The sequence below is a fragment of the Coptis chinensis genome, chromosome 2 (genome assembly GCF_015680905.1).
Source record: "Coptis chinensis isolate HL-2020 chromosome 2, ASM1568090v1, whole genome shotgun sequence".
Lineage (NCBI taxonomy): Eukaryota > Viridiplantae > Streptophyta > Magnoliopsida > Ranunculales > Ranunculaceae > Coptis > Coptis chinensis.
The window spans coordinates 24,095,872-24,167,302 of NC_141457.1; the positions used below are offsets into that span (position 1 = coordinate 24,095,872).

At 37.3% G+C, this 71,431-nt stretch overlaps 3 protein-coding genes across 4 annotated transcripts in view; 2 read left to right on the forward strand and 1 right to left on the reverse strand.

Annotated features, from left to right (window-relative positions):
* Window positions 1-24,954: 24,954 nt before the first annotated feature.
* On the reverse strand, window positions 24,955-26,452 carry LOC147515462 (uncharacterized). Its single transcript, XM_086594478.1, has 5 exons — window positions 26,314-26,452; window positions 25,757-25,827; window positions 25,541-25,670; window positions 25,081-25,279; window positions 24,955-24,973 (listed from the first exon to the last, which is right to left on the reverse strand). The coding sequence occupies exons 1-4, from the start codon at window positions 26,352-26,354 to the stop codon at window positions 25,165-25,167; spliced, it is 357 nt and encodes a 118-aa protein (XP_086450604.1). The 5' UTR covers window positions 26,355-26,452; the 3' UTR covers window positions 24,955-24,973; window positions 25,081-25,164.
* Window positions 26,453-40,414: 13,962 nt separating this feature from the next.
* LOC147515463 (bidirectional sugar transporter SWEET5-like) lies at window positions 40,415-45,013 on the forward strand. Its single transcript, XM_086594479.1, has 6 exons — window positions 40,415-40,574; window positions 40,983-41,019; window positions 42,602-42,818; window positions 44,109-44,270; window positions 44,384-44,503; window positions 44,659-45,013. Exons 1-6 carry the CDS (start codon window positions 40,532-40,534, stop codon window positions 44,812-44,814), a joined length of 735 nt encoding a protein of 244 aa, XP_086450605.1. The 5' UTR covers window positions 40,415-40,531; the 3' UTR covers window positions 44,815-45,013.
* Window positions 45,014-66,328: 21,315 nt separating this feature from the next.
* LOC147515464 (ubiquitin-like-specific protease 1D) overlaps window positions 66,329-71,431 on the forward strand; it is a 12,137-nt gene continuing 7,034 nt past the window's right edge. The window contains exons 1-8 of one of the 2 annotated variants that reach the window (XM_086587696.1): window positions 66,329-66,724; window positions 66,822-66,861; window positions 67,102-67,196; window positions 67,279-67,541; window positions 69,452-69,495; window positions 70,797-70,878; window positions 70,968-70,997; window positions 71,111-71,206. In XM_086587696.1, the coding sequence (XP_086443822.1) occupies window positions 66,380-66,724; window positions 66,822-66,861; window positions 67,102-67,196; window positions 67,279-67,541; window positions 69,452-69,495; window positions 70,797-70,878; window positions 70,968-70,997; window positions 71,111-71,206 (995 nt within the window). In that variant the 5' untranslated portion in view covers window positions 66,329-66,379. Of the gene's footprint in view, window positions 66,725-66,821; window positions 66,862-67,101; window positions 67,197-67,278; window positions 67,542-69,451; window positions 69,501-70,796; window positions 70,879-70,967; window positions 70,998-71,110; window positions 71,207-71,431 lie in introns of both variants that reach the window. The other variant, XM_086587687.1, reaches the window with a different exon arrangement.

A 71,431-nucleotide genomic window follows, 5' to 3' on the forward strand; every position in this document is an offset into this window, starting at 1 on the left:
GTAACGATGACTATTTTTTCAACTAGAAAGTGTCATTATATGTATTTCATGACAACTAAAAGTTGTCATCAAATGTCTTTTTTTAGTAGTGCTAACATGCCCAACTCGCTAAACAACTATTAACAACAGATAATAATGTAAAGCAGTAAAAGCAAACCACAATACAAAAATATACCGTGGTTTGGCCAATGGTGCCTACTTCCACAAGAGCTAATCCTTTTATAAAGTGGGAAGAAAGATTACAATCACTCATTGCAGTCTCTCACCTTACTAGATCACTCCTCTATTTTTACAGGCTTGTATCTCTGTAAAGATTATCTCTCAATCTTGATAGCTTTCAAGATTGGGTTTTCTCTGACTTCTGTGTTTTCTCTCGAGTGTTAGGTTTTGCCAAAAACCCCAACATATAATGCAAAACTCGCAGTTCCGCAAAAATAGAATCCTGCCAAAATTAGGCATGGGCGCGGGGTGCGCTCAGAATTTTTCTACAATAGGCGCGGGGCGCGCTCTTGCCTTGGACGATGTCCAAGCGCTTGAGCGCGAGGCGCGCTTAAGATTTGCCTATAGAGGACGCGGCGCGCACTCTTGCCTGAGTCAATGTCCAGGCGCTTGAGCGCGGGGAGCGCTTCAATAGCTTGTGGAGGGCGCGTGACACACTCTTGCTTTTCCACACAAGCTAAACTGATTTCTCTCCTCTCCTCATGTGAGGGATAACTCCAACAATCTCCCCTTCCCGAACAGTGAGGAGGGATACCTCCACGCAATTTCCAAATCAACAGGAGGAGTCTGCTACCATTCCGACGGTAGCACAGCAAACATCAAACTTACCTTTTGGTAAGACTTTGGTCATCATATCCAGTCCGTTCTTGTCGGTATAGATCTTCTCGATACACAAATGCTTGTCTTTGAGTACTTCTCTAATCCAATGATAACGCACATGTATGTACTTGGATTTAGAATGGAAACTCGGATTCTTGCTCAAATGGATGGCGCTTTGACTGTCACATATAACTACAAACTATTTCTGCTGGAGCTCTAGTTCATTGAAGAACCTCTTCATCCATAGCATCTCTTTGCAACACTCAGTGGATGCAATATACTCGACTTCTGTAGTGGAGAGGGCAACACACCTTTGCAACTTAGATTGCCAAGAAACTACTCCCCCTGCAAAAGTAACCAGATAACCCGAGGTGGACTTCATCGAGTCAACATTACCTGCCATGTCTGCATCAGTGTAGCCTTGAAGTAAGGGCTTACTTCCACCAAAACATAAACATGATTTGGAAGTGCCCTTGAGATATCTCAATATCCACTTAACACCTTCCCAATGCTCCTTCCCCGGATTTGACAGAAATTGGCTTACAACACCAATGGCGAAAACAATATCCGGTCTTGAACACACCATTGCGTATATCAAGCTACCCACTGCGGATGCATAAGGAATCTTTTCCATCTGACTCTGCTCATGCTCACCCTTTGGACACATCTCTTTGGTCATGCGGAACTAGCCACCAAGCGGACAACTGACTGGCTTCACTTGATCCAGGTTCAATCTCTTCAACACCTTCTCAATGTAGCTTTCTTGAGAAAGCCACAACTTCCCACTCTTTTTCGTCACGGTGATCCGCATCCCAAGTATCTGCTTTGCTTGACCCAAATCTTTCATCTCAAATGACTTACTCAAGTCTTTCTTCAGCTTGGATATCTTGTTGATGTTTGAGCCAACTATCAACATATCATCCACATACAACAAGAGCACTATGAAATCCTCATATGGAAATCTTTAAACAAACACACAATGATCAGAAGTAGACTTCTTGTATCCTTGCTTCGCCATAAAGGAATCAAACTTTATGTACCACTGTCTCGGTGCTTTCTTCAACCCATACAAGCTCTTTATCAGCTTGCATACTAGGTGATCCTTGCCTTTGACCTCAAACCCCTCTGGTTGGTCCATGTAGACATCTTCTTCAAGGTCTCCATGAAGAAAAGTTGTCTTAGCATCTAGCTGCTCAACCTCTAGGTTCATACTTGCGGTCATACCCAATACCACCCGGATAGAAGTCATCTTCACTACAGGAGAGAAAATCTCATCAAAGTCAATACATTTCATTTGACCAAATCCCTTCACAACAAGGCGAGCTTTGTGCCTTGGGTGTGGATTGTTCTCCTCATGTTTGACCTTGTAGATCCACTTATTTTTTAGAATTTTTCGTCCTTACGGTTTCTCAACTAACTCATAAGTGTGATTCTTATGCAAAGAATCCATCTCGTCATGCATGACCTTCAACCACTTTTCTTTGTCTGTACCTTCAAGTGCCTCTTGATAGTACATAGGTTCTCCACCATCAGATAGTAAAACATACGTATGTGGTGGATACCTGGTTGAAGCTAGCCTCTCTTTGTCTAACCTCCTCGCCCCATCTGCTGGTGCCTCAGGAGGATGCACTTCTGCTTGCTCTTGTTGTGGTTCATGCACTTCATCTGCATCTTCTATACCAATAGGTTCTATCCCATCATGAGTAATAGGATTCTCATCATGAGCTTCAAATTCATGGTTCTCTGCATTCTCAATGCCTTCTGCACGTTCCACTGTAGGAACTTCTGGTTCTGAATCAACAAGATTATTGGTGAAAGCCTGTAGCTTCTCACCCTCCTCAAAGTCTGCTATGGTTTGGTCTTCCAGGAACACAACATCTCGACTCGGATTACCTTCTTGTTAATCAGATATCATAGAGTTTGTAACCAAACTTTTCATCTCCATAACCCAGAAAAAGGCACTACTTGGCTTTGTCATCAAGCTTGGATCTCTCATCATTCGGAATATGCACAAATGCCCTACACACAAATACCCTCAAGTATCCATAATCAACATCTCTGCCTGACCATACTCTCTCTAGATAATCATTATTCAGAGGCTTTGACGGTGATAGGTTGATCACATACACGGCTGTACGCATTGCTTCTACCCAGTAGGTTCTAGGTAGCTTAGAGTGAGACATCATGCATCTCATCCTCTCTACAATAGTACGGTTCATTCTCTCTACTATTCTATTCTGTTGCTGATAAGAGCCCAAAACTGTAGTTTTAACCCCTTAATAATCATACTGTTAGACCAATTATGTGAATAATAAGTAAGAGTTAATCGATTACGTGTTTTTATGCATTTCAGCTTCAAAGTCCATTATGTGCGAAATGTGCCACTTTAGCGAGATAAAGGAGCAAAAGTCAGCAGAACTTCCGAATGCCATATCTTTGGACTCAGACCTTGGATTGAGGCCTACCTTATGTCAAAACGACCGGCTCGGAAAGAGCTTTGCAATGGTCCAAGCCTTGACCCAATCAGAGGAGCAGAAGTGGACGAAAAGTCTGTGGAAGCCAACTGCAGCTGAAAAGGCCTTTTGATTTGAAAGAATTGGGTTTTGGGCTCCGATTCTGCCCAAAACATGGCTCCAAGCCCATGCACGATTTTTGGATCTGGATGTATAAAAACAAAAGCTTGACTCAGTGTTAATGGCAGTTAGGTTAGGTAGATAGTTAGACCTAGATTAGTTAGCCTCCATTAATTAGTTTTAGAACTTAGTTTCATTAGTTTCAATTCATTGTAGTAGATTAAACCTTTGAATCTTGTTCTTCAATTTGATTAGATAAATAAAGTAGTATTCTTTATCAATTTCGATTTTGTCATTTCCATTTCTAGATCTAATTTCAATTCTTGTTCTTATTTCATTTTAGTCATTAATTTAGATTTCATTATTGTTTAAATTAGTAAATTTCAATGCTTTATATTATGTTTAGATTTAATTTAAATGGAAATGATTAGGAATGATTCAAGGCTAAAACTCCATTAGGGGGTTGAGAAACCTTGATGAAAGCTTGATTCCAATTATCGGAGATTGTCGTAATTTCCTTTCCACTCTAGAAACATTTAGTTCACCATGAGAATGGGTTTAATCGTTCACATGCTAATTATAAATTGGTAGAAATGCCATGTGTAATTAGGGATTAGGAAGAACCGATTGTTCTGTGTAGCAGTTCAATTCGGATTACGACGACTCGTCGTTAGTGGATTAAGTTGAGTTAAGGTGGAATCAATCCCCCCTCTAACTCCTTATCATCGAATCAACATAGCATTCCCTTAGTTGTCTGATAATCGACTAGTTGCATTTCGTGGGTAGTTGCATCGTAGTATAATTCCCTTCGTAAAGCTCTCATTGACTTAAGACTGATTTCTTAGACTTAGAAAACAATCCATGCTAGGGAACTAGGAGTGGAACGAACTTCCTACTCCACTTAGTGCAATTCGCATTGAGAGTAGAAGATTTGATAATAGTCTAGTAAAAGTCCAGTTTTAGTTTACTTACGGATTGAATTCATCGTTCATTTCGTAGGTAGACTATTCATTTTACTTTTATCAAATGGCCCATCTTAGTTACACTTTAGCATTGTTTTCCTTGTAGAAGTAGTCATTTTTAAGTCCCATTAAACCCACCCACCCTTGTTTGTTTCATCTTGTGGTTTGCCCGATTCAGGCGTGACAAATTCAGCGAAAAATACCGCTGCAGCGCCAGCTTCAAAGGAGAGCGCGACCAGCGCTAAGTTCTTGGAATTTCGTCTACCAAAGAAGCGCCAGCGCCATACCAAGCCCCGCGCTCATACAACTGGAACTTCGACTTCACACCGAGCTGAAAGCGACCAAAAAACACTGTAATCTGAAAATTACTTTCGAGCGCGGGCCTTATCTCTGCTTGGCCGCCGTTAAAGTTTCGGATTTCCACGGTTTTGATTCAAACTTTGATCTTTCATATTTTTCAGTGTTCTAACCTCGCTCTTACTATACAACAACAAGCGTAAACAAGACGCTTATTCATAAGCGAAAGCAAGGACGCTTTATCGGTATTCCTTTCTTCCATACCTCGCGATCTCCTCGTTAGAGGTTTATACTAGTATATCGAAATTGTTTGGAGTGTTGCATGTTTAGTTAAGCTCGACTTAGTCTTGCATGAGATTAAGGTCCCAATAAACAAAACACCGAACGTAAATACACAACAACATCAACAATCAAATCTATCTAGTATACCACCCACTACACCTCTAACTACTATTTTACACACACCACCGATATAATGGGGAAGAAAGAGAGACTCCTCTCTCGGACTTCTACAAAGCCTTGGCGATAGCCCCAAATCTTGCATCGTTCTAGCGGACCCAGTGAGGGATTTGAGAATCCCTCCAAATATTTTTAATTTGTTACCCGTTTTTTTCATGGTTTAGACCATGAAAACCTTATCATCAACACGTCGTAGGATTGAACAAGTCCTAACAACATTCCACCATCCTACGGTTGGTACGGAACAAATTAAATTAAGGGTATTCCCTTTCACCTTAGCCGATAAAGGCGTCTTGGTTAAGCGCCCAAAGCGCTTAATTTCGTGGACTCGTGGGCTAAACTTGTTCAAATTTGTTTATGGAACATTTTTACCCACCCCTAAAACGGATGAGATGCTTTCCAAGATTCATTTCTTTTCGACAAAATCCTCATGAATCATTTTCGGAAGGCTTGGAATCGTTTCACCGATCTGCTTATAGAGTGTCCACACCATAACTTAGCGAAAGACACGTTAGTTCGTGCCTTTTCAAAGGACTTCTACACCACCATAAAGAAGTCCTTGACATAATGAATGGGGGTAGTTTCTTAAGCAAAGGAGCCTCTGAGGCTTATAAATTTTTAGAAGACCAAACTAAGCGAAATAATAATTGGGGGTAGTGACGATTACTCCGCTCCGCTAGTTCTTCTTCAACATAAAGCCACGGTATGTTTGAAATTAAACACGATTCCAAGCTTAAAACTCTAATCGAATCACTCACTAAAAAGGTAGAGGCCATTTCTGTACAACAAAAGCCTATCCCGTCATGAATGTAAATTCAAACCCATGTAGTTTACGTTGGAGTCCCGAAAGCATCCCGACTCCCATCGTCCTATAGCCTATGAAACAGGCTTGTTCCATTAATAGTGAACCTAAAGCCCCTTGGAGACAAAATCCCAACTACGGTTGGAGAAATAACCAACAAGTCACACCTCAAGGGTACAATAATCAATATGTTAGGCCAACGCATGCCTTTAACCAAGCTCCACTACGACAAGGGCGAGTGGGGGGTAATTTTAATAATTATAACAACCAAGTGCAACCTCGACAAGGTCAAGCACAAGGTCAAGGTAATTATAATAATTATAATGCTAATAGAGGTATCGTTCGGTCAATAATAATTATCGGAATCCACCAATAAATAATTCACGTGAAATAGTTCCAATCCACCACCACGTGACTACTACACCCACACAACGGATCGCCTTGACACCTTCATACAAGTGAGCCAAAAACTTTTCCAAACCATGGCTCAATCTAACCAACGGCTTCTACAATCCGTTAATAATTTAACCCAACGGTTGGCTCAAGATAAAGCCCAAACCAAAGGTGTGTTGCCAGTCACGCTAATACCTAATCCTAAAACAACAAACACGACCTTTGAGGTAACCGATAATACTAGTAATGAATATGAAAATGTAGGTGAGATAAATGCCATCACCACTCTCCGTTACGCAGAGTGGTTGATAACAAGGTAACTATGCCTATAGTTACCCCACCAATAGCCCCTACACCTACTATTTTACTAGATACCCCAATAGAAACTGAAGAGCCTACCACCTGTAGAGGTACCGGTTACAACACAACCTAAGAAACGAAAAGCCACGGTTAAACATCCGGGTGATACCATTGCTAAATATAGACGAAACCACCGTTTCCACAAAAAATTAGCCATGTTAACTAGGGATACAAATTACTTGCGAGGAGATTAGGGACGTTTTCAAGAATCTAACTATAAACCTTCCCTTCCTCGAGCTATTAAAAAGCTACCACATCATGCTAAGTTTCTTAAGGAATTGTGTACTACTAGGCAAAGACAAATATACCAAAAGACGCCTTTTTAACGCAACAATTCCCAACCTTATCCGAACATAATGGAATTGTTAAGTACAAGGACCCCGGTAGCCCCATCGTATGATGCACCTTAGGAGCTGAGATTCCTATCGACGACCCGTTATTAGACTTGGGGGCTAGTGTCAACTTACTCCCATTTTATTTGTATAGACAAATAGGTCTAGGCGAGATGCAACCCACTAAAATGGCGTTGCAATTAGCTGATCGGTCTATTAAGTATCCTAAGGGTGTAGTCGAAAATGTGTCTTTGGTAAAAGTTCGGGATTTCTACTATCCGGCTGATTTTGTAGTTCTCGATCTGTCGCTTACGACTCTGTCCCGATTATTTTAGGGCGTCCTTTCTTGGCAACGCCAATGCGGCTCATTAATTGCCGTGATGGTTCAATGTCCATGTCTTTTGGCCATCTTGTTGTTGAAGTCAATGTTTTAAAACAAGGACCGCGATTACCCGATTCGTCTATGGATGGAGAGGTAAGCATGATCGAGAGCTTAAACCGAGATTATTTCAACAACACGTTCCCCGATAGTCATATGCCCAAAATTCTTTCCTTTGGAAAGTCGGACTCAAACATTTTCATCCCTACACTAGTCGATACACATATTATTGATAAGGATGGGATAGATGACTTTCTCAAAGATGTAGAGGACTACCATAGTAATGTGGATATGACCAATCTAGATGAGGAATTGATGAGTTTTTTTCAGTAGGTGACAATTCACCCTATCAAGAACTAACTTGCACAACATCCACCTCGATTCCCCTCCTTCCACCCTTTCAAAGGAATATCGAGTTTGCACTTTCGATCCTTTTGTTTCTCCCCGTGCTTCATAATTTTTTAAATCCTCCTAGAAAATAGATACTTCAGAAGGACAAACTATTTGACACCTTTATTTTCAGAATTGAGGCGGTCCTACACACACAATGAATGAGTTCGATTGCTAAAACCACATCCTCATTGTGTACAGGGCTGTCTTTCTACAACTTATCCATATCCACCATATTCTCCACAACCATTCACTTTTCCACACTTATTTACTAAAACACCCACTCATTCAAAATGAAAAAGAAGGTGCATGATAGGTTACACAATAGGGTTATCCGACTACGTTTGGATTCCACTAGGTTGAGTCATAGGGAAAATTGGTGTTTCATTGTGTTTGGATATGTTTTCTGTGATATTTATTTATGGAATGATCCACAACTATTTCGGTTGTTGATATATGATCAACTGCATGTTCATACATATGTTTTAGATGAAGTCTCGAGTATCTGACTATAAACGACTCAATTTCTGTGTTTGGTGCACTTCCTTTCACTTTAATATAATGGTGAGTGCACCATTAAGGAAACCGGGCCCTCCCTATGGAGTGTGTGGCTGTAAGTACCGGATCCTAAGTCCACGGTTCACATAGTTCACGTTTTCCACTCCTGCATGTTTTTCTCGGATTTTTGAGTCATGTTTTTCTATGGTGTGAATTATGTCTTTATTGCTTATTGTTTTTCCTTCTAAAAAAAAATAAATAATAATAAATAATAAATAATAAATAAATAATAAATAAATAAATAAATAAATAAAAAATAAAAATAAACATAGTAATCTAGAAAGTCTAGGAATCGATTTGAAAAAAGACCCGCTAAAAACAAATTTTCTAAGCTTCGTTGTAAAAATTTGTTTGGGGTGGGGTGTTAAATGTTTCGTACTAAAATGTTTTATGTCCCATTAGAGTTGCTTAGGCCGTTTTATTGTATTACGATTCGGATTGACATAATCTATTAATTTAGAGTTCATTAGTTCGTCATAACTTACGTCATGTCACGCACTTCGAGGCGTTTTCCACTATCTCGTATGTCATCCAAAGTCGGAATAGAGTGTTTTATGGATCATTGGATAGGAAATTCTCTCTTGATCATTTCTATATCTCATTAAAAAAATCGGACCGGTAACGGCCGGGAATTTTGATTTGAAATTAGCGAAAAAATCGAAAAAATCAAAATTTTGATTTTGGGCTTTTTGACCAGCCCACGACCGGTAGCTTTCGGCCCTTACATTCTCAACAACAGTTCATCGTTTTTTTTTCATCTTCCACCGCCATTAACAAAGCTCAAAACCCTAACAAAAATAATAATTAAAAAGAAAACCAAAATAACCCACGCCCAAAATCAAATCCTAACCCCAAATCTTCTCTAAAACCAAACCACCACAACCCCCACCAATTTAACCCAACAAAAACCACCGAAAAAATTAAAAATTGGTGCTGCCACGCCACCACATCACCACCACCATCGTTTTTTATCACTAAGGTCTTTCCCCATTATTCCTACACCCTCTACAAACCCCAAACCGTATTCAAACTAGATGGCTCAACAACGCCGAATTATACCGGAGCAAGTTTTCACTGCCGACCACTTCGCGCCGTTTTACGGTGACGAAATGGCTAGTAGAGACTGGGGTAGTTTGTGGTACTCGACCGAAGCCTTCTACCATGAAGACTTGGTCCGACGGTTCTACAACACCAGGGAGTTGGAGGGGAGTAGGATTTTTGTGATGGTAAGGAAGAAGAGGAGGGAGTTGACTACTGGACTATTGGCTGAGATTCTAGGCATTCCGCCTAGAATCCATCTGATGTCACTCTGAGAGCCCCAAGTTTGACGGGGTTGAGCCTCGATGGGCGGATCGTCATCAATGGGAGCTACTGATACAAACTCCCATTGTGTTCGCCAGCATCCCTCGGGACCAACCCGGTGGCTACTGACCCGGTGGATTAGTTGAATGTCCTAGGGAAGGACAAGGTCGACACATCGGTCCGACCTGCCTCCACGTCTTATGGGTACTCGGTGAGCGTAAGCACGATTTCTGTATCCTGGAGTTTTTTGAGAAACATGATCGGGGTCGGAAAGTCTTTGGCACCTCTTCCCGTGTTAATCACCAAGATCATCTTGAAGATGAAAGCGAACTCCGAGAGGATTTACATTACCACCGCACCGTAACACACGCGATCTATAGGGAGTGTGTCCAACAAGTTTGGAGGAGGGCTGAGGATAGAAGAAGAAGAAGAGGATGGTGGGCTGGGAATGAAGAGGAGGTCGGGGACATCGATGCCTCCGGAGGATGAGGAAGACTTGACTGCTTTGATCGGATGCCTTCCGGAGGTGTTGGTCGATCTGCGAACGCATGGCTATGCTTCATAGGGGCATCGTTCACTAAACACTATCTCTACAGACCTCCGGACTCGACACAGCTACTATTCATCACAACTTCGAGATCCGCACCCGCAGAGAGAGGATGAGAGATGGGAACGGCGGGCTGAGATGGAGGCCAGCGGCGTTTAGAGTGGACATGCTTGCACGCTTCCCACCTCATACGGACTCTCTGCCGAGGACACAGAAGGCATGGCGTCGTCGGCGTAGGGCGACTAATTCTTTGGACCTTCGGGAGCCCGGGAGCCACCACTAGAGAGTGTGCCCTCTCGCCACCGATGGCGAGGTGTTTAGAGAGTCCGAGGTTTGATAGTGGTTGTGTTTTATTTATTTTTGTTGTTTTATTGTAATGTAACTTTTATTTTTAGTATTTTTTGAATTTTGTAGTGAAAGGTACTCGAATGAAATTTTAATATAAGGGGTTATTTTCAGTATGTGTGGTTGTTTCATATTGATCCCACCTTCCCAACTTGTTTGGGGGTGGTTTTATCAATTCAAGCTTTGTTTTTATATATAACCCTAGTGTTAGAATTTATTGCGGAGTAAGGTGAAATGATGGCCGTTTAGGCATATCTAGGATTGAGAATCATTGTAGGATGAAATCTAGATTAAATAGGTAAATTCAATCATAAACCAACCTAAAAGATACTGGGTTTGAAGTAGAATCAAGAAAATGAGTTGTTTCCGTTTTCGGGTTTGGAAATTTTAGGATTTCGGAACCGTAAATTAGTTTTGGCAACTTTCCGACCCATTTTAGCAACTTAAAACCTATATAAACTTGATACAATCTATCCTCACAACTCACACTACACCTAAACTCCATCACCTTTCACACCGATTCCCGTTTTAGCCTCCATTTTTGCAAATCTACCTTCGAATGGCCTTGCAAGCAGGAGGCCCGCTCTACACTTCCTCGACAGAAAAATTTTGCTCGAGGCGCGCCAGCGCCTTTAGTCAAAAGCGACTTCGCGCTAAAACACTGGAATTCCAAAATACAAAGCGCGACTTTTCTTAGCTTCGGCGCCATACCGACTTCCGTGGACCAGAAATTTTCCAGTTTTTTTTGGCGTAGTATCCGGATCATTCGCAGCTATTCCAAAGCGTAATTTTGAGATGACATCTCCAACATTGATACGGAACAGTCTTTCGAAGATTTGTTCCAAAGCACTACTTACGGTGCTTGGTTTCATGAGGTGATCACATCGTTGGTTGGAACCTCTTATGGTAAGACCGGGCTGAACTTTATTCTCCAAAGACTTGCATCTTATTTTTATAATAACTGCATTTTCTTTGAGAGACGGATGGAGAACAAGTGTTCTCCATCAACATTGACGATGAACCAATGGAAATTACCGGGTTCTTGCTAGCATTTGTTCTTGGACTTGCTATGCCCGGCCGAGATACAAGACCCATGGTGCTATTGGGGTCGATAATATGCATGTCTACACTTATGAGTTTTTGCACGCGAGGCTTATGGGGCAGGCATTTTCCTCGATTGATTGACCCAAGGGGACTATAACGTTGCCCTTGGTAGCCCGTCCATGAACATAGGAACTGTTATGTTTTGGATTATGCTAAACATTTTAGGGGAATGGCGTTTTCTTAATGAATGACGCCACTTGCAAATAAGTTTTCCTTGCTTTAGCCACTGGACGCGGGTCTATGACCTTCCCGGAACTTTGATGTCTAGTTTAGCACGAGCCCATACCATGAGGCATAAGTACCTTCTTATGCCCGTTCTAATTTCAATGATTATGCTATGTTTCTTTCCCTGTTTTTGTACACGCTTCACGGATTGGATTACGGTAGACACGGTCGCGACCCACCAATAGTATTATTCGATCTTTCCATGCAATGACTTGGCAAGGGTGGCGAATACAACCTCACCAGGTTGCACCCTACACCCCATCAGACCAAGTGGCACTTAATAGGTTAGCAAACATAGATGATAAATGGCGTGAAGCCTGGCAAATTATCATAGCATGGCAGATCGCTGAAGGAGCCTCACTTCTTTATAGAAGTAGAGGATGACGAAGATGACGAATAACAGCGGGAGTGGATGTAAGTTTTAGTTTCTGTTAGTGTCTGCTTATGTCCCAAGCAATTTAATTCGATAACCCCATAATGGGTAGAACTTCGTATAGAGTTGTGTTGTGTCAGTTTTATTTCCTATATTAGTACGTTCTAACCTTGTTTTACACGATGTTCCCGAATTTCCACGGCGCTTGAATGGTATTTTTCCTACCCTCTTTATTTAAATGCTTTGAGGACAAAGCATGCTTCTTGTTTGGGGGCATAGAAACTTCGTGTAATTAAGACATCTGTTAGGATATAGATAGATATAATATGCATTTGTTTTCTAGTTAAAATTTCAAAAATTTAAAAATATAAATAAATAAGTTATGCTATACACTTAGGAATATTGGTATTGTTTCTTTCTCCATGCTCTTAACAATCTAGAAGTCTCACATAGTTTTTGCATCGAGGAATAATTGTTAGAAACTTAGGTTAATATGTAGGTAATAATCTTTGCATCTATCTATAAATATATTACATGAGTATCTATGATTGTTAGCGATGAAGTTTCAAAATCTAGGCTAGAGTACTTATTCTACAAATCCTGTGAGAATATAGCCTAAAGCCTTATATGAAATAAAACATTTGAGAAATGACACAAGGGAGAAGTAAAATCCGGATAGAGAAATCACACGTCCCACTTGCTTGATCACTAAACCATATCCTAAGCGAGAATTTAAGCCCTTTTGGATCGATATAGCCAGAAATTCAAACCTATGAATTATTTTCCGCTAGTTAAGCCCCCATTGAGCCTTTCATTAGCCCTTCCATAAACCACAATTCCTTTACCCCTGTTACAAAACAAAACAAAATAAAAAAAAAAATTCAACTTACCCAATCTAGAATAAGTCTGAGAATAGAATGATGAAGAAAGAAGAAGAGAAAAACCTGTGTAAACAAAAATTAGTTAGTGCTTCAGAAAATAAAGAAAATAAGTTTCCATCCAAAGAAAAGAAAAATAAAAATAGAAATAAAATAAAAACTCCAAAAATAGAATAAAAGGGAGTCAAAAGCCAAAGAAAAAAAAATATGGCTAAGGATGGAAACAAAGTGTAGAAGCAAAAGTAAATAACAAGGTTTTCTCTAGTTACATAATAGGAAGACTCTATTATCTCAGACTTGTCCTTTTGAATATCCATTTCCTTCCTTCTTAAACCATCTCCTAATCCCCGTAACACCTAATAAAGACCTCTAGCTCAATTAGGAATAGGTTAGTGTGATAGTAAGTGGCAAATGTGTTTGATCGACTCCGGCTTCCTGTGTGTCATTGAGATTGTAAGGTAAAGTGTGCCCACTGTATTAATTTGGAGTAGCTTAACTTGAGTGGAAAAATCAGAGTGTTGTTCTTGACTATTATTGTGAGAACCTACTTAAGGGCTATTCGAAGTTCTCCGAAACAAACCTTCTAAACATTTTATAGTACTACTCATTGTGTATATGTTTATTGTAGATGATAGATTATTATGCATATATTAGCTTAGGTTTCTGACTTGGTTATTCTTATTCAATTGCTAGAGAGATGTATAGATAGTTGAGCATGAATAAGGAAACAATAGTTTTATTTTTTCTTAGTCGTTATAGTATAGATGAAGTTTGTGAGTACCTTCACTGGAAAACTCTCACGAGGCTATAACTCGTCCACTAGGGAATTCCTAGTGGTTTAAGGCCTTGTTGCATATGGTCAATGCAATCGCACTCAGCAAAACGAGAGTAGTTAGAACTCCATTTTTGGTCACTTATTCTAATTTCATCTTTGCTTGAGGACAAACAAAATCTTTGTTTGGGGGTGGTTTGATAAGAGCCCAAAACTGTAGTTTTAACCCCTTAATAATCATCTTGTTAGACCAATTATGTGAATAATAAGTAAGAGTTAATACTGATTATGTGTTTTTATGCATTTCGTGCTTCAAAGTCCATTATGTGCGAAATGTGCCACTTTTAGCGAGATAAAGGAGCAAAAGTCGCCAGAACTTCGAATGCCATATCTTTGGACTCAGACCTCGGATTGAGGTCTACCTTATGTCAAAACGACCGGCTCGGAAAGAGCTTTGCAATGGTCCAAGCCTTGACCCAATCAGAGTAGCAGAAGTGGACGAAAAGTCTGTAGAAGCCAACTGCAGTTGAAGAGGCCTTTTGATTTGAAGAATTTGGGTTTGGGCTGATTCTCGGCCCAAAACATGGCTCCAAGCCCATGCACGATTTTGGATCTGGATGTATAAAACAAAAGCTTGACTCAGTGTTAATGGCAGTTAGGTTAGGTAGATAGTTAGACCTAGATTAGTTAGCCTCCATTAATTAGTTTTAGAACTTAGTTTCATTAGTTTCAATTCATTGTAATAGATTAAACCTTTGAATCTTGTTCTTCAATTTGATTAGATAAATAAAGTAGTATTCTTTATCAATTTCGATTTTGTCATTTCCATTTCTAGATCTAATTTCAATTCTTGTTCTTATTTCATTTTAGTCATTAATTTAGATTTCATTATTGTTTAAATTAGTAAATTTCAATGCTTTATATTATGTTTAGATTTAATTTAAATGGAAATGATTGCGGAATGATTCAAGGCTAAAACTCCATTAGAGGGGGTTGAGAAACCTTGATGAAAGCTTGATTCCAATTATCGGAGATTGTCGTAATTTCCTTTCCACTCTAGAAACGTTTAGTTCACCATGAGAATGGGTTTAATCGCTCACATGCTAATTATAAATTGGTAGAAATGCCATGTGTAATTAGGGATTAGGAAGAACCGATTGTTCTCGTGTAGCAGTTCAATTCGATTACTTAACGACTTCGTCGTTAGTGGATTAAGTTGAGTTAAGGTGGAATCAATCCCCCTCTAACTCCTTATCATCGAATCAACGTAATTCCCTTAGTTTTTCTCGATAATCGACTAGTTGCATTTAGGTGGGTAGTTGCATCGTAGTATAATTCCCTTCAGTAAAGCTCTCATTGACTTAAGACTGATTTCTTAGACTTAGAAAACAATCCATGCTAGGGAACTAGGAGTGGAACGAACTTCCTACTCCACTTAGTGCAATTCGCATTGAGAGTAGAAGATTTGATAATAGTCTAGTAAAAGTCCAGTTTTAGTTTACTTACGGATTGAATTCATCGTTCATTTCGTAGGTAGACTATTCATTTTACTTTTATCAGTTGCGGTGTCTTGGGAACGGTCTGCTCATGACGAATCCCATGAATCTAGCAATACTCTTCAAACGGCCCAATGTACTCACCCCCATTATCTGAGTGAATACACTTCAACAACTTTCCAGTCTCTCTTTCCACCATGCTATGGAATTTCTCAAACACGCCAAATACTTCATCCTTGGTCTTCAGACTATATGCCCATATCTTTCTTGATGCATCATCAATGAAGGTCACGAAATATAAAGCTCCCTCATGGGACTTCACTTTTATAGGACCACATAAATCTGTGTGCACTAGTTCAAGGACATTGTCCTTTCTGTGAGACGGGAATCTTTGGAAAGACACCCTGTGTTGCTTTCCTACCAAACAATGAGTACATGTATTTAAATGTGTACCTTTAATGTCTGGCAAGTCCTTTTGCATAGCAAGAACTTTCATCCCTTTTATGCCCATATGACACAGTCTCTTGTGTCACAGTTCAGAGGAAGCTTTTTCTTCTGCCGCATTCACTTCTATTTTACACAAACTAGCCTGTGTTTTGTAAAGAGAGCAAGTTTTCTTCCCTCTGGCTACTACAATGGAACCTCTGCTCAGTTTCCATACCCCGTTACCAAATGAGTTTACAGAGCCATTGTTATCTAATTTCCCAGCTGAAATTAGGCTTAGCCGAATGTCAGGGACATGTCTTACATCCTTAAGTGTCAAGGTGTAGCTGACATTGGTTTCTACATGAACATCTCCAATGCCTATAATCTTCGAGACACCATTGTTACCCATCTTCACTTCATCATATTCACCACAGCTGTAGGTACTGAAGAATTCCCTGTGCGGTGTGACGTGATAGGATGCTCCTATATCTATCACCCACTCTGTATCTTGGCATGAGGTACTAAGATAGCACACACCACAATCTGATACAATTCCCACTAGGTCATCGACTAATGCGGTAGTATCTCTGCCTGTGTTTTCGTTCCTCTGCACCATGTCTTCATGTACATAATTATTCTTCTCATCCCTCTTCAGTGTTCTGCACTCATATCTGAAGTGACCCTTGGTGGCACAATAGTAACATTGTCTCTCTGCCTTATGAGTTCTAGCTTCACCCCTAGATTTACTTCTGTCATCACCTCTAGAACGAGATGGTTTTCTGTTTCTACCTCTCCCCCGTTTCTCTGTGACAAGGATCTATGAGTGAGAGGAGCTGCCTTTTGAACTCCTTCTAGTCTCCTCATTCAACAAAGATGCGGTAGCCATTTCCATGGTAATGATTCCATCCTTGGCTGCTCCGTGTAGAGAGACCGCTAACGTCTCCCAACTTTCGGGTAGAGAGCCTAATAGAAACAAAGCCTCAACTTCATCTCCCAAATTAATCTTCATCAAATGCATCTGATTGATGGTATTATGTACTTCGTTAAAATGCTCAGACATTGAAAAACCTTCTTGGTACTTCGTGTTGGCAAACTTCTTAACAACCAGCACTTTGTTTCCGCCCGACTTCCTCTCATAGAGATCTTCGAGTTTCTTCCACAAGCCAAAAGTTGTAGTCTCTTGGGATACATGGTGAAAGACATTATCGTCAATCCATTGTCGAATGTACCCAATTGTTTTTCTGTAAAGCTTGCTCCACTCAACCGTAGCACCCGTTTCTGATCTTTCTCCTCCATTTTCAATGGGTTGTGCCAAGTCCTTGCAGTAAAGCAAGTCTTCCATCTTGGCTTTCCAAATGGTGTAGTTCTTCCTATTCAGACTCGTCATACGAGTGTTCACGAAATTGTCCATTTCTCCAAGTTATTTAAACTCAAATCTTCTCTCAGGAGTTTTGTCAAACACCTTCCGACCAAGATTTGGATAACACCCTAGGCTAATCTAACCAAGGCTCTGATACCACTTGTTGGGGTTAAACACCAATGCCAATCGATTCCCCACTACACAGATAACTTGTATTTGAAAAATAACCACTCCAATCAACAATCTAAATATCAACTACAACCAAACTAACATGCCTAACTCGCTAAACAAATATTAACAACAGATAATAATGTAAAGCAGTAAAAGCAAACCACAATACAAAGATATACCGTGGTTAGGCCAATGGTGCCTACTTCCACAAGAGCTAATCCTTTTATAAAGTGGGAAGGAAGATTACAATCACTCATTACAGTTTCTCACCTTACTAAATCAATCCTTTCTCTTTACAGGCTTGTATCTCTATAAAGATTATCTCTCAATCTTGATAGCTTTCAAGATTGGGTTTTCTCTGACTTCTGTGTTGTCTCTCGTGTGTTAGGTTTTGCTAAAAACCCCAACCTATAATGCAAAACTCGCGGTTCCGCAAAAATAGAATCCTGCCAAAATTAGGCATGGGGGCGGGGCGCGTTCGGAATTGTTCTACAACGGGCGCGGGGTGCGCTCTTGCCTTGGACGATGTCCAGGCACTTGAGCGCGAGGCGCACTTTAGATTTGCTTGTAGAGGGCGTGGGGCACGCTTCAAAATAGCTTGTGGAGGGCGCGTAGCGCGCTCTTGCTTTTCCAAACAAGCTGAACTGATTTCTCTCCTCTCCTCATGTGAGGGATAACTCCAACAAATTTTTGATTCGGTTATGTGTGGATTTTGTATACTCTGGACGGAAGGTGGATTTTGACCAAAATTCGTCGACTAAGAGTCTGGAGGAAGCTCTTCCAAAATTTTGGAAGTGACTCCATGTTCCGTTTACCATACTTTTTATACCATAGTTTATATCATACTCCCCTACAAGATGAGTTAAGTGCAAATAATTTGTAGATATGATCTACTAACCATTGATAATGTTTCCACAAAAAATCATCTCATTTATAAATCACTAACCTAATTAAAAATTGTTCTCAATTTTTATTTTTTTAAACAGTTCAGATTTTTCAATTTTGCAATCATCTTTTGACATAGTTCATTTTTCGATTTTGCAATCATCGTTCGATTTCGATTTTTCGATTTTGCAATCATCTCCCAGTGTAACCAGTGTGGGTATGCATTAATGATAAGAGCCCAAAACTGTAGTTTTAACCCCTTAACAATAATACTTTTAGACCAATTATGAGAGTATAAATAAGAGTTAATGCTGACTACGTGCTTTTTATGTATTTCAGGCATTGGAGTCGATTATGTGCAGAAATGTGTCACTTTTGCGAGATAAAGGAGCAAGGGTTGGTTGCTAAGGAGTTCTGTGATTAAAGGCCAAAATTCAAGGAGAAAAAGCTTTTTTAAAGCCCGGTAAAGCTAAAAAGTCAAAGTCAACGCGGGCAGAAACAGCGCACAAAAGTCATAGAACTTTCGAAGACCGTATCTTTGGACTCAGACCTCAGAATTGGACCTACCTTATGTCAAAACGACCGGCTCGGAAAGATATTTCCAATGGTCCAAACCTTGATCCAATCAGAAGAGCAGAAGTAGATGTAAAGTCTATTGAAGCAAAATCCAGCTGAAAAGGCCTCTATGGACTGAAGAAATTGGGTTTTGGGCTCGATTTTCCGGCCCAAAACATGGCTCCTCAGCCCATGTATGAAAAAGTGGATCTTGTCTCCTCCATTTCAAGACACAAGACTTAACTCTTAAGCATCCTAGTTTTTAGGTAGCCATTAGCCAATTGTTTTAGATATAGTTTTTACATTCCATTAATTAGTTTTAGAACAAAGTAGATTATTATTTTAGAATCATATTTAGTTTTATAATAAAGTATTAGTTTTCATTTCCATTTAGTTATTGATTTAATTCTTATTTAGAATTAGTTTGTTTTCATTGATAATTAGTATTCATGATCTTAGTGCTAATTTAGTTTCAATTCTTGTTTAATTCGATTGAAATCATTACTATTGTTGTTCAAATTAGATTTATAAGTTAATCATTTATATCAATAATGGGTTGTTCTATGAGTTCTTGTTTGAGAAATGATAGCGTACTGATTCAAGGCTAAAACCTCCATTAGAGGGGGTTGAAGAAGCCTTGATAAAGCTTGATTTTTGTTAGCATAGAATAGTTCATGATTTTCCATTCCATTCTAGAAAACAATTAGTTCACCATGAGAATGGGTTTGATTGTTTCACATGCTAGTTGTTAGTTGGAAGAGATTACTATGAACAACTAGGGATTAGGAAGACCCAATTGTTATGTGAAAGCATTTCAATTCGGATTACGAAAATTCTTCGTTAGTAAATTAAGTCGAGTTAAGGTGGAATCAATCCCCCTCTAATTCCTTATCATAATATCAATTTAGTGTTATTTGTTGAATTATCGTATCTTGTTAGTATAATTTTCATCGTAGTCTAATTTCCACATTACTCTCATCGACTTTGATAGAACTGATAATCTTAGTTAACGTAAATTCTAAAGAACTAGGAGTGGAACGAATCTTCTATTCCAACTCTATTCGATAGGATCGAGAGTAGAAAACTTTGATAAAACCCTTAGAATAGAAAATAGCTTTAGTTTTACTTGCGTTTGAGTCTCGTTACTTATTCGTTGGTAAAACTATCGTTTTCCCTTTTATCAAATAGCGCCGCTGCCATCTTAGTTCCCTCTAGTATTGTTTTCTTTAGTATTATTGTTAGTCTTTTCAAAGTCCCATTAAACCCACTCACCCTTGTTTGTTTCTAATAGTGATTGTTTGGTTAAGAACTCAAAAATTTTCAAAGAATAAGCCTGAGCGCGACCCGCGCCCATACAAGGCTAAATTCGAACGCCCCCCGCGCTGAAGCGCCTGGAACTCGAGTTTGACCTGAGCGTAACTCGCGCCCTACCAAGGCAAAGTTCGAGTGCCCCCCGCGCTGAAGGGCCTGGAACTCAATTTGGACTTGAGTGCGACCAGCGCCCTCCTAAGGCAAAACTCGAGTGCCCCCCGCGCTGAAGCACCTAGAACTCGAGTTGGACCTGAGCGCGACCCGCGCCCTACCTAGGCTAATTCTGAGCGCGACCCACACCCTCTTCTGCAAAAGCCCGATTTTCACTGGTTAGTTCAAACTTCCATTACTTCAAGTTATTTAGTGTTTCTAAATTGTTACTTACACTGAACTCGCGTAAACAAGACGTTATTCATAAGCGAAGCAAGGAGGCATTCAGATACTTCTTTCTTCCGCTCCTCACATCTCCAGTTAGAGGTTTATACTAGCATATCATGATTGTTTTGAGTGTTGTCGTGTTTAGTTAAGATTGGTCTTAGCCTTGCATGAGATTAAGGTCAGGTAGAAGAAAAACACCTAAGGTAATCAACCGGCAACGTCAACAAACACGCCTTTCTAGTACGTATACCACCCACTGCACCTCTAGCTAATATACCACACACTCCACCTGAAATAATGGCTGAAGAAAGAGAGTCTCCTCTCTCTGACTTTTACAAAGCCTTGAACGATAGCCCAAAATCTTGCATCATTCTATCAGACCCAGTGGGGGATTTCCGAATCACCTCAAATATATTTAATTTGTTACACGTTTTTCATGGTCGAAAAACCTTATCAGCACATGTGTAGGATTGACCAAGTTCTTACTACATTCCACCATCCTACGGTTGGTGCTGAACAAATTAAACTGAGCGTGTTTTCTTTCACCTTAGTCGATAAGGCGGCGTCTTGGTTAACTGCCCAAGCGCCTAAGTCTGTGGACTCATAGGCCAAACGTGTTCAACTATTTATGGAACATTTTTACCCACCACTGAAGACAGATGAAATGCTTTCCAAGATTCATTTCTTTCGACAGAATCCTCATGAATCATTTTCAGAGGCTTGGAATCGTTTCACCAATCTTCTTATAGAGTGTCCACACCATAACCTCGCGAAAGACACGTTAGTTCGTGCATTTTTCAAAGGACTGTTGCACCACCACAAAGGGGTGCTTGACATAATGAATGGGGGTAGTTTCCTCAGTAAAGGAGCCTCAGAGGCTTATAAATTTTTAGAAGATCAAACAGAATCCCTCACTAAAAATGTAGAAGTTATTTCTGTTCAACAAAAGCCTATCCCCATCATGAATGTCAACTCCAATTCATGTAATTTCTATTTGAGTCTAGAGCATCCCGACTCCTATTGTCCTCTTGCCTATGAACAACAACAATCGCAACAAGATAATGTTTGTTCCATTAATAGCGAACCTAACGCACCTTGGCGACAAAATCCCAACTTCGGTTGGCGAAATAATCAACAACCTCCAAGGTTTAATAACCAAAATGTTAAGCCAACAAACAATTACTACCAAGCTCCACCGAGGCAAGGACAATGACAAGAGAATTATAATAATCATAACAATAATAATTATAATGCTAATAAAGGTATCGTTCCGATAAATAATAACTATCAAAATCCACCCATTAATAATCAACGTGACATAGTTCTTGTCACACAACCTATAACTAACACTCCTCCACAACCGGATCATTTCGACGCCTTTATGCAAACCTAACAACAGATTTTACAAGCCATCCAACTTTCCTTACAGCAGTTAGCACAAGAGAAAGTGCAACCCAAAGGTGTGTTTCCAAGTCAAGCGATACCTAATCCTAAAACAACAAACACAGCTTTTGAGGTAAACGGTAATACTAGTACAGAAAATGCAAACGTAGGTGAGCTAAACGCCATCACCACTCTCCGTTCTGGCAGAGTGGTTGATAACAACGTAACTATGCCTTTAGTTATCCCACCAGTAGTCCCTACACCGGCTATTAAACTAGATACCGAAATAGAAACTGAAGATCCTACCCCTATAGAGGTATCAATTAAACCGCAACCTAAGAAACAAAAAGCCAAGGTTAAACATCCTGTTGATCCATATGCTAAATATAGAGAGAAACCACCATTTTCTCAGAGATTAGCTATGTTAAACAAGGATACACATTTTGACGAGATTAGGAAAGTTTTTAAAAATCTAACGATAAACTTACCTTTTCTTGAAGCAATTAAAAAGTTACCTCACCATGCTAAGTTTCTCAAAGAGTTGTGCACTACTAGGCGTAAAACAAATATTCCTAAAGATGCCTTTTTAACTAAACAGTTTCCAACTTTAACCGAACACAATGGAATCGTTAAGTACAATGACCCTGGTTGTCCTACTGTACAATGCACCTTAGGGGATACTCACATGACCACTGCTTTATTAGACTTGGGGGCGAGTGTTAACTTACTCCCTTATTATTTATATAAACAAATAGGTCTACAGGAGATGCAACCTACAAAAATGACGTTGCAATTAGCTGATCGGTCTATCAAGTATCCTAAGGGTGTAGTGAAAACGTGCTTGTTAAGGTTCAAGATTTCTACTATCCTGGGGATTTTGTTATCCTCGATACAGAAGTCGCTAACGACTCTGTTCCGATCATTTTAGGGTGCCCTTTCTTGGCAACTGCCAATGCATTTATAAACTGCTACGATGGTTCGATGTCCTTGTCCTTTGGCCATCTTTCTGTTGAGGTCAATGTTTTTAAAACGATGAAACAATTTTTTGATACGAATATTGATGGAGAAGTTATCATGATAGAGAGCTTAGCTCAAGAGTATTTTACCAACACGTTTCCTGAGAATCATATGCACCAATTCATTTCCTTCGGAAGTTCTAATTTTGACAAGGACTCCCTGGACGTACATGAAATTGAGGAAGATTTCCTTCAACTCTTTTGCAACTCTTCTTTGTCACCTCGCGAGTCCCCACTAATCAACATCCATTCATCCCTCGACGCCATGACAGAAGAAGAATTTTTCACACTCTATCCCAGTGATTCTTCTAACCCACCTATTGAGGAATGTCTTGCATCTAGAACTGAGAGCATTAGGTGAGCGCCATTTACCTACCTCATATCATCCTGTTACTCATTCACCTTCCATCAATGGTCCCCGCCCTCCACCTTTTCAAAAGAACCTTGAGTTTGTGCTTGACCCTCTTGCTTCTTCTGTGCTTAATGATTTTCTAAATCCTCCTAATATGGAAATAACTCCCAAGGAAAAAGCACTTGACTCCTTCATTTTCAGAATTGAGACAGTTCCTACCTACACCATGAATGAGTTTTGTGCTACACCCATATCCTCATTTCTTCCATTCCTTACTTCTAAAACTAATCCATATCCAACATATCTTCCACAAACATCCATTTTCTCACGATCATTCACTTGGACACCCTCTCGTTCAAAGATGAAGAAAAATGTGCATGCTCGGTTACGTTCTAGATCTATCAGACTTCGCTTTTATTTCACTACTACACCAGAAAAGGCGTTTACTAACGATTATATCCGTTACTTATATTTTTACTAATGGTTATATCCGTTAGCTCTCTAACTTTTTTAAATTTAGTAACGGATATAACCGCTCGATAATAATTTTAGTAACGGTTATATCCGTTACTAAAATTCTTTGTAACAGATAGTCAACTGTTGGTGGCCCGATTAAATTTGTAATTTCTAACGGATATATCCGTTAGTAATGGATGTGCTATTTACTTAACTATTGTTTGTAACGGATATATCTGTTAGTAATAGATGTGATATTTACTAATTATTGTTTGTAACGGAAATATCCGTTAGTAAATTGTATCCACTAAGGAAAAAAAAGGTCAAATAATGTCCACTATGCTTTTGCATCTAGTTCATGCAAATATGATATAAAAAACACATTCCACAAACTTAATCAACAAATGAATAACAAAAAACAAAACCACCAATCAATTAAACATTATTATAAAAATATAGCCATCAATCTAAATCCCAATTTACAAATCAAACTTACATAGAACTGAATTCACGTAATCTAATCTTGAGATGTCAGTCATAGAAGATCTCATTTATGTGCATGCTCACGTCAAAATTGGTTAGAACATTAATCTCTCTATTCAATTGCTACAATGTCGTAAACACGAGCAACAACCTTTTCTTGAGTAACTGCAACAAATAAGAAATCAATTAAGGCACATGCAATTAAAGGAATAGAGCTAAGCAATTAACAAATGAACAACAAGTAATTTGCCAACTTCCATGCACTAATACAAGCCTAACCCCCTAGCATTACAAATAGAGACAAATTGGAACGAACTCTTCTAAGCAAAAAAAAAAAAAAAGAAAAAGAGAACTGATACCGAGGGAGTTTCAGAATAGAATACATCCTTTAAGATAAAAGAATGTGTGATTAAAGGTATCCTACATGCTCTGTTTTCGAAAGTAGACAAAGACAAACAAGAATACCGTGTATGTCTACCGTTAGATTCATGGAAATTTCAAAGCCGAAAAAGAATCACTAGACCAATAGTGGTTAGGACAAGCATTATAAAAAAAATACTAATGAGAGAAGTTTAAGATTTGTCCCCTTAAGCAAAACAAGATTACCCGATGACATCGAGCCAACAAAGGTCTCAAGAAACCTAATTATGACCAGAAAAAAAGTTTTGCCCGATGACTCGCGGACTCTTACGATGACATTGTCCCGGAAAGAATAACCGTCAGTTATAGAATAAACTTAAGAAAAAAAAAAAGAGAGGTATAACATATAGGTGCGTATTCTAATGGTTAAAGTCAAGTCGCTATAGCAGACATGTACAAGGAAATTGTCATCTTCATACGATCCATCATGCACATAAATGTGAAAACAGGTATTGTCGGTTGGAGGATATATCTTAATAAATTAATATTTTGTAAAGCCTAGAACTAAATAATCATACCGCATCATTTAGAACAGCTTCAAAGTTGGAAGATTTCTAATAGATTTTTAATCATGCAGCAGGAAGATTTTGGCCGAGTACTGGTTACTGTTGTGAATTGAAGATAACAATACCACTACCACCACCTCCTCCACTGTGTGCATCTGTACTAGCACTCCAAGCTAGCAACCATTCTTTGAAAACAACAACAGAGTTGAACCTAGCAAAAAACTAACAGTAGAGTTAATAATAATAATAATGAGAGAAGATGCAACATTAATAGTATGTTCCAACTTGTATTGAATGAAAACATAAAGATAAACTTCACGGTACTAAGTGCAAAAAATCAAAAGCAATAAGTGTGTATCACTTGCATTTGAAATAAAAGGCATGGGAAGAGCAAAAATACTACTGAAGCAACTTCAGGATGTGTTATGTGAAGAACGAGATGACAAACAATGTAGCAAGGAGATGTTCTAACCTACGAGGTGGAAGGACTCCCATCAGCTGATCAAAAAGTTGAAATGGTACCCCCATATTAAATGAGACATTTACCCCCACCGAGGCCCTTTCAGTCGGAAGCAAATGGACCATAATGGTAAGGATAAAACCTACGCACAAAAGCAGATGCAAGCTTCTTAGCAGAAAGAATATCGACCCATGAGTATAATAATTTCACTATGAAAACAGAACCTACCAATTCCATGACCTGACTCCAAAATAGTAGTACTGAAGCACCCAACATAGGCTTTCAGTGTACTTTCCAACCTGCAAAGGATAAAAATAGAACACTCAAAGAACCGAAAAATATACTACCTTATATACCCAAGTTACCTGGAAATTGCTCTGATTGAGAGCACTAGCATGATTGCCTTCAATTTGGTACTAAGTTGTCAGTGTAAGTTGTTGACAAGAGAGTGACTAAGATCTCATTGACGCCATGTAGATGCTTGTCATAAAGCACACTAAAAAATAAGTAGGACAAAGATATTCGTACAAGCTTAAGACGCTCCTTGGATACACACTTACTACATAGTATATACTATATACTAAGAATAGCATGTAGCAACTAGTAACACCTGGAAAACGATTACATCCTTATGAGGGCAGACCACAAGGAAGTCTCATTCACAGAATATATGCATATGTGCAGGAACTAGCAAATAAGACTGAACATGAATGAATACCGAAATCAAAACTTCGTCTGACATTTTATCAAATAGATATCACGCAACTTGCCTAGCTAGACAATACCTTGCATAGTATGCAACACATGTCGCATGTCGCAGCTCCATATCTCCCTTCGTTAAGCATTCAAGCCCGAGGGAATTCTACTGATCTGAAACTAACAAGACAGGAAATACCCTCATTTTTTTAATTCATCATTTTCTACTGAAATAAGATCAATAACAAGTATAACATGTGGACCTCCACAAAAGTCAACTGAACATATAATCGATAATCAAATAATTAGGAAGGGTGATGGATAACCTTATTAAGTATCTCAACGCCATTGAAAACACCGGTCGTAGGCATTAAAGTGAACTCTAAGAAAGGAGGAAAGAAATCCAAAGAATGTCAAACCTCCTCCTTTCGGACCAACTTTTCAAAACGTGTAAAATAATGTCTTAATAAGTAAAGCTATAACAAACGTATTAGACTCGCCCCATCCAACGCCACCACCCCAACAAACATCCCCTTACATCTAACAATCTACCATTACGTGCAAAAATGATACCAAAACTAAAAAAAAAAAGAAAAAAATATTAACAACAAAATGGAGATAATATTAACTATTAATATCATTAGGACAGAAGATCCTAAGTCTTTTAACACTTCAACCATACTAAAACTGTCTTTTAGCACTTAAAAGTCTAACACTAATAGAAATAACTTTGCTACATGATTGTTATATATATAGTAAAATTGTAAAGTTGTTAATGGAGAGGAAGTTTGGAGAGAAAAGAGAAGAAGATGATACGGCCTTATTAGTTTCATCCTTGTATCACTTCAGTATATATATGAAAATAAGAGCTTACAATAATAAAAACTTCCTAAAAAATTTGGTTCGGTGGCGTGTCCACGAATCCGCAATGGACCACCTGCACACAACGGAAGTAGCAATGTGGGACATCTCCCTTGGGGGATGTCCTCTTAAAACTTTTTAACAAATTTACAATCCATTGTGGCATGCCAACATCTCGTAAAACGTACATGGGAAACAAAAGAGAAAACTAGTATGATTCGTCAATGTTCTTGCTAAACAAGAACCAAATAATTATCTGCGACTCAGGACTTCAATTTATTTGAAAATGAACGTCTGGAAAATACAAGGATGCCATGTTTCCCAAACATGGAATTTAAGATTGTTTCATAACAACCCACTGTGCAACAAACCTAGGTTTTTTTGGTCTCTGCAGTTAAAACCGATAAAGTAATTCAAAAGAAAAAAATTTCTTTCTTGTTTATTTTTTTATATAAATAAACACATGCTATAGACTATTGGGTGTAGTCCTGATAATGGTATGTAGTAGTAACAAGGGACTCTTAATATCAAATAAAGCACGTAGGAAAAAAAAATGTAGTATTCATAGAAGTAAGAAGTAATATGGTTACCTCAATTGCCACAGGAGGGGCTTGATCATCTTTGTCAAATATAAGTGCAAGAAGCACATGTTTAAACTCTTCATATGCTTCCTGAGAAGTAAAAAATAACATGTCATTGTCACACGCAAATGTAAAAATAAAAGACAAAAATTTCACAAAAGTAAATCCAATGAAGAATCACAACACATGTTTTCCAGACAATCATTATGCTAAGGTGACCTAAATGACATCAGTGTTGAAAGAAGCAAACAAATTCTACAAGAAAATGAGATCCATATTTTCCTCACTGTTTCTTACCAATAAAACAAAATTTCTACTACTATATGTAGGGAATGACTAGCAATAGTAACACACTTTCCACAGTGCAGTCCAAATTTTTGTTCCAAAAATACCATCCAGTGAAATAGTCTTGCATGGTTAACAATAAAGTGAGATACTTCGAGGAACTGATATAGTAAATGCTATTTATTTCTCATTTTCAAGGAAGCACATGACAAAAAAGAATGCTTACATTTCCCTTTCCAAGGAATATTGGATAAGATGGTTCAGTAGTTCCGAGTTTTTGTAACTCATCTTCGTAATGAACGCCACTTACACAAAAGGTCAGGTCCATTCATTGAAATTTTCTTAACTTTCAGTTTATTGAAAATGCAATCGTTATGTTGTACCACTTAAATTGCCTGAATCTAGCATCATTCCAAAACAAATATAAGGAAATAATCGGTACAATAATTGGTATCCTTTCTGTAAAGAAATGTAAATACTCTTAAAGTCAGCGTTACGAGTTGAAGAATGCTTATGAATTAAGGTAAATGAACATCCACACGCAAATATATTGATTAACAATGTAACATAGCCGGGTTTATAGCTTCAGATGGAAAATCTGCACTCAAATCGAGAAGGGTTCTTGTAAGCTCTAGAGATTAACGTGAACTCTGAATTATGCCAATATTGCTTATCGAAAAGAAAAAGGTCAAGCCCAAATCCATGATAACTACTGATGCATAAATATATCTTGAAATCTTAAGGAGCACTAGGATGAAGCTCAAAGAGAATCCTCAAGAAAGATTTGACAACTATCGTATGTATTTGTCTTGCAAAATCCAAAGTTAAGCTCATTAATGAGAACAATTAGAAACACATTCTTTATTTCTCTTTTCTTTTTTTTTCCTTTTTCTAGTAGTTAAGGATGTATTTCATTCATTCCAAAAAAAAAGGAACATTGCAATTATGTAATCACCCGTTAGCAAGATACCAAGTTGCGGGATTTACATCACAAAATGATGCTGTCCCAATTGAACACAAAATCTTGGAATATTTAGATCTTCAATTCCGATCCTCCGCTAGACCAATCATAGAGTTCTTCCTTTATCTCCAACAAGATTTTAAATGCTTCCCTTGTTTTTCTTTTTCTTTTTTCCAAACAACCCAAACTTGGAATCGTTACTAAAATAAGTCAAGTGCAACTTGCATCTCAATAAGCAGGCTTGAGACTTCTTCAATGCCATCTTTAATACCAAAGGAATCCAGTTTCTTTGAAGCAATTCCAAGACACAAAAGCCTATCTAGTCTATTGTTTACATTTCCAAAATTCACAAAATTTCACACCTATTTTTCACGCACTGTTACTTAAAAAATAAAACCTTGTATAAAATTTAAGTGACTCGAAACTTTTCAAAGGTCGGGTTTTTCGTGTCATAGCACAAAAAAACTCACCCTTCAACACAAACACTTAATTTATTTCATATACATACATAGTTCTTCTTCAAGTCTTGGTATAACTTTTTTCATCTTTTTTTAGTGAAGAAACAGGGGACGATATACAAAAAATTCCATAGTTCTTTTAACAAAAAAAGGGCAAATAACAAACCTCAAATTCGGAGATACCTCCTTTTTTTAGCTAGGGGCAGATACATTAATCCCCAAATTGAAAACCCAAAAGAAAAACAATTAATTAGGCCCAAACAATTAGAGGGAGTTTACGGTTTGTCTTCCTCCTTCAACCTATCGTTGACTGGTTTGTCTCAACAAGTTGTTGTTCGTTCTTCAACTAATGCTTCGTCTTTTCTACTTCAAAGAAGGTTAGAGTTTTACAGTAAGTGAGCATACCGAGATGTTAGCCTTCCTCCTCCAATCGGTTAGACGGAGAGATGGAATTGAAAGGGTTAGACTTTAAACTCAAATCGAATTGAGAGAGAGATGGGGAATTGAAAGGGATTTCGGGGAGAGACGAGTGCATAACAGTAGTTTTACAAAGAGAGAGAATGAAAAACATTAAAAATATTATTATTATTGATATTTTCTAACGATTGCTTCCATTTCTAACGGATATATCCGTCATACTGTGTGTAACGGGTATAACCGTTACTAATGTAAATTTAGGCCCGTTAGAAAATGACAGTTATAGTGTAAGTTGCGTCGTAGAAAATTTTGGTGCTTGATTCTGTTTGGAGGTGTATTCCATGTTATTTATTTATGGAAAGATCCACAACTCTTTAGGTTGTTGATATATGGTAAACTGTATGTTCATTATATACATATGTTTTAAATATAGTCTTGACTATCATACTATAAAAGACTCATTTTGATGTTTGGTGTACTTTCTTTCACTTCCATGTATTGTTATGTGCACCATTCAGATAATCGGGCCCTCCCTATGGAGTGTGTGGTTGTAAGTACCGGATCTTAAGTCCACGTTTAACATAATTCACGTTTTCCACTCTTGCATGTTTTCTTGGTTTTTTAGTCATGTTTCTCTATGGTGTGAATTATGTCTTTATTATTTTCATTTTTCTTATATTAAATCTTATTCATATAAAGTAAATTTTAAAAAAAAAACCATAAATAGTAATCTAGGAAGTCTCGGGAATCTGACTTTAAAAGACCCACGTTTAAAACAAATTTTCTAAACTCTGTTGTCTAAAATTTGTTTGGGGGTAGGGTGTTGGTTTTTCGTCCTTGGTTGCTAAACTTTCCATGTTTGTTATTGAGGCCGTTTAATCATATTTTGATTCCGGTTGACATTATCTATGAATTTAGATTTCATTCGTTCGCATAACTTACGTCACGCACGCACTTTGAGGTATTTTCCATCTTCTTATATGTCATCCATGGTTAGAATAGGGTGTTTTATGGATTATTGGATTGGAAATTCTTTCCTGATCGTTTCCATATCTCATTTGCAAAAATCGAACCGGTAACGAATCGGCAATTTTAGTTTGAAGTTGCGTGACAAAAATGGGAAAATTTTGGAAATCGAATTAGGCTTGGGCCCAAGCCAACAGTACAACCCAAGAATGCATCGCGTTCTTCTTCTTCATCTTTCCACTTCCGCCATTAACAACTCAAAACCCTAACATAAAAAAACAAAAAAAACAAACAAAACAAAACAAAACAAAACAAAAAACAAAACAAAACAAAAACAAAAAAACAAAAACAAAAACAAAACAAAAAAAAAAAAAAAACAAAAAAAAAAAACAAAAAAAAAAACAAAACAAAAAAAAAAAAAAAAAAAAAAACGAAATGAAAACCTAAATACTACCACACCAATTAGGATTCCCCCACCCCAAACCTTCCCCCCACAACATCCCCACCACCATCTCCAACAATTTCAACCACCAAAACAGTAAAAAATTCGAAAAAAAAAAAACTCGAACCACCACGCCACCGCCCAAACTTTAAGTGGGTTTGATTCAAACTCCATCCCCACATTGCATTTAACCCCTCAAATCGATTCAAAACTTCAATGGCGCTAAGACGAATAATTTTGACGGAACAAGCTTTTACTGCCGCCTGCTTTACGTCGTTTTTTCGTGACGAGATGATTAGGAGGGATTGGAATAGGTTGTGGTATTCGATAGATGATTTCTACCACTCCGATTTGGTCGAACAATTCTATAAGAAAAGAAAGTTGGACGGTCAGAGAATTTTTGTGAAGGTGGCTGGGACGAGGAGAGAAGTATCGAGAGAGTTGCTGGCTCAGATTTTAGGCATTTCGCCTAGACGCCATCTCGACGCCACATTGTAGGAATCCCAATTTGGTGGGATCGAGCCCTTGATGAACGAGACGCTTTTGGAGGGAAACTACAATGCGAGCTCGTATTGTGTTCGCCGATCGTCTCTCTTGAACCAACCAAATAATCAGTAGCTCGATGGATTGGTAGGAATGTCACTGGAAAAGAGAAGGTCAGTGACATCAGTCTGAACTGTCTTCACGTTCTATGGATACTCCAGGAGCGGAAGTATGAATTCTGTATTCTCGAGTTTTTGATTAATATGATTAGGGGAGTTGGGATGAGTATTGCACCTCTCCCTGTTTTGATAACAAAAATCATGATGTTTGAGAGCAACTCCAAAAATTGAGCGTACTATGATTAAGTTGCATACAAATGTCATAGCATATACGGACTGTGTTCAGAAGGTTTGGAGGTTGCCTTGAGATAGGGTAGTGGAAGAGACTGAATCGGATGATGAGGAGGACACGACATGTTTTGATGTCGATGCCTTAGAGAGATGTAATTCTAATTTAGAACGCATGTCAGTGATTCATCATGGCATGTGTTCTCTTAATACTATTTGTGAAGATCTCCGGATTCGGCAGACTACCATACATCATAACTACGAGAGTCGTGCCCAGCGCGAGGATGAGCATTGGGAAGAGATGAAGGCAGAGATGGAAGCACAGCGCAAGTTCCGAGAAGAAATGCTTGAACGCTTCCCACCCCACGGGGGTTCTTCTTCTTCTGAGGAGTCTATGAGGCACGAGCGTCGTCGCCGAAGGGCGAATGGCTCGAGCCCATCGGGAACTTAGGCCCAATCTTCATCCCATGGTCCATCTTCAACCAATAGCGCGTGGTTTAGGGAATTTATTAATTGATGTTGTTTTTATTGTTTTTATTAGTTAGGATGTTAATTTTGAATTCAATAGTTAAATTTGAATTCGGTAGTTAATTGTATTTGAATTTCGATTTTAATTTAATGTGGTTCTTTTCAAATTATGCGTTGATTTTTGTGTTAATCCCACCTTTCCGAATTGTTTGGGGGTGGTATTATTTCTTTTAGCATGGTTTTTATATGATCCACAATTTTAGAAGTAATTTTGCGATGATTGTTGGGAATATTGCCGATATTGGCATGCCTATGATTAGATATTGTGGTAGGATGAAATTTCAATGAGTTAAGAAGTTACTATCCTAAATTCAACCTAAAAGATATTAGGTTTGTTTTGGAATAAAGAATATGGGTTGTTTCCGTTTTCGTTTTTTGGAAATATTTTGTTTCCGGCAATTGCCTTAAAGCTTTTTGGCAATTTGCCGATTCGTTTTGGAAACTCAAAGCCTATATAAACTTCCTTCATTCCCCACACAAACTAGGGGTGTAATACGGGGCGGGGCGGGTCAACCACGAGTCAAATAGTGATGGGGCGGGGCGGGTCGAGCGGATACAAATCCAGTGGTCCCCGACGGGCGGGTTGAAGTGTCATGTCTTTGTACCATCACCCGACCTGTTGGGTCAGCTTATGGGGCGGGTTTTGGGCGGGTCATTCGAATCGGGTGGAAATTATCATTTTAACCCAATTTCACCCAAAAAAAACTTTATAATTCTGCAAGTAATATATTTCCAATTCACAACATAGAGAAAAAAATGGAATCAATCAATAAAAAATAAACAAATATAAAAAAACTTGAACTTGAACCCAAAACCATATCTACAAATTTGAAACTTCTTTCTCGTGATTTATCATTTGTAAATTGATTATTTTCCATAGCATGATAAAATAAAGATGGGAGCGAGGTTCTATGGTACAAAACAATAAAAGATAAACTAAAAGAATTCAAAATTAATACAAGGATGAATGATTCATCTTCTCCAAAATTTGAAAGTTGAATTTGAACTTTTGATATTTACTAAATGTTCAAACTTGAATATTTGAAATTAATGTTGAACTCATAAGTTTGTGTTCATATCTCTCAAATTCCTACAAAAGTTAAAACAAAATATAAACAAAATACAAAAATATTAGAGTTAGAGTCTTGAAATTGTGCGGGTCAACGGGATTGGGTCAACGGCTTTTGACACGGTGCGGGTCGGGTGGCTTGACGGGTCGGATTTGATCATAGAACCTATACCCATAGCCCGACCGCGTAAAAACGGTAGCGGGCGGGTCTATTTTTGGTCGGTGCGGGTTTGGGTGGCGGGTGAAGACTAGGTACCCTACCGGATGATGGGTCAATGGTTTTTTTTTACACTCCTAACACAAACCCACATATCTCACTTTCATCTCTTACCTTTCACTCCCAAATTTTTCCTCTTTTATTCTTCACTTCAACACTCATACTACCCGGAGCGCGACTTGCGCCTCAGTTGAGCGCCACCTACGCTTGAACCACCTGTAACTCGATTTAGTGAGGAGTGCGACCCGCCCATCTCAGGTTAAAAATGAGTGCGCCCTGCGCCTAAGTGCCTGGAACTCGATCATAGCCAGAGCGCACCCCGCGCCCTGACCTCCTTAGGCACGAAAAATTCCGATTTTTTGTGGATTGTTCCAAGATCGTTTGCAGTTGTTCTAGAGAGTAGTTTGGTGATGACATCCCCTCGTATCATACCGGAACAGTCTTTTGAAGACTTGTTCCAAAGTGACACCTATGGTGCGTGGTTTTGCGAAGTAATCATACAAGCAAGATGTCAATTTTTAATGGTAAGTTCTGATGAACTTTACTCTCCTGCACTTACCTCATATTTTTATGACCATTGTAAATTCTTTTATCGGATGGATGGAGAACACGTGTTCTCCATCAACATTGATGACGAAACAATGGAAATAACCAAGTTCTTGTTGGCTTTTGTTGTTGAGCTTCCTATGCCTGCTGAGATTCAAGACCCATGGGGCTACATAGTTGATAATTTCTCTGCCTACAACTATACGCTTTTGTATGAGAATTATGGGGCTGGCATTTTCCGTATAGAGGACTAAGGGACATATAACGTAGTCCTTGGTAACTTGTCCCTTAATGTGGGCATGATCATGTTTTTTATCATGATAAACATATTAGGGGAGTGACGTTTTTCTTCTACGAATGACGCTACTTGCGACGTTTTCCTTGCTCTAGATGAGGGACGCCTGCTATATGATCTTTCCAAGACATTAATGTCTAGTTTAGCACGAGCCCAGAGTATGAGGCATAAGTACCTTCTTATGCCTGTTTTAGTTTTCCGTATTATGCTATGTTTCTTCCCTTGTTTTTGTGCCCATTTCACATATTTGATTGGGGTCGACATTGTGAGACCCACCAATTGTATTATTCTATCTTTTCGTGCTATGACTTGGCCGAGATGGCAAGTGCAACCTCATTGGGTTGCTCCCTACACCCCATCCGACCAAGTGGCGCTAAACAGGTTAGCAATTGTAGATGATAAATGGCGTGAAGCCTGGCAAATCACCATGGCGTGGCAGGATGCGAAAGAACCTCATTTTTTATAGAAGAGGATGAGGATGATGCTTAAACGCAGGAGTTAAGGTAAGTTTTTATTTCAGTTAGTGTCTGCTTATATCCCAAGCAATTTAATTCTTGTTAACCCCATAACGGGTGGAACTCATATAGAGTTGCATCTGTTTTTATTTTTTCTATACTAGTATGTTTTAACCTTGTTTTGCAGATATTCCTGACTTTTACGCGTTTCCATGGTATTTTTCTACCTTTTTTATTTCAATACTTTGAGAACAAAGCATGCTTCTTGTTTAGGGGTGGCATAGAAACACGTGTAATTAAGGCATCTGTTAGGATATAGATATGTACAATATGCACTTGTTTTCTAGTAAAACATCAAAAATTTCAAAAATTCAAAAATATAAATAAAAAGTTTATGTTATACACTTAGGAATATTAGTATTGTTTTCTTTCTCTATGCTCTTAATAAACTAGAAGTCTCACGTAGCTTTTGCATTATAATAGTTTTTAAAAACTTAGGTTAATATGTAGGTAATAATTTTTGCATCTATCTATAAATATATTACATGAGTATCTATGATTGTTTGGCAGTAAATTTATGAAATCTAGGTTATAGTACTTATTCTACAAATCTTGTGAGAATATAGCCTAAAGCCTTATATGAGCGAAACATTTGAGAATGACACAAAGGAGAAGTAAAATCCGGATAGAGAAATCATACTTCCACTTACTTGATCACTATACCATATCTTAAGCGAGAATTTAGGCCCTCTTTGGATTGATATAGCCAGAAATTCAAATCTTATGAAATTATTTTCCGTTAGTCGTCCCTCTGAGCCTTTTTTTAGCCTTTCATAAACCGCAAATCCTTTAACCTTTTACAAAAACAAAACAAAATAAAAAATCAACCTACCCATTATAGAATGAGTCTGAGAATTGAGTGAAGAAAAGATAAAAGAAAAACCTGTGTAAACAAAAATTAGTTAGTTGCTTTAGAAAAGAAAAAGAAAAGAAGTTTTCATCCAAAGAAAATAAAAAAATAAAAATAAAAATAAAAACAAAATAAAAACTCCAAAAATAGAATAAAATGAGCCAAAAAGCCAAAATAAAAAGGCTAAGGATGGAAACAAAGTGTAGAAGCAAAAGAACAAGGTTTTCTCTAGTTACGTAATATGAAGACCCTATTATCTCAGACTTGTCCTTTTTGAATATCCATTTCTTTCCTTCTTAAACCATCTCCTAATCCCCGCAACACCTAATAAAGACCTCTAGCTCAATTAGAAATAGGTTAGTGTGATAGTAAGTGGCAGATGTGTTTGATCGAATCCGGCTTTCTTGTGTGTCATTGAGATTATAAGGTAAAGTGTGCCCACTTCGCACTGGAGTAGTAAAACTTGAGCGGTAAAATCAGAGTGGTTTTTGTCTTGACATTTATGTGAGGACCTACTTAAGGACGCTATTTCGAGTTTTCAGAAACGGACCTGGTAATGCATTTCATAGTATTACTCATTGTATATATGTTTATTCATAGATGATTGATTATTATGCATATATTAGCTTAGGTTTCGACTTGATTATTCTGTATTCATTGCTAGTGAGATGTATAGATAATTGAGACATAAATAAGGAAACAATAGTTTTATATCTTAGTTGTTGTAGTATAGATAAAGTTTGTGAGTACCTTCACTAGAAAACTCTCACGAGGCTATAACTCGTCCACTAGGGAATTCCTAGTGGTTTAAGGCCTTGTTGCATATGGTCAATGCAATCGCAATCGCACTCGACGAAACGAGATTAGTTAGAACTCCATTTTTGTCACTTATGCTAATTTCTCATATTTGCTTGAGGACAAGCAAAATATTGTTTGGGGGTGGTTTGATAAGAGCTCAAAACTGTAGTTTTAACCCATTAACAATAATACTTTTAGACCAATTATGCGAGTAATAAATAAGAGTTAATGCTGATTACGTGTTTTTATGTATTTCAGGCATTGGAGTCGATTATGTGCAGAAATGTGTCACTTTTGCGAGATAAAAGAGTAAGGGTTGGTTGCTAAGGAATTCTATGATTAAAGGTCAAGATTCAAGGAGAAAAAGCCTTTTTAAAGCCCGATCAAAGCTGAAAAGTCAAAATCAACGCGGGCAGAAATAGCTCACAAAAATCAGCAAAACTTTCAAAGACCATATCTTTGGACTAAGACCTCGGAATTAGACCTACCTTATGTCAAAACGACCGGCTCGGAAAGAAATTTCCAATGGTCCAAACCTTGACCCAATCAGAGGAGCAAAAGGGGACGAAATGTCTCTTGAAGCAAAATCCAGCTAAAAAGGCCTCTATGGATTGAAGACGAAATTGGGTTTTAGGCTTGATTTTTCGGCCCAAAACATGGCTCCTCAGCCCATGCACAAAAAAGTGGATCTTTTCTCCTCCATTTCAAGACACAAGACTTAACTCTTAAGCATCCTAGTTTTTAGGTAGTCATTTGCCAATTGTTTTAGATCTAGTTTTTACATTCCATTGATTAATTTTAGAACAAAGTAGATTATTATTTTATAATCATATTTAGTTTTATAATAAAGTATTAGTTTTTATTTCCATTTAGTTATTGATTTAATTCTTATTTAGAATTAGTTTGTCTTCATTGATAATTAATATTCATGATCTTAGTGCTAATTTAGTTTCAATTCTTGTTTAATTCGGTTGAAATCATTACTATTGTTGTTCAAATTAGATTTATAAGTTAATCATTTATATCAATAATGGGTTGTTCTATGAGTTCTTGTTTGAGAAATGATAGCATAGTGATTCAAGGCCAAAATCTCCATTAGAGGGCCGGGGTTGAAGAAGCCTTGATGAAACTTGATTTTTGTTAGCGTAGAATAGTTCGTGATTTTCTATTCTATTCTAGAAAACAATTAGTTCACCATGGGAATGAGTTTGATTGTTTCACATACAAGTTATTAGTTGGTAGAGATTACCATAAACAACTAGGGATTAGGAAGACCCAATTGTTATGCGAAAGCATTTCAATTTGGATTACGAAGATTCTTCGATAGTAAATTAAGTCTAGTTAAGGTGGAATCAATCCCCCTATAATTCCATATCATAATATCAATTTAGTGTTATTTGTTGAATTATTGTATCTTGTTAGTATAATTTTCATTGTAGTATAATTTCCACATTACTCTCATCGACTTTGATAGAACTGATAATCTTAGTTAACGTAAATTCTAAAGAACTAGGAATGGAACGAATCTTCTACTCCAACTCTATTGTGATAGCATCGAGAGTAAAAAACTTTGATAAAACCCTTAGAACAGAAAATAGCTTTAGTTTTACTTGCGTTTGAGTCTCGTTACTTATTCGTAGGTAAAACTATCGTTTTCCCTTTTATCAATTAACCTCTAGTTAGGACATGAATAAAACATCTAAATGAAAATAGGGTTAACTAGTGCCTCCCCCTCCCCCTCCCCCTCCCCCTCCCGATAGAGGTTGAGCTATGGGTATGGCTTGTGAGAAAAATTATGAAACGCTTACCTGCTCATGGGGATGGACAGATGGCATGTGAGAAATTTACTCAATTAGATTCCCAACTCCCCATATTGCTCCTTTCTCTCACCTCTATCTATTCCTCACTCTCTTTCTCTCCTCATGAATAGAAAAGTAATTGACCATATTAGATTCTTGAAAAATCAATTTTGTGATGCCTTGTTTTCTATCCACCATTCTCATTTTTTTTTATTATTGGTAAGCCTATTTTAAATGAGATCAGTAACTCTTTGATGCTGGCGGGGTTCGAGCCCCAGACCTCTGGTATCATCACCCAAAGGTTTTACCGACTTTGTTAGTCGGCACCAAATTTAGAAAACAATTATGGCCGCCAGTCAAAGGGGGTGCAGCACAATATCTTCTACCTACAATTCCAAGTGGCGTGTACATAAAGCATACGCCATTCCGTTATAATAAGTTGATCTATATATTGGTAAATTTTCGTATATACGTTTTTGGCGCACCATTGGTTCATAATTTTCATCATATTTTGTTTTGGAGTTAACCTCAGAGCCTAAGAAACTCAAATAACAAGTACTCAAGTTAAGTGAATACGTACGCGTCGGGCCTAAACCTCTAGAGGCCCTGAACAAGGGTGGGTGGATATAGCATCATATCAGGCATCAGCTCGTTGAAAGTTGAGTTATTCTCGTCCCTCGATCTTTGCATGGGGGGTTTCCTAGTCCCGTTTAATTGTTTATGTGTGTGACTTATTGTGACGTTATTACCAAGCATATAAGCTGGAAGTTGGAAATGAAATGTGGTTGTCTCTCATCCTTAAAATTTGCATATTATTAAAGATATCATAGGATAAACTCTTTCTAAACCTAAGTTGATAAGAATATGAAAGCGATTATATTTCCACTCTTCTTCTGCAAGAAAAGTTATATAAGGTAAAAATTATAGCTGCTACTTTCTAGTTTCTAACTTTCTCTAAGCAATGGCATAATTGTGAGTAACTCCTAAAATGGATAGATAAGATTTAGTCGGTTAGATATGGCAACTATACCCGTTTTAGATTTTAGCCACGAGAGACTATTATTTGCATAAGAAATTAACAGTGAGGATCAGGTGTGAATAGTTGAATTGTAACTCACATTTTACCAATTTGAGACCATCACAAATGCACGTCTGTTGAAAATTGGTAACCAATTGCTCTCACCTATTAGTATGCATGGCTATAGGAGTTGCTGGTGACTTGGTGATGGGGATAAACCTATTTCTGTACGGGCAATGTTTGGAACAGCCACAGTTCAACTACAAGCGCTAGGAAGTAAATAACGGTACAAAAGGGTTAAAAAGAGGACAATGGGCAATAATATTTGAGTATGAAAACTTCTTGTTAAACACGGTAAGTATTTACTTAATTACCCGATTTAAAGAGCAGCATTAATATGTGGGACCCAAGGTAGTAATCGTGATTAATATTAAAACTTCAACTGCAAGAAAGAGTCGGATAAGGTAAAAGATCCAAATATCCGGCCAATTAAGGATAAGTTGATTATTTGATAGGGGATTTGAATGGTTCGATTAACCATGATTAGAATGATCACATGGTAGTGGTATACAAACAACAAACCTATATCTCCACGTGGCAAAATCTTGCTTGAACTACTAGAGTTATGCGACCAGTAAAATTGAACAATTACCTGGACTTGTGGATAAACTCAGATTTAATACTCCACTTTACTCGAGAATTATATTCTTCTCACGAGTAAACACATACCCTAACTTGCCTATATATACTCTTCGTAGTTCAGTGCCTTTGTTTTAACTTTTTCGTTCATTTTCCATAACTCTCTTCTCTTCCCCTTAAATATTTTCACATCTCTTTTTATTTGTCTATCTCCCTCATTTTTGCTGTGAAGATGGTGCAAAGGGAGGCTGTTCGTACTGTCATTGGTATCATTGGTACGTTAAATCTACAAGTTGCATGGTCATCTACTGTTCTTGGATTATTAGGATTCACAGATATAGGGTACGTGCTCTTACGGTCTTACTAGGGAAAAAGGACCCTCATGAGGTTACAGTTTTCGCCGTATAGTTTATTTGTCTAGGGAAGACCATAGCTTTATTGGTGAATACTGTGACTTCATTAATGTGATTTCAAGTGAGATTACTAAAACTTCTGAACATATTCACATTAAGATTAAAACGTTTGAGGCCTTTCATTGATGAATTTTTTATAATTGATTCATGAATAGATGTTGATATTTAAGTGGGACTCTTAAATCTTTAATTTGATTTGTTACTTTAATCTTTATATATTCATGATATATCTAATTTATTTTATTCATTCAAATTTTTTTTTTTTTGCAGGAAACATTATTTCATTTGGCTTATTTCTCGCACCTGTGTAAGTTTTCTAGATTTGTTTACAATCTACTACATGTCTCATCACTATAACAGTTTTTTTGTGAGCTCTAACGGGTTCTGCTAGGATGAGTTTTTTTGTGAGCTCTAACGGGTTCTGCTAGGATCAGTTCTAAAGAAAAAAAATATATCAAATTTACCTTGCAACTTATAACTTATAGAAAACTATCAAAGTTCAATTGTATATGAACCTTGCCGCTGTTAATCGCCAAAACCCAAAATCAATTTATGAGAACATTTAACTAATCAAAAATAAAACCAATTCAAATTGATCAAACAATCTTGTTTTTATCAATTTCTGACGCCACAATTCAAAAAATGTCAGTGTCACAAATATGTTGTTATGGTGGTGGTTTTAGTTTATATTTTCGTGAAATAGATTTGTAAAAGAGGCTAATCTGTGCATTAAATGTGTCCGATCCAACTAGTAGTTTGAATGAACTAGATGTAAAAAGTACTAGGCTCTTTATATTTTCGTGAAATAGATTTGTAAAAGAGGCTAATCTGTGCATTAAATGTGTCCGATCCAACTAGTAGTTTGAATGAACTAGATGTAAAAAGTACTAGGCTCTCAAGGCTTAATTGCGTTAACAACACTACTCTCTAAAAAGAGGAAAGAATGATCAAACAATTGGCATATATTCATGTAACATTTTTTGGGAGGATGCTTTTGAGTTTTGACGTGTTGAGTTCATTGTAACCCCAAAGTAAAAGTTATTTTTTTCAATAAGAAAGCCTCCTAAAAAATAGTTTTGTACTTGAATGATGAATCCCTCGATATTTGGTTTCGATCAATGATACTGACAGGGGTCTGTCTTAACCTTAAACCTGATTCGAAAATAAGAAAATAAACAGTTTTGTACCTTGTTTTAAAAAAGTCGCCTTTCATCTTAAAAATATAATAAGATGTCACTGTTTAGATTTCATAGCTCGTTATTTGATACCTGGGTACAGTACAAAATATCCCGATATATCGTGATATTTGGAGATATCTATCCATATTTCAGAAAAAGATATATAAATATCACGATATGTTTAGAGATATATACGACTGCAAATATCAGTGATATTTCGATAATATTTGTGATATTTGTGGATATTTTGCAATATTTTGCAATATTTGGAGATATTTTGTATATATAACAATTTTATTTAATATTTACCATTATATTTCAAATAAATATAAATAATGTATCATGATATATCAAGAAATATTCACGATATTTATTGATATTTTGGATATATCCACGATATTTGCATCTGAAACAATATCAAATATCCCCAAAGAAAAAGATATATCCACGATACATATTTAGAAATTGAATATCGATAAATACCCATATCCTAATATTTTGTACTATGCCTAGGTATACAATAAAAAAACATTGTTATGAGCCAATCATTTTTCCTGCAATTTTTTTGACCTGCAAATGGAACTTGTACATTGACGCATGAGAGTGTACTCGATCATTACCTAAAATCTGAAATCACGTTGCTAGAATGAAACATTCTACTTATATTTATTCGAGGATATTTGTTATATCTTGAATTTACAATATTTTCAGGGAAACTTACAAGCAAATTATAAAGAGAAAGGATGTGGAGGAGTACTCACCCTGGCCCGCCTTGTTCACCGTACTAAATTGTGCAATGTGGGTATTCTACGGTATGCCATTCGTCCATCCACACAGTACTCTCGTCTATACCATCAATGGCATTGGATGTGTTATTGAGTTATCATACCTCATCATTTACGTGATATACGCCAACAAGAAGCAGAGGGTACGTATATACATATCTTATATTACCTTTTATTATTATTATTATTATTATTATTATTATTATTATTATTATTATTATTATTATTATAGTGTAGAATGTCAATTAATTGAAACTTACTTCACAAAATTGAATGCAAATATTATCACATGCAATTGTTGATGTATTTAGATATTATAAGGTAAAAGACTGCTCTGGTATAAACCTCTCAAAGAACCATAAAAGGCGAGAATTTGGTAAAACATATGTAGTTTGGTAACAGCTAGAAAATATAGAGTAAGATTATATCTTCTATCTAGTAAGGGTAAATTTCTGATTTGACCATGATAATGTCACTTTGTTCTTAATCCGGCCATTGTCAGCAACTCACTGCAAAAAGTTGCTGACAAAATGTGCTGAGTTGCAATTGCAATTTGTGATCGAATTAGAAACACATTGACATTATCATGGCCGAATCAGGAATTAACCCATCTAATAATACAGGTAGGTGTAGGGCCCAAATCATTTCACAAATTGTGACATCTATCTAATAAAAAGCAATGGTGTGGAGCCAATTGAAATCCAATGGTTGTCGTTAATGCTTTTCTAAGTTGTGACATAAGCGATCAAGTGTTTGGACAATCAATATCTATCCAAAAATCAACCAAAAAGTCAACAATTCAATCATAAATTGTTGGGCTAACCCATCTAGATAATGGGTAATTGGTAGGTGTATTTATAAATTGAGTTGTTTTATTTGGTCTTGTGCAAATGATTTCGAGATAATTGTGACATGTCATAATGATTCAACAGTTTTGAGTTGTTTATGTGTGATCCACTCAATCATACTTGATAATAAAGTCAAAATATTGTGGGTCAGTGTTACCCTGTATTAACCAACATTAGCTGGGTTATTTAGTTATGGGCATTATTCTCCACGGGTTGGGGCCGTACATGGGTAATTTTCTAATGGATTTATGGATTTGTCCCCTACAGGCTAGGGTCAACAATGTCGTACTAGTATGTAATAAGGCACTTGTAATATGTAATAAATAGTCATAAGAATTTATTTATTATTATTACTATTCTATTTGCTCGAGTCGATTAGTTGTGAATTACATTTTAGTAATTCGAGTTGGTACTAGTGTTACCGATGAAAATACCAGTTTTTAATGAATGTTAAATCTCTATGGATTGTTGTACCCCAAGAATATAAATGATTTTCATAATAGTAGCAGGTTGCTAAGCGCATTGCTTTTCTTTTGCTTCTGGTTGATCTCCGTGCAAATGAGTTTAATTTCTTCTTCTTTTCAGCGGCTTCTAGGGTCAGCGTTCGCTCTAGTACTTGCATTCTTTGTTCTGGTTGTTGTTCTTATAATGCTTCTTCTTCATACCACTTCAAAGAGATCCTTGCCTACTGGAATTATCTGCGTTGTCTTGAACATTTGCATGTATGCAAGTCCTGTATTTGCCGCGGTATGTTATCACATCCATACCCAACCACTAGAAAAATGAATTAGTATATATTTTCTTCCGACTTTCCTAGTGTTAAGGGAAACTTGACTTCTTTTTATCCCAATAATTTGCAGAGGAAGGTCATCAAAACAAAGAGCGTGGAGTATTATGGATTCTGGCTTTTAGTTGCAAACTTTTCCAATGGCCTTATTTGGGTTGTCTATGCTCTACTTCGTTTTGATCTTTACCTCACAGTAAGTCATGTTCTATTCCCTAAATCTCATGTAAAAATGTCTGATTTTGCTTCTATGATACGTACTGTCACGTCATGATCTCGATGAAATAAAATATTTTAGTAGTGTTCTTGTATTCAAATTATGATTAACGTTAATCTGCTTGTATTTTGTAGATTAGTAATGGGTGTGGAGCAGTTTTTGGTCTGGCTCAGCTCATACTGTATTGGTGCTACTACAAAAGCACTCCTAAGGGTCCTGATGGAGGTTCTAATAAGAACAGGGCTGAAGTGCAGCTCACGAAATCAGATGTGAAATCCCTTCCCATTTGATTGCCTTGTTTTTGTGATTTGAGTTTGGACAAATTGTTTTAGGGATCGGACAATAGTTTTTCTTTTGCCTTCACCATTGAAGGACAAAGTAGTGAAGTAGTTATTCTGTACTTTTTTGGAGTGTTTATACATGCTTTCAGTTTTAGAGTGGGAATGAAACTTTTGAATGATTAGAAGAATTCCAGTTCAAGTTCTTCTATTGGATTGTCATATATAATCATTCGATGAGAATTTGCTGTTAGAGAGAGCTTTTATTGTTGATTTGTTGAACTAAAGAAGTAGAGATTGCCTTACTGTAAAGTCTAGTACAGTAAGGGATCGTATAAATCCTTGTGTGAGGCTAGGTACTGTTTTTAGCACTCCACCACTTGTTTATGAGCTTTTTATAATAGTGGAGGAGGATGCAAGAGGTATGATGTATCAAAGAGTTTAAGCTAATACAGGTTGGGGTCTGCCTAACCCTTAGCTGTTTCAAAAAAAAAAAAAAAAAAAAAATCTATACACATAATGAGAATTGTGGCAGTATGAACGCACCAAAGTCTAGAGGGATGCAAGCAAAGTCTATTTTTGAGAACTTGGTTTTTAAGAGTCCAGAGGAATGCAATCAAAATACCCTTGCAAAAGACCTCTTGTTAGTGTGTGAATGCTCACCATTATGAACCTAGGCGGGCACACGTCAAAATTGTGTATGTTTGGTAAACTGTGGAAAAGAAAGTAAATTGTGCTTGTTTTTTTTTTCCTTTCCTTTTCCTAAAATTTTTAGGTCTCATTTCCATAGGCAAACAAACAACTTAAAAACTATGGAAAAGGTGGACCACACCTCTTTTCTTTTCCTTTTCCTAGCATTTCCTCCAAAACAAACAGGCCCTTAGTGTGGTAATTGTGGTTAATTTGAACCGAAACCATATATGCCATCAACGAAAATCAAAGTTTGTAAAACTTTCTTGATACCATTAGGGGTTTTATGAAATTGGAACCAAAACTCTTAATAAACTTTATGTAGTTTTCAATGTACAAATATACTTATATACACAACTAAATTAAATAGGGTACACTGCCATAATGTAACAACAAACGTATCCTTGTAACAACAAATCTTGAGGGGCAGCATAGCGTCTGCTCTTGGGTTTGCTCCCATAGGTGAGGCAGTACCCGGTTAAATTTCCAACCAGAGCCCTGGATTAGTCGTGGTGCGCGTAAATTGGCCCGGACACCCGGTTAGTATAAAAAAAATAAAAAATAACAACAAACTTATATATACAATAGATTAATAGCTAATTTTTTTTTATATCCTTTACCAACACTTTTGACTTATTGGAAAATACAATAAGTGAATCTCCAGGACAGATCAGGGGAAAAAGTAATTTTCATAACCATTTTTTTTTAAATCACGCACAAAGACCAGGTAGATGAAAAGTCAAGTAAACCCTTGACACAAAATTAAAAACGGCTCGGGTAGATAAAAAGTCAAGTATATTCCTGGCGTAAAATAATAAACAGCACGGCCCAATCGAAACGACCTGGTCTATATAGTATGAACAATAATTGTTCATATCTATTTGGGGTATAAACAATCATTGTTCGTACTTCAACATAATGTATGACCAGTAAAAACACCTATTGGAGTATGAACAATGATACCTATTTAAGTTGTTCATACTTTAATATAAACTATGAACACTCACTGTTCATACCTATTTGGATTGTTCATACCTTAATATGAGCTATGAGCACTCAATGTTCATACCTCAACATAATGTATAATAAGTAAGGACACTTATTGGAGCATTATTCATACTTAAGTTATTTGGGGTATGAACAATCACTGTTCATACCTCAACATGAGCTATGAACATTCATTGTTCATATGAACAATCAATCATTATTCATACCTATTTGGGGTATCATACATCAATATAATGTATGATTAGTAAGAACACCTATCGGAGTATGAACAATGATTGTTTATACCTCATGTGATTGTTTATACCTCAACATGAGGTATAAACAATCACTGTTCATATCAAAACGACAGAAAGGGTAAAATTAGAAAATATTTATTTCAAATCAGAGCTATTTGTCCTTACGGATTATTTTTACTTGAAAATTGGTTTTCAGGATTATTTTTCTTGAAAATTGTCCTTAAGAACAATTAAAAAAAACACTAATTATGAGAGGGATGTTCACTCGAAAATGCGTCTCGATACCAATTTCTTGTTGGAAAATATATCATCTACTCGAACTCGAAGTTGTAAATGACCAACAATCTAGCTCCCAATTATTATACACCTTTAGAGCATCTTTAGAAGAGAAACCAAGAAAACATCAAATATTTGAACCAAACCAAAAAAACATCAACCAACTTCAGGAGCGATATCAAATAGTTGACATCAAATGATGCGGTTTTGGATAAATCATGTCGTATATCCCATGCAACTTTTCAAAAAACCAGCCACGTGGCTTCCTACTTTAGAAGCCCAAGCCCATCGGTTTTCCGGACACATGTGTTTGATGTCTTTATATACATAACCAAAACCGTGCGGTTCATTCATTTTTAACTTTTCTCTCAATTCATAAACCCTCTCCTTATTTTATTTTTTTTAAAAAAAAAAACCTACCTAAACTCTTGAAATTTTATATGGATCATTTTCAATCTTTCGATGGTGATGATGATGAGTATTGGCAGTACACAAACGACATTGGTGATGATGTAGAAGTATAAGAAGCCGAGGAAGTAGAAGAATATGGGGGAAAAGAAGCCGAGGGTGACGTGCCCACTGATAAACATCTGATAACGACAAATTTACGTTAACTAATTATCTATGCATAAACACAAATAATCAATCACATAAACAAGTGTTTAAATCAATATTCCTACTCTCAAATAATGAAGTAATATAAAAAGTACGGAATCGTTCCACTCTTAACTTTCTAGACTTAAACGAATTCAACTAATCAAACACAAGGAACAATGATGAGAGTAATGTGTGATGTGAAATTTCTATTCTACGATTATACTATGAATTCAAATAACTCTAAATTAACTAAACTAATAAAAATATAGATGAATCAAATATGGAGAAAGCCTAGAGAGAGATTGAAATCCACTTTTTAAGTTCTTAACATGCTAGCATAGATTTGTATAGAAAACCATAGTCTAGATATTCTCACACAAGATTAAAATATAAAGACTAGACCTTTAATGATCCCTAATTACTTTATACTATCTCTAGTCATAAAATAATTAACATGAGAGAAAGCTTGTTTCCATTCTCATGGCAAACTCACTATTATCTAGTTTAGGTTAAACTCTTCTTATCTCTAAGTCAAGAAAAACATAAACTTAAAATCCTAAACAACAAATCTATACTAACAAATCAAGTCCTCTCAAAGCTTCATTCAACTCCCTCTAATGGAAGTTTAGCTATGATTCATGGGACTATCATGAACAAAATAATGAAAAGAATACATAATAGAAAGAGAAGCAATTGAATTAAATAATAATTAAGCTTTTATTAAATGGTTCTAATGGAGGCTACAAAGCTAAATCTAAATTAAACCAAGGTAATAGAACTAATAACTTGAATTCTAAAACTAATTGTGATTCTAAATAATAATCTACTTTGTTCTAACACTAATTAATTGAAGGTAAAAACTAGATCTAAAACAAGCTATTAGAACTAATTAATGGAGTCTAACCTCCCTTTCTAATCTAGATCTAGGTAACTTTAATAGCTAAGTCTTCTCCATACAAATGGAGGAGACCAGATCCACTTTTTCGTGCATGGGCTGAGGAGCCATGTTTTGGGCCGGAAAATCAAGCCCAAAACCCAATTTTTTCAGTCCACAGAGGCCTTTTCAACTAGATTTGACTTCCATGGACTTTTTGCCCACTTCTGCTTCTCTGATTGGGTCAAGGCTTGAACCATTGGAAATCTCTTTCCAAGACCGTCGTTTTGACCTAAGGTAGGCCCAATTCCGAGGTCTGAGTCCAAAGATACTGACGCCCGAAAGTTCTCCCGACTTTTATCTTGGCTTGTTTTACGCCCGCGTTGACTTTGATTTTTCAGCTTTGACCAGGCTTTAAAAAGACTTTTTCTCCTTGAATCTTGGCCTTTAATCAATGAACTTCTTAACAACCAACTCTTGCTCATTTATCTCGCAAAAGGGGTTCATTTCTGCACATATTCGACTCCAATGCCTGAAATACATAAAAACATGATAACAGTACTAATTCTTACTTATTAATCACATAATTGGTCAAAAGCGATATTGTTAAAGGGGTTAAAACTACAGTTTTGGGCTCTTATCAAACCACCCCAAACAGCATTTTGCTTGTCCTCAAGCAAATATAAAAAATTAGAATAAGTGACAAAAATGGAGTTCTAACTAATCTCGTTTCGTCAAGTGCGATTGCATTGACCATATGCAACAAGACCTTAAACTACTAGGAATTCCCTAGTGGATGAGTTATAGCCTCGTGAGAGTTTCCCAGTGAAGGTACTCACAAACTTCATCTATACTACAACGACTAAGAAATAAAACTATTGTTTTCTTACTTATGTCTCAATGATTTATACATCTCACTAGTATTTAAACAATAATGATCATTCTAAAACTTAAACTAATACATGCATAACAATCAAATCATCTTAAGAAAAACAACTATATAATGAACTATGATATGAAATGCAATGGCAGGTCTATTTTTGAAACTTTTGGGTAGCGTACCTAAGTAGGTTCTCACAAGGAGTTTGTCAAAACACATAACACTCTAATTTTTCCACTCAAATTTGCTAACTCCAGTGTGTAGTAGGCACACATTTCATCACAATCTCAATGACAATCCAAGAAAGCCGAGGTCGATCAAACACATCTACCACTTACTATCACACCAACCTATTCTTAATTGAGCTAGAGGTATTTATTAGGTGATACGGGGCGTAGGTATTGGTTAAATAATGAAGGAAATGGATATTCAAAAGACAAGTCTGAGAAAATAAGGTCTTCATATTATGTAACTAGAGAAAACCTTGTTCTTTTGCTTATACACTTTGTTTCCAACCTTAGCCTTTTTATTTTGGCTTTTTGACTCATTTTATTCTATTTTTGGAGTTTTTATTTTATTTTTTTTTTTCTTTTCTTTTCTTTTCTTTTCTTTGGATGGAAACTTCTTTTCTTTTTTTTTTCTGAAGCAACTAACTAATTTTTGTTTACATTTCTCTTCTCTTTTTTTCACTCATCCCATTTCTCAGACTTATCCAGATATGTAGGCTGATTTTATTTTTATTTTATTGCGTAAAGGATTTGTGGTTTGTGAAAAGGCTAATGAAAAGCTCAGTGGGGGCGACTAGCGGATAATAAATTTCATATAGGTGTGAATTTCTGGTTATATCAATCTATAGAGGGCCTAAATTCTCGCTTAGGATATGGTGTGGTGATCAAGCAAGTGGATGTGTGATTTCTCTACTCGGAATTTACTTCTCCCTTGTGTCATCACTCAGATATTTCACTCTTATGAGGCTTTTAGGCTAGATGCTCACAGGATATGTATTAAGTACTTTAACTTAGGTCTCAGAAAAATACTGTCAAGTACAATCAAAGATGTTCATGCAAGATGTTCGTGAAAAGATGCAATGACTATTACCTACGTATTAATCTATGTTTCAAAAATTAAATCCTAATTCAAGTACTACATAAGATTTCTAGACTAATATCATCATGGAGAATGGAACAATACCATTATCACTAAGTGCCTAGTATAAATAATATTTATGATTTTTAATTTTTTTTATATAAAGAAAAATGCGTAATTTATATCCTAAAAGTGCCTAATTTTTGCAAATGTTTCTATCCCACCGCCAAACAATCGAATGCTTTGTTCTCAAAGTGTAAAGAGATAAGGAAATAATTTACCATAGAAACGTGGCAAAAATGGCAGTATCTATAACAGAAATATTGTAAAAATGATATGATAACATGAAGCACAATTAAACTATTATGTATGAACTAATACTGGAGTAAACATGACAAGCAAACTCTACTGGAGTAAACACGACAAGCAAAGGGTGGCAAAAAGATTTGAAATGAAATGCCAAAATACGCCACCCCCAAACAAAATTGGAAAACTCTTTTTAAGTTTGAAATTTTTTGTTTGGCCTATACTCCAGAAAGTTGGTATTGTACAAAAACTTGGGTCTTTTAAAGTCAGATTCCCTAGACTTAATGTGATATATATATATATTAACATGCAGTTTTCCATATATCAATAATCTAAATAATTGTGGATCTTTCCATAAATAGTTAACACGGAATGCACCATTAAACAGAATTAAACACCAATATTTCCTATGGCATGACTTAGTAGAATGGGAGTGAATTCTGATGGATCTAGAACCTAATCGAGCATAAAGTTTATTCTTTTTCTTTGAACAAAAAGGTGTCCAAGTGAATGATCGTAAGAAAATGGATGGTTGTGAAAGATACTTGGAATGTGGATAAGTGTTAGAAGAAAAGGGTGGGAAGAATGATTGGATTATGTGAGGGATTAGCTCAAAGCGGATGGTGGTGGTAGGGTGGTGCTCTAGGTTTGTGGCTTGAGAGGGGGTGGATCATCACAGGCTCTTAGAAATTCATTGAAGTCCTCATCTAGGTTGTTCGCATCCATATAATCATGGTATTCATTTCCATCTTTGAGGAATTCATCTATCTCGTCTATTGTGAGGTTTACTCCATCTCTTGTAGTGTCGGAAGGCAAGGTGGAAAATTATTTCGCTAGTTCAGTTATGTTCAAGGAGTCAAAATTGTGATCTTTGTCTTCTTCCATAAGAGGGGTATCTACTAGTGTGGGGACAAGATCGTCGGAAGCAGTAATGTGATATACAAAAGTCTCAATAGACTTAACTTCACCTTCACAGGAAAACTTAGTTGTCTCTGCTTTTGTCTAAACATGTTAACTTCCACAGAAAGATTTCCAAAAGAAAGAGTCATTGAGCCATCCCGACAATTGATTTGGGCATTGGCGGTTGCCAAGAAAGGACGCTTTAAGATAATGGGAATAGAATCATGAGCAACTTCTGTGTCAAGAATAACAAAGTCGGCTGGATAGTAAAAATCTTGAACTTTAACGAGAATGTTTTCAGCTACGCCTTTGGGATACTTAATAGAACGATCGGCTAACTACAAAGTCATTTTGGTTGGTTGAAGTTTTGTTAGACCTAATTGTTTATATAAATAAAAAGGGAGTAAGTTAACACTCGCTCCCAGGTCTAATAAAGCAGTTGTTATGAAGGTATCACCTAAGGTGTATTGTACTGATGGGGATCTACCCGGGGTCCTTGTACTTAACAATTCCGTTATGTTCAGTTAAAAAGGAATATTGTTCAGTTAAGAAGGCTTCATTGGGTATGTTGGTTTTCCTCTTCTTGGTGCACAACTCTTTTAGAAACTTAGCATATCTAGGTAGACTTTTTATATCATCTAGAAAAGGTAGGTTGATAGTCAGATTTTTAAATACTTCTTTAATCTCATCAAAATTTTCATCCTTTTTAGACACAATTAGTCTCTCGGGATACGGTGGTTTATCTCTATATTTTGCAATATTATTAGTCTTTGTTGTATCTCTAGCCGTTTTCCATCTAGGTGTCCATATTAGAACCTCTACAGTTGTAGGGTCTTCAGTTTCTATTATAGTATTTAGTATGGTTTCATTTTCAGCTTCTGTTTGCGGGTGGTCTTCAGGCATAGTTATTTTGTTATCAACTACTTTTCCTAAACGAAGGGTAGTGACTGCCTATAAGTCCCCTTGGTTTATATTACCATTACAGTGAATACTGTTTATTTCAAAGGCGGTGTTTGTTTACTTAGGATTAGGCAATCGCTTGACACAGAAACACTTTGTTTGGTTATTATTTTGGTTAGGAGACATGTCAATAACCTTTTGGCACAAAGACTGCATCATTTGCATCGTTTGTTTCATCATATTAGAGTTTTGATCATGCTGATCTTTCATCAAGTTGGAGTTTTGTTGCATAATTTGATTTTGTTTTTCCAACAAGGTCACTACTAATTTGTCTGTAGATGGTTGAACTGGAATTAAGGCTTGTTGAGTGTTCATGTCTTGATGTTGATAGTTCTGGGTCATGGGCACTAAACCTCTATTATGGTTACCTAAGTTCCCTTATCCTTGATGTTGAGTTAACTGGTTGAAGTGTGATGGTTGTGGTGGTGGTTGTGCATAGACAAGAGGACAATAGAAGTCGGAATGCTCAAGACTAAAACAGACATTACAACGAGTAGATTTAATGTTCATGACTGGAGTGGGTTGTTGTTGAAACGAGAGATGGCATCTACCTTTTAGTGAGGGCATCGATAAGAGTTTTAAGCTCGAATCGGGGTTTAACCTCAAAAAGAAGAAGGAGGGAGCGGGGAAGAGTCATTACCTCCCTAATTGTTGTTCCTCTTAGATTGATCTTCTAAGAATGTATAAGGCTCCAATGCTCCTTTACTAAGAAAACTACCCCCAGTCATGATATCTAGAACCTCCTTATGATGATGTGAAAAGCCCCTTGAAGAAAGCACGAACAAGCGTGTCTTTCGCAAGATTATGATGCGGGCATTTAATGAGAAGATCAGTGAAACGATTCCAGGCCTCTGAAAAGGATTCATGAGGATTCTGGTGGAAGAAATGAATCTTGTGAAGCATTTTATTTGTCTTTAGTGGTGGGTAAAACTGTTTTATGAATAATTGAACAAGTTGAGCCCATGAGTCCACAAAGTTTGGCGTTTAGGTAGTTAACCAAGACGCCGCCTTGTCGGCTAGGGTGAAAGGAAACACCCTAAGTTTAACTTGATCTGGACTTACGCTAGGATAATGGAATGTAGTGAGAACTTGCTCTATCTTACGCATATGCTGGTAAGGCTTCTCGTGGTCTAAACTATGAAAAACAGGTAACAAGTTAAATATATTAGGGGGAATTCGAAAATCCCCCACTAGGTCTGCAAGAACGATGCACGACTTAAGACCATCGTTGAGGGCTTTATAAAAATCAGAGAGAGGAGTCTCTTGTTCTTTAGCCATTGATGCAGGTGTAGTGTGTGAAATTCTAGATAGGCGTGTGATATTTATGTCTACGAAAAACAAGCCTGATTATACTATAATTAAACTCCTCTAACAGAAGAGGCGAGGAGTGGAAGAAGGAGTATATATCTGAATGCCTCCTTGCTACGCGTTTGAATAACATCTTGTATACCGATCTCAGTGTTTGTATGATGTTAGAAACATTGAATAACTTAAAGAAATGAAAGCTTGAACTAACCTGTGAAAAATCGGGCTGGTACACAAGAGGGCGCGGGTCGCGCTCACTTTTAGCTGGGTAGGGCGTGGGGTGCGCTCCGACCTTGCTCGAGGAACAGGCACTTAGGCACGGATCGTGCTCAAAATTAGCCTTGGGTGGGCACAGGTCGTGCTCAAGTCAAACTCGAGTTCCAGGTGCTTGAGCGAGGGGGGTGCTCGAACTTTGCCTTGGTTGGGCGCGGGGAGCGCTCAACCTTGGATGATGTCTAGTGTTTTAGGCGCGGGTCGCGCTCAAATATAGGCTATCTAGAGCGGGGGTGCGCTCCAAAAAATTTGAAAATTTTACAGTAGTTTGCTAAGATGTATATCAAGTAGCCTGTAAAATTTCAGATCAATCGGAGCTATGAAAGTCCTTCTACTGCCCTTCAAAGTTTGTGAAACAGTTTTCGGACACAATACAAACAACTGAATGGTTAACCAATCAAAACAGAGAAAAAATCACCAAAAGTTTACTGGAGACTCCTGACAGATCATGGGTATTCCTATAAAAATTTTAGAGTAATTGGAGTTCTACAAACCCTCCTTATCGGATGTTGTTCCATAAATTAAGTGTTTGCAAAACTGCAGAAACACACTGGAAACACTCCACTAGTTAGGAGGTCAAAACAAATAAAAAAATCGTCAAATTTTTACTGAAAACTCCTAACTTAGGATAGATACTCCTGCAAAAAGTTTATAATTTTTGAAACTGCCTAAGTAACCTTACTTGTCTGTTTTTCAATAACTTACGATTTGAAAACTGAAATGCAGCACTGTAAAGATCATATTAGTTCACTAGGTAAAATAATTAGGAAAAATCTGAAAATATTACGGTAAATCAATAACACCTTAAGGATTACACCTGTAAATGTTCAGAATTTTTCGAAATTTACAAATGCCTTTACTGCAATGTTTTCCTCTGTGATTCATGCCTAAAACAGTGAACAGTTCCAAAAATTCAAGAAATAAGAATGAAAAATTAAAAGGGTGGGTAGGTAGAGAATGAGGGATTGCCCCTTGAATTCAAGCAATTGAATTCTTATCTTGAACGAGATTAAGATGGTAGCGACACCATTTGATAACTCGTAAAAACTCAATTAGATTACTCTAACCTTATTCTTACGGTATCAATTATTTATTTTCTACTCTCACATATATATTCATGCAATATATAGAGTACGAAATCGTTCCACTCTTAACTCTCTAAACTTAAACAAATTCAACTAATCAAACACAAAGAACAATGGTGAAAGTAATGTGTGATGTGAAATTTATATTCTACGATTATACTATGAATTCAAATAACTCTAAATTAACTAAACTAATAAAAATATAGATGAATCAAATACGGAGAAAGCTAGAGAGAAATTGAAATCAACTTTTTAAGTTCTTAACATGCTAGTATAGATTTGTATAGAAAACCCTAATCTAGATATTCTCACACAAGATTAAAATATAAAGACTAGACCTTTAATGATCCTCAATTACTTTATACTATCTCTAGTCATAAAATAATTAGCATGAGAGAAAGTTTGTTCCCATTCTCATGGCAAACTCACTATTTTCTAGTTTAGGTTAAACTCTTCTTATCTCTAAGTCAAGAAAAACATAAACTTAAAATTCCTAAACAACAAATCTATACTAACAAATCAAGTCCTCTCAAAGCTTCATTCAACTCCCTCTAATGGAAGTTTAGCTTTGATTCATGGGACTATCATGAACAAAATAATAAAAAGAATACATAATAGAAAGAGAAACAATTGAATTGAATAACAATTAAGCTTTTATTAAATGGTTCTAATGGAGGCTACAAAGCTAAATCTAAATTAAAACAAGGTAATAGAACTAATTACTTGAATTCTAAAACTAATTGTGATTCTAAATAATAATCTACTTTGATTAAACACTAATTAATTGAAGGTGAAAACTAGGTCTAAAACAAGCTATTGGAACTAATTAATAGAGTCTAACCTCTCTTTCTAATCTAGATTTAGGTAACTTTAAGAGCTAAGTCTTCTCCATACAAATGGAGGAGACCAAATCCACCTTTTCGTGCATGGGTTAAGGAGCCATATTTTGGGCCGGAAAATCAATCCCAAAACCCAATTTCTTCAGTCCATACAGAGGCCTTTTCAGCTAGATTTGACTTCCACGGATATTTTGCCCACTTCTGCTCCTTTGATTAGGTCAAGATTTAGACCATTGGAAAGCTCTTTCCGAGACGGTTGTTTTGACATAAGGTAGGCCCAATTTCGAGGTCTGAGTCCAAAGATACCGCCTTCGAAAGTTCTGTTGACTTTTATACGCTGTTTCTGCCCGCATTGACTTTGACTTTTCAGCTTTGACCGGGATTTAAAAAGACTTTTTCTCCTTGAATCTTGGCCTTTAATCACAGAACTTCTTAGTAACCAACTCTTGCTCCTTTATCTCGCAAAAGGGGCTCATTTCTACACATATTCGACTCTAATGTCTGAAATACATAAGAACACGATAACATTATTAACTCTTACTTATTAATCACATAATTGGTCAAAAGTGATATTGTTAAAGGGGTTAAAACTACAGTTTTGGGCTCTTATCAACATCCCTATGTACTTGAGTATCAATTGAACGATTTCAATTGACAATTTAATCCCGATGAAACACTTGATATGCAAATTGTGTCTTATACACGTGATACAAAACACGTGTCGAGTGTAGTGGCTAATTCTCAAGTAATTAATTAGTTTTGATTAAATATTTTGAATATTATGTATTAATTAGTTGAGTTGGACCAATTAATTATTTAACTTATATGCATTATATTTTTTTTCATAGTATCAGCAAGTTATTGACTACCGAGTTAGATCGGCTTTACTTGGTGTTAGAGAGTAGTGGAAGGTTCGTTCTTAAGAGTTTGGATGAGTTTGTACATATTAGAGATAATATTTTGTATACACCTTTGGGTATTTTGGTTGATGTAGATTATGAGAAGGCTGATTGGGTAATGGTTATTGCTTTAGTAGAAAGATGGTGGAATACAACTCATACATTTCATTTTCCTTGTGCGGAGTTGGGGCCACCAGTATTTTGTATACACCTTTGGGTCTTTTGGTTGATGTAGATTATGTGAAGGCTGATTGGGCAATGGTCATTACTTTAGTAGAAAGATGGTGGAATACAACTCATACATTTTATTTTCCTTGTGCGGAGTTGGGGTTCACATTACTAGACTTCACCATGATTTATGGGTTGAGTATCAGTATAGGCCAACCGATACCTTTTAATACAAATTATGAGAACATTAAGTGCTAGTATGCTTATGATTTTTCCTCTCTTAGATGCGGATGCTTGTGATTCTTTTGGTATTAAACTATCTCATATTAATACTTCATACATGGAACCTCTCTTGGATCCTAATACACGAGCGGAGTTAGCTTTGACTGTTCTATCTGGTAGTGAGGGTGTTGATGTGTATGTTAGGACTTTTTTGATGTTTTTTTATTGGGCATGTTATGTTTCAAAATGGTCATTCTACTGTACGACTTGGATATTATGCTTATGTTTCTGATTTGCATAATATGAGAGATTATGACCTTGGTAGCTCAGTATATGCCACACTGATAGCTACGTTAGACAAATCTTCACATACATTTGGAAGTAAAAGTCCTTAGATTGCAAGATTCATAGAACTTTTGGAGATTTGGTTTAATTTTATGAGTACTTCCATTGTCTTTGTCCTAACATAGACATGATTCCTGATACTCGCCCTAGATTTGCAAATTGGTTAGGGCCTCACTTGACTCGTAACAAGGGGCAAATTATAAATAATGTGTGTATGGCTCGTACTCAAATTGATATTAGATCATTGTCATCTATTGAGTGGAGACCTTGGTGTTTGTCTATTGCCTTTGACGATCTAGTTATGCAACATGCTTGTGTTTTGTCTTGTCACAAAGTTGTTTTTGCCTCACGTGACTGTAAGGTTTGGTACTGTAGCTACAAATGTTGGAGACAGTTGACTGGACATTATGGAGTTCCATGTGCTCCCATACCAGATGTTAGTGTTGCTAAGTCGTGGAATAGAACTCAAGTTCATAAAGTTCATGCCAGTGGTGGTCCTTGGCTAGATGCGTCTTCTTTTGTTGTTGAGTATACTGCTGATCAATATTATAGATGGTGGAACCGTGTCTCTATGGGTCCGTTGTTTCCCCCTGTTGGTCGGGCTATCAACTTCGAGTTTGTGGGCTTAGAAGGGATGAGACGTGAGCTACGTATTCCTCATCTGCCACAGCCTGTTTACAACCCACAACATGTGAATGCATATCATCCAGTTCCTGTGTCTGCCACTAATCCGATGATGTTTGCCGTGTGTGGACCTTATGGGGAGGCTACTTACCTTTCCATTCTTGAGGTGCCTGATGCTCGTTTCCATGAGTTAGAGCCGCATATTGATCAGTATACCCTGGCGAGTTTAGTTTTTTTTTTTATTTATCTTCTTTATTATATATATATAATATGTACTCACACATACTATTTTATTGGATTTTCAAGCTAAGGTTCGGAAAAGATATGAGAACAAGGTTCGTATGTTTGATGGGATAAGGACTGCCTTGTATCATTACAGCCAAGAAAGAGAGGAGGCATATTCTCCAAACATATCAACAATCCCAATGTGCGTATGATGAGACTCAAAAAGCGTATGAGGATATTCAGCAGATGTACACGCAACAACATCATGGATATGAGGAACTTCAGGCTGAGGCAGTTAACCTTCGTACAAACAGAGAAGATCTTGGTTCTCAGGTTACGAAACTTATAGGAGCAGCTTGAACATCTAAATGGAAAGAGGAGAGTCATCGAGTGGTAAAGGGTGTAAGAAGAGAGCTAAATAAATTTTATATAATATGAGATGTATAAGAATATGTAACATGAGCGGAGTATAATTCATTTATAGTCATTTCCATTCTCAAACAATTGCACAATTTATTCTTATTAGATACATAATCATAGGTTCCTAATTTATTCATTCCGATATCATTCAAGTTAAGTTCCTAATTTCTATCATTTTTATTCATACCACGCACGCGGTTTTGGATAAACCGCGCTATAGAAGCCCACTGTCTAGCCCAAGCCCATGCGGTCTTTGAAACACAGCACGGTTTCGAGAGAGATTTGATACATCTGAAAAATATTAAATTTTGGCAAATTTGGTGTTTGCTTTGGTGTTTTCATCAATATGTGTCTCTCTTGAAAATAAAAAAACACCAAATTATTGAAAATTTGGTATTTGATGCTAGTGTCTTACCTAAACTAAAGATGTATTTTTTTTTCCCCGGTAGAAACATGTCATATCTTATAGCATCAAAGGTATATTGCTACATTTCAACATATGTTCAGGCAGCAGGCTCTCATCTAGGTTTTTTTATGCCCACTTAGCCAGGTCATGAGCCTCAACATTTGAGCCTCTGCTAATCTAGTTAAATTTACAAAAGGTGAAAGGCTGACATAAGCCTATAATCATACACCGAATAGAGTCTAATTTCTAGTTGAGAGCGTCTAAGTTACAGGAGTTTTGTAGATTCTGTACAACTTGCCTACAGTCTCCTTCAAAAAGGAACGAGGTTTGCTGCCACTTCCATTGCCACTATCTCAGCCTCCTTAGCACTACCAGCATCAAATCTACGAGTAGCTGCATCCACCAGCTTGCCTTCCCCATCCCAAGCCAAAGCCCCAGCAGCAGCAGTTCTCGTAGGCCTGCAGTAGGCAACATCAAATTTTATTACCATTGTGTTTTCTTCTATTGTAGGGAAAATAGACTTATAATCCACATTATGACATAATTCAGATGAGTTAAAAGGATGTGTGTTCACTCCCTGAGCATCATCAAATGCTTGGCTGTATCTACTCCTCTTAGCATAGGCCCTTCGCAGCAAACCATCTCTATTGGGTGTTCTACCTTCAAACTTTGCTTTATTTCTCATCTCCCATATCTCTTGTAGGATAATACATGCAAGCAGACCCTTTTCAGCCATACCAGGGTCCTTGTCCTTAGTCCACTCTAGAAACTCATCCAACTAATCTCTGGTGGTCAGAGCTGCCCTCTCATCCACTCTTGCTCTTAAATCAGAGGCAAACCAAACCACTTTTATCCATTCACATTGAAAAAACAAATAATTTGGGTCCTCTTGATCAGTCCAGCAGAGAGGACAAACATAGTCTCCCTTTAGGTTGTGTCTGGTCAGTACATCCCCTGTAGGGAGTATGTCCATATATAGCTTCCATAAGAACAGCTGAGTACTAGCTGGCAGATTAGTTTTCCAGAGAGTCTTAATGCTCTTGGTGTTAAAGGAGGATATACCCCCTTGCCATCCAGAGTTAGTCAAGAAATAATATGCAGACTTCACAGAGAGAGTCTACCATTCCTGGTTCCCCCCCATTTGGTTGAGTCACTTGCCAAAATAGAGGGTCTTATCACCACTTGTTTGATTAGAGTAACTATCTCAGATGGGAACAAACTAGCAATCTTATGATTATCCTATCCAGAGTCATCCCTAAGCATCAAATCCCTCACCTTTAGACTCTCAAGGTCTGGTCTGTCAGGTAACATCTCTACCAGTTTGATGGGGATCTCATTTAGCAGGATCCAAGGTTGCTTCATGACATTGACCTTGTCCCCATTGTCAATGCTCCAAACCACCCCTGGTAGGATATCCCTAGCAGTCCTATGGACTCCCTTCCAGAACTAAGAGGCCCAAGGTGGGGGTTCAACTTTAATATCAAACCAAGACTTCTCATAGGCAGCTAGGAAGGTTTTTGCCCATATAGAGGTATTATCTATAAGGGCTTTCCAGGCTAGCTTTGCAAGCATAGCCTTATTCATGTCTCCAGTTTTTTAGCCCTAGGCCTCCGAAGGCCTTAGGTTTGCATATGCTATCCCACCCTATGGTGTGGATACTTTTGCTTTCTTCTTGCCCATGCCACTAGAAATTTCTACAAACTTTGTCAATCTTTTGACAAGTAGATCGAGGTAGTTTGTAAGTGGTCATAGCAAAAAGAGGTGTAACCTGTGCTACAGCTTGTATGAGGGTTGTTCTCCCAGCTTGAGAGATGACTTTTGCTCTCCAACCTTTTATCTTGTTGTGCACTTTGTCCACCAGGAAGTCAAAGTCCTCTTTTTTCTTTTGGGAGAAGACTATAGGTACCCCCAAATATTTGTCTTTTCTATCAAAGAATCTCATCTTCCAAAATCTTTTTAACATCTTACTATGCATCATGTGCACATTCTTACTGCAGAAGATGCTAGACTTATCAAAGTTTATTTTATGTCCAGAAGCTTTGAAATAGTCCTCAAGGATGTTCTTAAGCTTTCCACTCTCAGCTAGATTAGCTTTAGTGAAAAGGATAAGATCATCATCATACAACAGATAAGTAATAGGAGGAGCATTCCTTCTAATTTTAATACCATGAATCTCTTCATTACTTTCTGCCTTTGCTATCATCCTTGAGAGAGCTTCTGATACCAGAATAAACAGGTATGGGGAGAGAGGATCTCCCTGTCTCAAGCCTCTATCTGGATTAAACTGCTTAAGGGGAGACCCATTCAGCAGTACCCTATAAAAACAATTGTGATGCATTGGGAGATGAAAAGTCTCCACTTGTCACTGAATCCCAGCTTTTGAAATATACTGTCAATGAAGGACCATTTTACTCTGTCATATGCTTTAGTCATATCCATCTTGAGGGCCAAAAACTCCTTTTTGGTTTTCATATGATTCATATTATGAAAGATCTCACTGGCTAAGCCAATATTGCCTTCAATATTTTTTCCTTTAATGAAGGCGCCTTTAAAAGGAGAGACAATCTTATTGATATGCGCTTTGAGCCTATTAGCCATAATCTTTGCTATAATCTTGTAGCAGAAGTTACAGAGGCTAATAGGTCTGAATTTAGCCATATGATCCGGATTAGATATTTTTGGTATAAGAGCAATAAAAGTCTCATTGAAGCTAGGGTTCAAGCTCCCTTGAATAAAAAAATTCTTCACACAATCAATAATAGAGGGACCAATCACATCCCAACACTGCTGATAGAAGCACCCCTGGAACCCATCAGGTCCAGGTGCTTTTAAAGCCCCCATCTTCTTTACCACATACCAAATGTCATCCCCAGTAGGATAGGCAATGAGAATCTCATTCTCTCTGTCCATTATGTATAGGGAGAACAGATTTAGAATATCTTCATTGGTATCTAGTTCATCTGAGGTATAGATACCATCAAAGTATTCTTTTACTGCATGTCCCACTTTCTGCCTACCTTCACTCCACCGGCCCTCATTGTCTTTAATCTTATCAATGTCGTTTTTCCTCCTTCTATACACAGTGGATAGGTGGAAGAACTTGGTGTTCCTGCCACCTTCTTTGATCCAGTGTTAACTATACTTCTATTTCCAAAAGTCTTCCTCCTTTTCATACCACTCGAAAAGACTAGTTTTTAGCTGTTTTGCTTTTTCATAGTTGATAGGGTTGAAAGCTTTTTGAAGAACTCTATCCAAATCCTTTTGGATTCTCTTAATATTGTGAAAGATATTACAAAAGACTTTTTTGTTCCAAGTGGACAACCTTCTTTTAGTATTTTTTAGCCTATGTATAACCCTCCAATCCGGCATATCATGAGTTACCTCATTCCATGCCTTATCAATAACATGTTTACAAGTGGCATCCTTTAGCCACATATCAAAGAACCTGAAAGGCCTCTCTGTATTTTCCATTGTTAACTTGAGATGGATCATAAGAGCAAGGTGGTCTGATGTAGCATTAACCACATTCTTGACCACCATATTGGGAAAAAGATCCATCTAGTCAGTAGTAGCAAAAGCACAATCTAGCCTTTCCAGGATGTTATCATTCACCTTTCTATTGTTATTCCAGGTAAACTTGGGGCTTTTATAGCCCAAGTCAATCAAACTCAAATCATTGATAAGAGAATTAAACTCAAGCATGCAATTGGTGAAAACAGCTCTGCCCCCCTACCTTATCATCCAGAGATTTTATGGCATTAAAATCTCCAAAAATGACCCAAGGGCCAGGTATAGCAGGGGCAGTGTCTCTAAGCTCAGCCCAAAATCTATGTCTCAGATGTGCATTAGGTTCCCCATAGACAAAACTAAAAAACCAAGAAGTAGAACTGTGGTAATTTGAAAGTTTACCTGTTATATGATATGTTGTAGCTCCAAGGACCTCCAGATGCACTTCCTCTTTCCAAAACGTAGCTAGACCACCTCTCATCCCCCGAGCTGGAACATAGAAGGAGTTACCATACTTTATCTCCCTACTTAACTGACTGATCCTATTTTCTCCTACTTTTGTTTCAAACAAGCAAATAATCTTTGGTTGATGTTGCCTCACTAGATCTTTTAGATTTTGAATTACTGTGGAGGAACCTATTCCCCAGCAATTCCAGGCTTGTATCATTTTTGGCGAGGCAGCTGTTTGGGGACAGCCGCCACGAACCCTGGGGGAGGACCACACAGACCCCCACTACTGCTGGACTCACTACTGTTGCCTCTTACTCTTGCACCCCTTTCATAGCCACTACATGCACCCCTTGATTGTTTGGCTCTCTTGCTCTTCCACCTTTCTCTGAACTTGGAATTGAGACGTTTCCCCACCATTGAGTCATCAAAAGCAAGAGGCTGAGGTTGTGTGATACTATCCTTAGACTCATACACCAAATCACGAGGAGCGTTTCCAATTGATACCTCCTCTTGATAATTCTCGTTATACACCACCATACCTTGCTCCTCTTCATCAGTTTGATCCTCTTCATTTTCACTTGTTGAGTAATCTTCTTCCTCATCTGTAAAAGCATCTGAAGGTATGTCTTCTTCTGGAATGTCCCCTCCTTCATCCACTGAGGGCTCACTAGAATCTAGCGACTCTTCTGATGGTACACTAGACTCCATCGACCAACTCAAAACTGGGATGACTAGGGCATTCTCTAGTATCAGCAAGTTCCCCATTCCCCTAGACCTTAGATCATTAGCTTCAAGTTTTGCCCTCTTTGACTTTTGTACTGCCAACCTCCAACTGATCCTATGCCACCCATTATCACACATCCTTTCTGATTCCAAACCGTTCTCTGAGAGGTTATACACTTTCCTTTTTTTCCCTACACCGGACTCTGTTGATTCCTTTCTAACACATCTGAGAAAGCATTTTTTTCTATTTACCCTTTCGAGCCACCACAGTTTTCCCCACTTTGCCTAATGTTGGTTGCCCAATGAAACAAAATCTTTGTGTATCAGATCCAGTCTGGATGGAAGCACGCTTAGTCCCATCTGATTCATGGTAATCAAGGTGTGGAATAATTGCCTCGGTAAGGTGAGAAACACTATTTTTCGGCGAGGTATAATCACTCCTTATTGCTTTTCCAGTTCCCAAGCTAGAATCCTCCAAGCCTAGGTCTCCTGTTCCCACCGTGACACACTTCGAATCTGGATTAGCTGTAATTCTTCTAGAAGTTGGGTCATACCCTAAACCCTTCTTCAAGTCCATCAAACCAATTTCCTTACCCAAACCCTCATCCATGTCCATATCCGGTCCATTACTGACTGGGCTCCATATCACCAAAGCCCCATAATTGGTTCCTAACATATTTGTAAGGCCCATGTGACCGTCCCGTACCTCTTGGGCTAGGATGTGTACCTAACCCATGTTTAGATTTATCAAGATTTGGGCCCCCTAGCCCAGTACCAACAACGACCACTGACAAGGCCCTTTCAAAAGAGTCGTTCTGCTTTCTGCCAAACCTCATACTCTCTTCATCATTTCTTCTGTGTCTGCATTTGTCAGTGGGCTGTTCCACGTGCGTTCTTCTTAGTGGTGTCGCCAGAATCCTAGTCCCATTCCAGTTCCGTTTCACAGGTGATTCTCTGCTCCTTGCTGAAATCTGGTCATACCTCAGTTTTTGTGGTGTTCCAGAGATCGTAACTGACACAGGGCTTGAGCTTGTTGCCCCATTGTAGAACACATTTGCTCGCAGCATGAATGAAAAATTGTTCTTTACATCCTCTAGGGGATCCCCCATATTTCCTCATATCCATACTGTACTTTTCACGTTGGTAACAATAATATAGATCATGCCCAATGCAACCATAGAAGTAACAGAAAATATCAAAATTTTCTTACTTGAAAGTGACTGGGAAGGTTTCTCCCAATTATGTTCGGAGATATATGCCTTTTAAAAGCCTCTCCTTGATATCCATCCTCACTCTGACCCTAGCTACCGGTTTATTGAATTCCGATAAGCACAATAGGTCCACCGCTTTGACTTTGCCCAAGCTTTGCCCCACCTTGTTTACATTTTCCTCATTGATCCTATTACTTGGTAACCCATATATCTGAACCCAGAAATCCACCATATCAAACTTCCAGGTCTCATCGACTAGCTCAGATGCCTTCCATTTTTTAAACGAGAGGACGAACCTCAGGGTTCTCGAACTCCAGTTTAAACAAGCCTTTTGCTACAGATTGTATCTTAGTATTACCCCTCGTTTGCCAACATCTATGGAGTTCTTCCGCAAGATCTTGGAGGGGTATAATTTTTCCTCCAAACAACTTCCCCAACAGTGTGTACTGCCCCCCTTCACTGGCCTCCACATTCTTGCAACCAATATCAATAACTCGTTTTTCCTTGTTGTAAAAAAGATTTTGCATCTCAGCTTGTAGTATTTCAACTTTAGATTTGGATTATTCGCCTGGCTCCATCCTTGTTGGTGGCTCCCCTGTAGGGGAGTCCATGGTATTGCAGATCTAGCCAAGACGATATAACAATAACCCCAAGCAAGCAAAGGAAAGGAACCCAAATAAAAAGAAACTAAAAGAAAACAGAATGAGAAAAGAAAACCAAGACTATACAAGAAAGAGAAAAGCTAGAGAGATGTTATTGAGTGAAGGAAGAGAGCCTATAGACAGCAGAAGAACAAGTGAGATTTGAATTTGAAGTTTAGAATAGATAGAGGGAAATAGGGAATGACCTAAACTAGTATTTTTCAATGTACACCTTAAATTTACACCCAATACCACGTGCGATAATTCCAAACCTAACACCACGTCACTATAGATTCCCTCCACAAATCCAAAACCCTTAAAAAAAAAAAAAAACAACAACCCCACATTTACTAATTTACCCTCGAATTTATTTCCAGTAATAAAACGCCTCATTTTGTGAGTCCAATAAGAAAAAAGAGAGATGATAGAAATAGTAGAAGAAAAAGAGGAGAAGAAGAAGAAGATTATTAAAAAACCATTAACCATAAACGAATCAAATTGGAATAAAATTCTAGGGTGTAGTAATAGTAAACAAAACAATGCAGTTTTACCAGAAGTAATTGTAGTTAAACAAAAAGAAGTTTCTGGGATGGAAGAAATAATAGCTATGGATTCTGATTATCAATTGAATTCAAAGATTGAGAGAATGAAGTGTGTTTTAAACACTCTTGGTCCTAAATTACCTGATAAAGGTGCTAAGTTTCGTAAAAATTTGCAACTTTATGAGGCTGAAAGGGATAGAAGGGTTCGTGATCGGGCGTTAAAGGTTGTATTTTTTATTATTATTATTATTATTATTATTATTACTTGTTTATTGCATGTGCTGTTTGAGCATTGTAAATAACTTTAATTGTGATGCTCAGGAGGCTGAATGTGGGAAGTCGACACAATCTCAGACCTCTGGTGAGGAATATTTTATGCATCTTTATTATATTTGGGATTTCATACTTCAATACATGGATATATCCAAAGATAGAGGTGTGAAGCTAGGTACTTGAGTTGACATTGATTATATAAGAAGTTTAGAGAGAAGCGAGTTAAAATGACGATTAAATGGAAGTTCAGTTTGATGGGGATCATCACCTTACTTTAGTTTGTTTGACAGATGGATTTCTGAACTTCTGATGATTTGTTGGTTCACAGATGCATGTAACGGCTCCAGCTCAGAGACCCCATCACCTAAAGACCAGTCACAGTCCGAATTCGGCAAGTTGTTTGGTAAAGAGCTGGACAAAAAGGTATGAAGATATTTAGAATTAGATGATTTGTTTCTCTGTTCACATCTTATTGACAGCACAAGTAACAATTTTGTGTAACCAGCCGAACTGTAGTACTCACATATCAGTCAGTCTACTTCATAAGGGACATCCGCAATCGGGCGGTAGTAACCATCAAAATACAATATCAAATGGACTGTTGTCGAACAAGCGTAGAAAGGAAAGTAAAGCTGACTCTAGACAGTCTCCTTTTAAAATTCCTAGAAATTCCAGTCGCGTTGGAAATGAACACAGAGTGTCCATTGATTCTTCCAGTTTTTATTCCCCCAAGGAGGACGGAAAATTTTCCAGCAACTTCCCAAAGAGGTAATTATTATTATTAATTTTTTCTTATAGTTTTTAGTTAGTTTATTAAGGTTGCATGATTCTGCTGATATGGTTGTGATGTTGTAATAGGCAACTGTTGATTGACTGCTGCTAGCCTGCTACAAATGTTGCACTCAGCTTCTCAATCATTTGTTGACTAGTGACATAGATTTAATTAGTTCTGTATATATTTGGTTTTATAGTAATAGGATTATGCTTAGTCTGTGGTCTTATCATTGTTATTGCAGACTTGCAGTACCCAGCTTGTCATCACTTTAACCTTCTTTGAACTTGGGAGACCGTGTCCTCTCTGAAAAAGTTGGAATAATTAAAGCAGTTTCATTAAATTCTTAATGTACCTCCACATTCGTACCCTAGCTAACGACTTCATTAGGGACTTAGTCATTACATTAAGTCTAAGTGACCGATCCCGATCCTGATCGAAACCTTAAGTGGTTACGTGGATGGCTCAAGTCTTAGCTGAATACTTGGACGGCTCACATGTCCAGTTAGCCATCTGGACGGCTCACATGCTAAGTTAGACATCTGGACGGCTCACAGGTCTAGTCAATCACCTGAGCTGGTCACATGTTTAGTTAACCAGTCTTATCTAGTGAGAGTCCTTGTGCTCGCAGAACTCTTATTTTTTATTTCTATAAATAGGACTTTTCACTTAACAAAGAACTATGCTGACTCTTTACACAACATCCTCCCTTGCAGATTCAATAGTGTGTTTAGATAAGTTCTTACTCAAACAAATTCTAAATAACATTTAGAAAAACTAGGATGCTTTTATGATTGTCTAATAAAATTCTAAATATGCTGACTTGAATTTGGTTCTACTCTTGGGACCACATGTTTATTTGTTAAAGCTGATTCTTGATTGGGGTCAAATAAATCTTGCTCTTCTCATAAAAATGAAGACTTGCATGGGTTTCCTTAACTAATTTGGCCTGGGCTAATTGTTTAGTTCATTTTTTTTCTTCTGAAGGAAGTGGCCTGACTTGATTGTGTACTAGTAGTGGATTTTTTCTTTTTATCATAGTTGAGCAGGGGCTGGCCCTACATAGATCCGCCCCTAGTTAGGACTAGACTTGTTGAGTGTTCTTGACGACCACGAGGTGGACCAAAAGGACATGGACGGAGGTGGTCAAGCATATTTGAAGGAACATTAGTCCATATTAGAGCGGTGAATGGAAGAGCTAACGCTCGGCTGACCCTCATAATTTAGGATGAAGGCATACCTTTGTTCTCTTAAAAAAGAACCACTGATTCTAGAGTATTTCCATGAAGAGAACCTTCACATGATAGAGATTACTACATACTAAAGAACCTTCACATGATAGTTATAATTAGGTAACAGTTACCCCATATAGTGTAAAAGATTGTTGTGGTTCTATTGCCTTATTAATTTTGTAATCACTCATCACATCATGTATGCAGTATGGTGATTCTAAGTTCATTTTAAGTTGGTGATCTGTTTTTTGCGCCTTAGTGGCAAGATCTTGAACATTCTAGTTGAAGTTATTCATAGATAAATGTAAAAGGAAATCGACACCGAATTTTTTATGGATGTATTTCTTTGTGAACTTTGATGCTATTTCCAGGTTAAAGGTCCACTGCCATTAAGTCATTATTAATATAGAATGCATTTTCTGTTTATGCTGTGGTGGTTTGCCTGCCTCTTGGTTTTAGTGGTTCTGAGCGGCCTAAACCGTGTGAACCACAATCCTAATAAGGGGAAGTTTTGGATGTGTGCCCACCCCGCCACTTGTGATTTGGCGTGTGTGTGACTCATGATCCCATTGCCACATTATAGACTATAGTTTCCCTTGTCTACACTCTTGGGGTTACGGCATTTTGTCTTGAGCCAGCTGCAGTCCTTTTTTCTGATGGTAATTCTTTGTCAGGAGGAAATTGTCTCAAGCCCAACCTGCTCTCCGGTCGAGGAATAAGAAGGTGTGTACTACCTTCTTTCTTTTCCTGTTCAAATGCATCTTTTTTATTTACATATCATGCTGATGCACTTCTTTAAAAATTTCCTTTTTATATTATAATTTTATATTTTTCTGATTAAAATTCCATAACAGTTACTATATGTGTATATATTCATATAAGAGCAATTACATCAACACCAAGAGTACTAGCCAACGGCTAAGCGCCAAGGATTAAACTTTGCACCCATGTCCACCCAACATAAAGTAAAAGAGAAAACAAAAAGCGAAAGAAAGATAAACTAAAACTGAAAGACTGGAGATGAAGAAAAGCCAGAACACATAAGCAAAATAACAAACAAAAACCCAAGGACCGCCACCATTTTCTGAAATTTGAGTAATTTCTGACGAATCTATCTCTTCTACTTTTTCCCATTAATTTAAGTACCAGCAATGTGCATACGTGGTCCTTAGGTTGTCATATACATATAGAACAAAGCATCAATATCATCCAAAAAATTGATCCTCCAAATATTGGCAAATTTCTTATAATATCGGCAGATTGTGTTTTCTATTGTCACTATTCTAGGATCTTTGGTTTCAGTACTGTTTCAAATATATGGGAAAAAGTGAAAAACATAGTTGTGATGCTTTGCAGTATTTCTCATTTCAACAAAGCTTTAAATATTCTGGAAAAGTATTTCGTAATGCTTTACGAGACTTGATATTTTGATTCAATATAACTATACAAGATTTCAGAAAAGGTTTTGTTAGAAGTTAGAACAGGGCCTAAGTCGCCCGTGTGAAAGAGAAAGGGTAAGACTGTCCATTAGGGGTCTAAAATGGTTAACCACGTATGTTTCTAGTGTTTTGCTGTCACTCAGATCAGAGTTTTTAGAAGTGGTAAGATATACCACATCCTGCAGTGGGACTTGAAGTTGATATACTGGTATATATTACTATGCAAAATATCTGACTGATCTGGTGGGTGAATAAGGTAGTAGTCGCTTTTTATGCTGTATACTTATATAGATATAAATGTTTCCACATGTTGGTTTGATTTTTTGATTTGATTTGATTTTATAATATAAAAAAAGAGTATTTGTAATTTTTTAATTCATGAAAGTTGTCGGCTTTGCTTGATAGGAAGATATGAGCTAAGTGTTTGGTTTAGTATTTAATGTCCTGTATATTCTAAATGTTATATTGAACACACTAATTCATTATTTTCTTATAAAAATACCGTCCTGGCATTTGTTTTCCTATATCTCTTCATTATGATTATCTTTGTGACATTTATACCGTGCTAATGTTACAAAACAGCGTGAGACAGTGGTCCTCTTGGATGAAGAAGATTGTCATCCAGAGGAGACAACACAAGAAGAAGATGAACCAGTTGGACGGTGAAATAAATCTTTTAATCCCACCCTAGCTGTTCTATATAACAATATGTTTCTTTGGTGTCTTACCTAGAATACTATTCTTATTTCAGGATGGAGGCTAAACTTTACTATCCGTCTAGGTATCTGTTTTCTTTATTTGGAGAGGATTAAACAGGAAGAGTATGACTATATTGACTTACAGTTTTGGAGTCCAACATTCCTGTCTATGCTCATGAACGTGTATGTGGCACAGGGATGACCCAGAGTCTGTTGAACTTTGTTATTCGGACATTAAATTCCTTGCTCCTGAAGCATTTTTGTCATCAGCAATTATGAATTTTTACATTCGGTAAGTCTCTTAGCTCATCAAGTATTAAAGAGATTTGAAAGCCCATTTTTTTCATAGTTCTCGTGAATGTAGCGGTTCCTATCACCTGTTGTGGTATTAAACATTTTTTTTTTGTTTTAATCAGTAACAACTTTCATTAAATAGAAATCAAGGTATATACAAGCTTCTGCATCAGCTAGGGGCTAGATAGAGAACGAAATAGGATAGCAGATAGGATTTCAATAT

Coding starts and splice junctions, on each gene's coding strand:
- LOC147515462 (XM_086594478.1), bottom strand. CDS start 26,354: ATGGAGCTGCGACATGCGACATGTGTTGCATACTATGCAAG. Junction 25,828..26,313: donor TGTGTTGCATACTATGCAAG/GTATTGTCTAGC, acceptor TATCCTTTGCAG/GTTGGAAAGTACACTGAAAG. Junction 25,671..25,756: donor GGAGTCAGGTCATGGAATTG/GTAGGTTCTGTT, acceptor TTTTGTGCGTAG/GTTTTATCCTTACCATTATG.
- LOC147515463 (XM_086594479.1), top strand. CDS start 40,532: ATGGTGCAAAGGGAGGCTGTTCGTACTGTCATTGGTATCATTG. Junction 42,819..44,108: donor ACGCCAACAAGAAGCAGAGG/GTACGTATATAC, acceptor TCTTCTTTTCAG/CGGCTTCTAGGGTCAGCGTT. Junction 44,271..44,383: donor CAAGTCCTGTATTTGCCGCG/GTATGTTATCAC, acceptor AATAATTTGCAG/AGGAAGGTCATCAAAACAAA.